Source organism: Medicago truncatula, chromosome 8 (genome assembly GCF_003473485.1).
Source record: "Medicago truncatula cultivar Jemalong A17 chromosome 8, MtrunA17r5.0-ANR, whole genome shotgun sequence".
Lineage (NCBI taxonomy): Eukaryota > Viridiplantae > Streptophyta > Magnoliopsida > Fabales > Fabaceae > Medicago > Medicago truncatula.
Window position 1 is genome coordinate 23,837,005 of NC_053049.1, and position 72,089 is coordinate 23,909,093.

At 34.8% G+C, this 72,089-nt stretch overlaps 6 protein-coding genes and 1 long non-coding RNA gene across 10 annotated transcripts; 1 reads left to right on the forward strand and 6 right to left on the reverse strand.

Annotated features, from left to right (window-relative positions):
* Nucleotides 1-787: 787 nt before the first annotated feature.
* Nucleotides 788-8,081, reverse strand: LOC112422058 (uncharacterized). The gene is made up of 3 exons (XM_039829061.1): nt 6,455-8,081; nt 4,664-6,371; nt 788-4,388 (listed from the first exon to the last, which is right to left on the reverse strand). Exons 1-3 carry the CDS (start codon nt 8,079-8,081, stop codon nt 923-925), a joined length of 6,801 nt encoding a protein of 2,266 aa, XP_039684995.1. The 3' UTR covers nt 788-922.
* Nucleotides 8,082-14,238: 6,157 nt separating this feature from the next.
* Nucleotides 14,239-17,807, reverse strand: LOC120577720 (expansin-A12). The gene is made up of 3 exons (XM_039829557.1): nt 17,645-17,807; nt 15,576-15,885; nt 14,239-14,769 (listed from the first exon to the last, which is right to left on the reverse strand). The coding sequence occupies exons 1-3, from the start codon at nt 17,790-17,792 to the stop codon at nt 14,457-14,459; spliced, it is 771 nt and encodes a 256-aa protein (XP_039685491.1). The 5' UTR covers nt 17,793-17,807; the 3' UTR covers nt 14,239-14,456.
* Nucleotides 17,808-23,440: 5,633 nt separating this feature from the next.
* LOC120577718 (uncharacterized) lies at nt 23,441-26,128 on the forward strand. The gene is made up of 2 exons (XM_039829531.1): nt 23,441-23,644; nt 25,173-26,128. The coding sequence occupies exon 2, from the start codon at nt 25,175-25,177 to the stop codon at nt 25,922-25,924; it is 750 nt and encodes a 249-aa protein (XP_039685465.1). The 5' UTR covers nt 23,441-23,644; nt 25,173-25,174; the 3' UTR covers nt 25,925-26,128.
* Nucleotides 26,129-27,672: 1,544 nt separating this feature from the next.
* On the reverse strand, nt 27,673-30,056 carry LOC120577629 (E3 ubiquitin-protein ligase RMA3). Of its 3 annotated transcripts, none has more exons than XM_039829348.1 (2): nt 29,852-30,056; nt 27,673-28,748 (listed from the first exon to the last, which is right to left on the reverse strand). In XM_039829348.1, the coding sequence occupies exon 2, from the start codon at nt 28,717-28,719 to the stop codon at nt 27,967-27,969; it is 753 nt and encodes a 250-aa protein (XP_039685282.1). In that variant the 5' UTR covers nt 28,720-28,748; nt 29,852-30,056; the 3' UTR covers nt 27,673-27,966. The 3 variants fall into 3 exon arrangements, with proteins under 3 accessions (XP_039685282.1, XP_039685281.1, XP_039685280.1); XM_039829347.1 differs by having other exon boundaries at nt 27,673-28,755; XM_039829346.1 differs by having other exon boundaries at nt 27,673-28,745; nt 29,852-30,055.
* A 22,220-nt stretch (nt 30,057-52,276) lies between these two features.
* On the reverse strand, nt 52,277-53,331 carry LOC120577342 (uncharacterized). Its single transcript, XR_005643394.1, has 2 exons — nt 53,176-53,331; nt 52,277-53,077 (listed from the first exon to the last, which is right to left on the reverse strand). It is a non-coding gene; the product is annotated as an uncharacterized lncRNA (long non-coding RNA).
* A 230-nt stretch (nt 53,332-53,561) lies between these two features.
* On the reverse strand, nt 53,562-54,101 carry LOC120577503 (uncharacterized). Its single transcript, XM_039829062.1, has 2 exons — nt 53,952-54,101; nt 53,562-53,861 (listed from the first exon to the last, which is right to left on the reverse strand). The coding sequence occupies exons 1-2, from the start codon at nt 54,099-54,101 to the stop codon at nt 53,562-53,564; spliced, it is 450 nt and encodes a 149-aa protein (XP_039684996.1).
* Nucleotides 54,102-62,912: 8,811 nt separating this feature from the next.
* On the reverse strand, nt 62,913-65,573 carry LOC25501232 (thioredoxin). 2 transcript variants are annotated; one of them, XM_039829582.1, is made up of 3 exons: nt 65,274-65,573; nt 64,678-64,680; nt 62,913-63,426 (listed from the first exon to the last, which is right to left on the reverse strand). In XM_039829582.1, exons 1-3 carry the CDS (start codon nt 65,488-65,490, stop codon nt 63,113-63,115), a joined length of 534 nt encoding a protein of 177 aa, XP_039685516.1. In that variant the 5' UTR covers nt 65,491-65,573; the 3' UTR covers nt 62,913-63,112. The 2 variants fall into 2 exon arrangements, with proteins under 2 accessions (XP_039685516.1, XP_013445400.1); XM_013589946.3 differs by lacking the exon at nt 64,678-64,680.
* Between the last annotated feature and the right edge of the window lie 6,516 nt (nt 65,574-72,089).

Genomic DNA, 72,089 nt, shown 5'->3' on the forward strand with positions numbered 1-72,089 from the left:
CATGTCTTTTGTAGGTGATAGATAGAACTCGATGAGGCAGAATATGGTATGTAAGGTGGGAAATGGATTGGCACTTTTGTACTACACTCTTCGCAACCATTTTGTGAACAAATTTTGAAGAAGAGCCCGCGATTTGCAAGCCGGCACAGAGTGTCGCTCCATTGATATGCCTTGGCAGTCATGCCTCTTTTGGCAGAAGTCCTTAACCCTTACTTGGACTACCTTTTCGGGCTCTTAGTCCCCCGGGATGCTCATTTTTTGTATTTGTTTATTCAGAGACTTCCCTTAGTGTTGAGCCACGCTTTTAGCAGGATCTAACCTCTCTTGAGTTGACATATGCCTTTCTTACTCCCGAGTGCCAAGTTGTATCTATTTGTTTATGCTTTTTATTATATAACTTTTTAGAAATCTATTTCAAAGTATTATCATCAGTAAAAGAGGAAAAAATCGAGAAACAAAACAAGTAGGAGTCAAAAGAGAGGTAAAGGCTCAAAGTTTATTAATCGAATGACGCTATGCCAATGGCATGACTTCATGGAGTTCTTTACAAAGTTTGAAAAGAAAAGGTAATTTAAAATGGAAAGGTACGTTGAACTTCATAACCCTATCGTTCTCTAACAACTTTGAAATCCGTTATCTTGTGGCTCGAATACTTTTGATATCAGGTATGCCCCAAGTGTATCTGTGTTTGACTGGATGCAGTTACTTTGTCTTTTTTTTTTTTTTTTTTTTTTTTTTTAATCCTTAATTTTTGCATAGACTGCCCTTTCGGGTTTTCATTCTATCAGGATAATGATCTCTGTTTATTGTCTCTAATTTTTGCCTGGACCGCCCTTTCGGGTTTTCAGTCCACCGAGACGCTCATTTTTGCCTAAGCCGCCCTTTTCGGGTTTTCGACTTACCGAGCTGTTCTTTAAAATTTTTAGACAAAGTACTTCTTGACTGCATCCGTGTTCACAGGTCGTGGAAGTTCTTCACCGTCCATGGTTTGTAGAGTCATGGCACCACCTGAGAAGGCCTTTTTAACAACATACGGTCCTTCATAATTAGGAGCCCACTTGCCTCGGGAGTCTGGTTGGAAAGAGAAAATCTTTTTGAGCACGAGATCACCTTCTTTAAACTCACGGGGACGAACTTTCTTGTCAAAAGCCTGTTTCATCCTTTTTTGATATAACTGTCCGTGACATAGGGCTGCCATGCGCTTTTCTTCAATCAGATTCAATTGGTCGTATCTATTTTGAACCCATTCAGCTTCTGATAAGTTAGCCTCCATTAGAATTCTTAATGATGGAATCTCGACTTCTACAGGAAGTACTGCCTCCATGCCATATACCAGGGAGAAGGGAGTTGCCCCTGTTGATGTGCGTACAGAAGTACGATATCCATGTAATGCAAAGGGAAGCATTTCATGCCAATCTTTATAAGTCACCACCATCTTCTGGACAATCCTCTTTATATTCTTATTTGCAGCTTCGACAGCACCATTCATTTGGGGTCTGTAAGGTGAAGAGTTATGGTGCTCGATCTTGAAATCATCACACAATTCTTTCATCATCTTGTTGTTTAGATTTGTTCCGTTGTCGGTGATGATCCGGTTGGGGATGCCATAACGACAAATGATATGATTCTTGATAAATTTGACCACTACTTGTTTGGTCACATTGGCATACGATGCGGCCTCAACCCACTTAGTGAAGTAGTCAATAGCCACTAGGATAAAACGGTGTCCATTTGAAGCTTTGGGCTCAATCCTTCCGATCATGTCAATGCCCCACATAGAGAAAGGCCACGGAGAGGAAAGTAAATTGAGTGTAGTTGGCGGCATATGAATCTTGTCGGTGTATATCTGACACTTGTGACACTTTCTGGTATGCTTGTAGCAATCTGACTCCATTGTCATCCAGTAGTAGCCTGCTCGCAATATCTTTTTAGCCATTGTGTGCCCATTAGGATGAATTCCGAAGGATCCTTCGTGTATTTCATGTATCAATAAATCAGCTTCATATTTGTCTACACATCTGAGCAAGACCGTGTCAAAGTTTCTTTTGTACAAGATATCCCCATTCAGGAAGAAATTACTAGATAATCTTCTGAGAGTCTTCTTATCTTTGTTGGATGCTCCAGGAGGATACTCTCGAGTTTGGAGAAACACTTTAATATCATGAAACCACGGTTTATCGTCGAAAACTGCTTCAGCGGCAAACACATAAGCGGGTCTATCAAGGAATTTGACACTGATTAGCGGCACGTCATTGTGATGATTCACCTTGATCATTGAAGACAAAGTAGCCAAGGCATCAGCCATCTGATTCTCATCCCGAGGGATATGATGTAATTCCACTTTGTTGAAGAAGGTCAATAAACGTCTTGCATAGTCTCGATAAGGTATTAGTCCTGCATGAAGAGTTTCCCATTTTCCTTTGATCTGGTTGATTACAAGAGCTGAATCTCCATATATCTCGATGTTCTTGATTCTTAGATCAATGGCTTCTTCAATACCCATGATGCAGGCTTCATATTCAGCGATGTTGTTCGTGCAGTCAAACCGGAGTCTTGCTGTGAAAGGGATGTGAGCACCTTTAGGAGTAAGGAGTACCGCCCCTATGCCGTTGCCGTTTACATTGACGGCCCCATCAAATATCAAACCCCACACTGAATCTGGATCAGGACCTTCTCCGAATAGTGGCTCGTCGCAATCTTTCATCTTTAAATACATAATCTCTTCATCAGGAAAGTCAAACTTGATAGGCTGATAGTCTTCAAGCGGTTGGTGAGCCAAGTGATCAACAAGAATACTGCCTTTAATTGCCTTCTGGGAACGGTACTCGATATCATATTCAGATAGTAGCATCTGCCACCGTGCAATCCTTCCTGTCAAAGCGGGCTTCTCAAATATGTACTTGATTGGATCCATTTTAGATACCAGCCAAGTAGTGTGATTAATCATATAATGACGGAGACGCTTGGCAGCCCAGGCTAGAGCACAACATGTCTTCTCGAGCATGGAGTAGCGAGATTCACATTCAGTAAACTTCTTGCTTAAATAATAAATGGCGTGCTCTTTTCTTCCGGTTTCATCTTGTTGTCCGAGCACACAACCCATGGAATTTTCTAGCACCGTTAGGTATATGATCAAAGGTCTTCCTTCAACTGGAGGGATGAGAATCGGTGGTTCTAGCAAGTACTTCTTTATGCTGTCAAAAGCCTTCTGGCAATCTTCGGTCCACACAATACCTTGTTCTTTGCGGAGTAGTTTGAATATCGGCCCACAAGTTGCAGTCATATGAGAAATGAACCGGGAGATGTAATTTAGTCGTCCAAGAAAACCCCTTACTTCTTTTTCTGTTCTCGGAGCAGGCATCTCTCTGATGGCTTTGACTTTGTCAGGATCTACTTCGATGCCTTTCTGGCTGACAATGAAACCTAGAAGCTTTCCGGATCTAACACCAAAAGTGCATTTGTTGGGATTCAGACGAAGTTTGTACTTCCTCAGGCGCTGGAACATCTTCTGTAGATACTTGACATGGTCTTCTTCAGTAATTGACTTGACTATCATATCATCCACATAGACTTCAATCTCTTTATGTATCATATCGTGGAAAAGAGTAGTCATACCCCTCTGATAAGTAGCTCCGGCATTGATTAAACCGAACGGCATTACTTTGTAACAGAAAGTGCCCCAAGGTGTAATAAATGATGTTTTCTCTCTATCTTCGGGTGCCATCTTGATTTGATTATAACCGGAGAATCCATCCATGAATGAGAAGACTTTAGACTTGGCAGTACTGTCAACCAACACGTCAACATGAGGTAAAGGAAAGTCGTCTTTCGGGCTAGCTTTGTTTAAATCACGGTAGTCAACACACATTCTGACCTTACCATCCTTCTTTGGAACAGGCACTATGTTAGCTAACCATTGGGGGTAATTTGATGTAATGAGGAAACCAGCGTCGATCTGTTTCTGTACCTCTTCTTTGATTTTGAGAGCCATGTCAGGACGTGTTCTTCTCAACTTTTGTTTGACTGGCGGACACCCAGGTTTTAAAGGTAGGTGATGTACCACAATATCAGTGTCTAGACCCGGCATATCTTGGTAGGACCAGGCAAACACATCAACATACTCTTTGAGGAGCTCTATCACTTGCTTTTTAACACTTGTTTCGAGCGATGTCCCAACCTTGATTTCTTTCTTGTCTTCTTTGGTGCCCAAGTTAATCACTTCTAGTTCGTCCCCATAAGGCTGAATAGTCTTCCTCTCTTGTTCGAGTAGTCGAGAGATTTCGTCAGGGATCTCTTCATTCTCTTCTTCTTCCGCCTCATATACAGGGAACTCAAAGTTGGGAGAGATCATAGGGTTATGTTGTTCAACGGGTTCGTCGATTTCTAATCTGCACATGTGATGGATGATTTTTAGAAAGAAGATACATGCAGATTTTTTTTGAAAATTCATGTTGGGTTTTTTGTATTACCACTTTTCAGAAAAGCATAAAAGAAAATGAGACAAAACATCGGGAAAAAAACGACATTTTTATTTTATTGATGATAATTTCTTGAGATAAAAAGCCCTAGATAAGTTCACTTTCGCTTGGGGCGGGGCGAAAGGATGTTTTGTTTTGTTTTTTTGAAAAGAAAAGCATAAACTAGACAAATGCATTACTTGGACAAGTGAGCAACAAAAGGAACATCTACGGCAACCCAATTGTGGCTGGATACTCCTGGCGTTATAAAACCTCGTGGCACACTTTCAGGATCATCTTCAATGATTGCATGGATAAAGCCCGAACTGTGGAAAGTGCCCTTCTTTGCTGTGGACAAACTAGTAGATGGGAAGAAACCCAAACCTTCTCGGTGCTTGTTTTCTGGAAGCTCTATCAGCTTTCCCCAGCTTGTAGACCCTCCTGCTTGTATGACCTTCTGAGCATCTTTCAGAGACGAGATAGAGGCTTCATTCCTCTTGGTATTCTTATCTTCTATAGTAAACCCTTGAAAAGGTGTCCCTTCGACATCGTCTGCCCCAATGAAAGAGAAAGATGACAAATGACTCACCAATAAAGCCTCTTCACCGTTTACAGTTACTAGCTTCCCATTCTTTACAAACTTCAGCTTTTGATGCAGCGTGGATGTGACAGCCCCTGCCTCGTGAATCCAGGGTCGACCCAGTAGGCAGCTATACGAAGCTTGAATGTCCATGACTTGAAAATTAACTTGGAAAACTTGTGGCCCAACTGTGATGGGTAGAACCACCTCTCCAAGGACATCCTTCCTCGAGCCATCAAAAGCTTTCACCATTACCCCACTTCGTCTCAAAGGTGCGTCTTGGTATGTGAGTTGGGTATAAGTTGTTTTGGACAACACATTCAAAGATGATCCAGTATCCACCAGCACTTTTGACAAAGCATCGGTTTTACAGTTCACAGATATATGCAGCGCCCGATTATGGTTCCTTCCTTCTGCTGGGAGCTCTTCATCACTGAAACTCAAGTTGTTGCATGCAGTGATGTTCCCTACTATTCCGCCAAACTGACCCACCGTTACATCATAATCCACAAAAGCTTGTTCTAAAACCTTCATTAATGCATCTTTATGGGCCTCAGAATTTAGTAATAAAGACATTATGGATATTTTGGATGGAGTCTGCATCAATTGGTCAACAACCTTGTACTCGCTCTTCTTTATTAACTTGAGAATCTCATCAAACTCTGCACTTGTACCAGCCCCATTGGGTTGATCCACTTCTTTGGCGATACCAGCATCTTTAGTCCGAACCTCCTTATTTATTGTAGCATCAATCTTCTTTGGGAACAGTATGGGAACAACGCGCCCATTTCTCAGAACTCTACTGTCTTCGACAATATTATCCACACTAGATAGAGGCGGTATTGGAACCTCACGACCCTCTTCAATCATGGTGGCATTGTATTTGTATGGAATGGCTTTTTCAGAAGCATATGGTAGTGGACCCGGTAAGCAGATCACCAGAGGGGTGATAGTTGACTTTCGACTGTCATAAAATACCTCCAAAGGTCCTTCGGGAGTTATTACACACACATCATCACACTTCCTTTCGACCACAAGCTCTCCTCGGTCTAGAAGCCCTTGAATATCATTTCTTACTTTCTGACATCCTCCGGAGTTCATAAGGCATATTTCACAGAGATCATGATCATGCTCAAAAAGGTCGACTTTGCATAACTTGGCATGTAACGGGACCAAGGGTGTTCTGATATGTTGAACATTCAGAATGGGACGAGTCTTTTGACAATCTTCGATCATGTTGACTGTTGCGGCACCATGATTCGGCAATGGGTTTGTTTGGACATTTGGCGCCGAGTCTGTGAAAGTTATTTTTCCATCATTGATCAACCTCTGCACTGTGCTTTTAAAGGCATAACAAGTTTCAATGTTATGGCCACGGCCCCCTTCATGGAAGTCACAAGTTTGGTCGAGTCTATACCAAGATGGTAGTTTTCTGGGATAGGAGGAGCTGTTCTAGTTTGGACAAGGTTTTTCTTGAGTAAGCCGGGAAGTAATTCTGCATAGGTGACTGGTATTGGGTTAATCGGCATTCTTGGTGGTCGCGGTTGTTGTGGGCGTTGTTGATAAGGTTGTTGTTGGAAATTTTGTTGAGGGTATTGTTGGTATGGGAATTGTTGGTATGGTTGTTGTTGGTATGGTTGTTGAGTATTTTGTGGTGAAGGATTTTGTGGGAATTGAGGATATTGTGGTATTTGAGGATATTGCGGTATTTGAGGATATTGCGGTATTTGAGGATGGTTATTTGTTTGTTGAAAAGGGTGAGAGGTGGGTGTGATGGCAGCAATGTGTTGATAGGCTGGATAAGTTTGTTGAGGCCTTCCATGAGTCACCATACCGACTTCTTGCTCTTTCTTCCTCGGGAAATGATTCCCGGTCTTCTTGGTCCCACTGGCAGGAGTTGTATTCTTTACTAAGCGTCCTTCTCGGACTCCTTCTTCTAACTGTACTCCCATACCAACCATCTCCGCGAAGCTCTTTGGTGTACTCCCGACCATCTTTTTGTAATAAAAATGATTCAGAGTTTTTAGGAAGAGCTTGGTCATCTCTTTCTCCTCAATTCGTGGGCTGACTTGGGCAGCGGTGTCTCTCCACCGTTGGGCGTACTCTTTGAACGTCTCTTTATCTCCCTGAGTCATGGCTTGGAGATCGCTTCGGTCCGGAGTCATGTCTACATTGTAACTGTACTGTTCCACAAAAGCTTCACAAAGGTCACGGAAAGTTTGAACCCTTGTTTTGTCTAGGTTTGTGTACCATTTTGAAGCAGGGCCGGTCAAGCTTTCTTGGAAGTAGTAAATAAGAATCTGATCATCTTGGGCATACGCAGGCATCCTTCTCACATACATTTTTAGATGTTCCTCAGGACAAGAGCTTCCTTTGTATTTCTCGAAATCTGGGATCTTGAATTTGTGAGGCACCTGCACACTCGGTACCAAACAGAGATCGTACGCAGTCTTCCCAAATTTCCCTTTTTCACGGAGGGCTTTCATGTCTCGGCGTAGTTCGTCATACTTTTCTCGTAGATCGCTTACTTCCTCGTAAGCCTCTGCATTCCCTGAATGAAAGATAGGCTCTTCAGTTTGCGGAATTGTATGTATCGCAGGTGCTGAGTAGGTCATGGTGGCTGGAGTGACCCTCATGGCAGGTAGGGGTACTTGAGCCGTGTACTGGTGAGTGGGCATCTGAGCTTCACAAGCGATAGGACGAAATATCTCCCCAGCAGTGAAAGGTGGAAACCAAGGCGTGGAACGTTGCGGAGCGGACTGCGTTGGAGTGTCAGCACATAGTGTCCAAGAAGAAGATGGCTCGGCCTGAGTTCTGATAGGAGGAGGGGGTGGAGGTGCTTGTGATCGGGCCTGCGCTTCTGTTACGGCCTGAGCTTGAGTTTGCGCTTGTGCCAATGCTTGCGCTTGTGCTTGAATCTGTGCTTGAGCTTGAGTCTGAGTTTCTGCCATTGTTTTTATTAATTCAGCCATCTCGTCCATCCTAGTCTGCATGACTGTCATTTCTTCACGAAGTACCCGATTTTCCTGCTCAAGATAATCCATCTTCTTCTTTACGTTTGCTCGAGTGTAGTGAGTACGGGTTGACTTGTAGATGATACGTGGGGCCACCTTTTGAAACGAGTTGACTTTTTTCTCTGGGAAAGAAAGTTTGTGTGAGACTTTGACTTGAGACTATGAAATGCAGGATGATGCATGATGTTTATGCAAAAATATAGACGTATTTTTTTATCGAAGGACTTATGGAAAGTATTTTTGTAAATATCATAGTTGAGAGTTCCATTGAATAATTTACATACTACCAGATAATTCCCTTTCTAGACAACGAAGCCAAGGGATAGGCTTTGCAAAAATAAGATAAATATCTAACTTAAAGCTAAGAACAAAAGAAAAACTGGGAACTCTCGAGCTCTTTGAAGTAGACTATTCATCAGAATCTGAATGTGCATCCTTGAAGAACTCCCAGCGCTCCCCTGCGCTGATAAATTGTGATAGCCTTGTGCTCTGAGCTCGGATCTGAACATTCTTTTTTACTATTTGTCGTCTCAACTTCTGAACCTCATGCTCTCGTTGCTCTATCTCACCACTCATAGTTTCCATCTTGAGCATAGCTTCATCATACTTCCTTTTCCAGGTAGCACCCACACATTCCGATCGGGCCAACTTCTCCTGACATTCCTCCACAGTTGCGGGGGCCAAGGGTAAAGCCGGCGCTGGGGTTGTTGAAGATAGGTACCTCGGCAAATGATATGGTAAGACCAGATCGGAAGCTCTATTGATGACCCATTGCGTGTAAGACCCCTGTAAAGAGTCTGATCTCCTCGCCAATTGGCTTCTATTGAGTGTGCGAATGGCATGCCATGCTTGGACGAATCTCCCTCTTTTGTTTGAGGGATCTTCATGGTTGAAGTAGAATTCACCTTGTAGGTAGATGTTATCTGGCTTAGCTTCCATTGGACATCCGCACTGACGTTTGGCAAGGATAGGATTGTAACTGATTCCTCCTTGCGTACCGAGAAGGGGTACATTTGAGTATTCTCCACAACTGACAATGATGTTCGTGAAGTTACAAGTGGCACGGTACCAGGTTATGTCGGATGGGGTAAGGGACATGATTCTTTTGGGCCAGGAGAGATTTTCTGGGTTGGCTTGAAAGGAGTGGGTCTGAGGTAAGTGGGAGGCAAACCATTTGTATAGTAAAGGTGCGCAACCGAGGATAGCCCCACGACCTACTTGGGTTCGATCGTGAATGGAATGATATATATCAGCTAACAATGTGGGGACTGGGTTCTTTGTGAGGAAAATTTGAATGGCATGGATGTCAACATAGTTATCAATATTTGGGAACAATACTAGGCCATAGATGAGTAAAGCTAGGATAGAGTAAAAGGCCTCAACATTGTTTGTTTTGGAGAAATCGGAGGCTTGTTGGTAAAGAAATTTAGTAGGTAAGCTTGGGAGATTCCCTTTTAGGGTGAGTTTTTCTTTTATGAGAGAGGTTTTGAGGTGGAGGGCATTTGCAATGGTGGCAGCTTTGGGAAAGGGTTCTAAGCCAGTGAAAGGTACCTTATCAAGTACGGGTAGGCCAATTAAGTGAGAGTATTCTTCGAGGGTAGGCATAAGTTGGTAGTCGGGGAAGGTGAAACAGTGGTAAGCAGGGTCATAGAACTGGACCAAGGTCTCCAAGCACCCCTTATCGATATTTGTCCAGAGGACACCAAGCAACTTCCCATGACGATCACAAAAGTTCTCCAAGCTAGTTACTTCAAATGCAAGCTTCTTTAAGTTCTCTAGATCCAATTTCCTGAATGTAAACTTCCTAGTATTTCTTCTTTCCATGCCTATGATATTTACAAAAACAAGTATAAGCCCTTCGATATTTTTTGATGAAAAAAGATAAAATTATGAATGAATGCATGTATGCATGATTATGCGTAGGTTAAGCTTATCATGTTGGAGTTTAAAGGTAATAACCCCCATTTGGTAAGGACTATGGTTTCATTTGTACCTGTAACACGGGTTCTATCCAGTTCCCAAAGTCATCAACTACCTCCGAATGTTATCAGGTTACAAGACTACTCTTGATCCAATAATATCCGTAGGAAAGTTTCATTTGAGTGTAGTATCGCGTATCAACTAATTCAAGACTACTCTTGATTAGCCACCGCACTACGTCCTAAAAAGGCTAAGATGGGTTAAGGGTAACTAAAGGTCCTCAACTTCGACGGTCACTTGAAAATATAATGCCAACACGACTATTCATGCCAACATAGATTACTTTCAAGATTCCTCCATTGAGTGGGGTTGTACCACATGAACCTAAACACGAGACTTGACTCTCGGAAAGGCACTTTGGTTATACCACCGTCCTATCTTATGTTTCTCTCAAGCCCGGGTGTAGGGCTTTATCTCACCACTCATATTTAAAAAGAAAGGAAGAAAGAGAGAAGATAAAGGATATATACAATTATTTCCATCTTTATTTTTTTGTTTTTGTTTTAAGCAAGTTATAGCACAAAGAATTAAATAAAGCTCAGTTAGGCTCAACCCTCTTAGGGGGGGGGTCCCCAGTGGAGTCGCCATTTCTGTCGCGTCATTTTTCGGAGATCAAGGCTATTTGATTAGCTTTTGACTCACTAATTTGTTTCACGACCGAACATTTAATTTTTAAGGAAAAGGGGAAAAAAGTTCAAAACACCCCATATTGAAAAGATTTAGGGTTCGGGGGTTAGTTACATAAAGGGAAGGTATTGGCACCCTTTACGTCCGTAGTACTCTACGGGAACCTCTTGGTTTTATTTAATTTAATGTGCTATAACTTGCTTGCTTTTGAAAAGAAAGAAGTAATGTGATGAAAAAGAAAATAAAGTGAGACCTAATTTATCTACATTTTTTATTGTTTGGAAGGACGAGTGTCCTCTGCCTACGTACCCGTGAAGGATCAAAACCTCGTAGTTCGGGGTAGAAAATGACGTTTGATTTGTTGAGTGTTTTTTATTAGTTTTGAAAAAAGGGTTTTAAAATGAAAAAAAAGCCAAGTGGCAAAATAAGAATCGATTTGTGTTTTTTATTAAAAGAAAGATGACTCGAAGCATGATTAAATTGATTGATATTTGTTTAAGAAAATAGAATAAAAAAACGATCGCTTGATTTAGGATCAAGGTTTGTTTATGAAAATGTTTTTGTGATTTTTGGTTATTTGCATGTTTTTGTTGTTTTTGAATAAATGAATTAGAATATAAACTAACGGAGCATAAAGAATAAAAACGCGGCTACCCTAAGTTAGAAATATAAAATCTATGACTATTACATAAAAAGCCTATTTACATTCTAAGGTCTGCAATAAAAATTAAAATGTTAAAAAAAATAAATAAAAATAAATAAATACGAAAAAAAGAATAAAAAAAGGTCCAAACACAAGGTGGGGTGCAGTAGTAAGCAGGGGTGTGCAGAAAGCAAAAAAAAAGAATTGGGCTTTAAGTAAACGAACCGGGTCGCGGGTCATGGGTCATGGGCGACCCGGTTTGAAGAGTATATAAGGGTTGTAAACCCTAAATTTCTTCATTTCCTTCCCCCCCTTCTCTCTCTTCCGTCCCCTTCTCTCTCTAAACTCTCTGTTCTCTCTCTTCTTCTCCGGTTGGAGATGGGGTGGCCGGGGGAATTCCGGCGCGGTGGCCGGCGAGCCATCGCGGCTGCGCCGCCGCGCCGGAGCTAAAAAAGCTCCCCTTTTTTTTATTTTTTCCGCTCTTTCTCTTCTACTTCCCTCCCTCTGTTCACTTCTAGCCTTCAAGTTCCCAAAACCTTTACCCAAACGCGTAGATCTAAAAAAAAACAAAAGAAATTTATACCTTTTGTTTAAGAAACGGATTCGGCTTTCTTGTGGCCGATTCTGTGATGTTGTGCGTGTGTGTCGTTGTGTGATGCAGTGTTGTTGATGTTGCGGTTCTGTGCGTGTGTGTTTGTTGCTGTTGTGACGGTTTGGGGTTGCGCGCCTCTGTGTGTGCGTGTTTGTTGCTGTTGTGACGGTTTGGGGGTTGCGCGCCTCTGTGTGTGCGTGTGTGGGTTGTGTTGCGCGCGGCCGTGTTCCGTTTCTGTGCAATGCCTTTTTCTCTGTTTCTCGTGTGCTCTGCTGCGTTCTGTTGTTCGTGTGCTCTGCTGTGCTCTGTTGTTCTCCGTCCCTTTCTTTGTTGTGCAGGTCTCTATTTATAGAGTGAGTTTGAGGCTAGGATTTGTTACTGATGAGCAAAAAATCAGTAGCTTGTGGAGGAGAAAAAGGGAAACGCGTACTGGATTTGTTTCAGAAGAAGTGTGAACTGGATTTGGATTGGAACAGCATACGCGTGATGCTGTTATTTTGCACCTGGACATTTTTGGATTTTGGACTTTTTGGACTTAAAAAAATAATTAAAAGGGTAATATCTACATTTTTGGTTTTAAAAAAAAAGAAAAAATTAAAATGGGAATAAAAGAAATTTAATCTAACTTGGACTAAAATTAAAATTAGAGTTCTAAATTAAAAGATGGAAATAAATAATCAAAGACTGAGAGAAGAGGACCCGATTCGGAACTTTATGAGGTATTTCAAAATACCTCCCTGCCGAATTTTTTACTGAAACGTGAGACCGATCAGGTTTAAATGGCGTGTGTCAGTGAGATCTTGGGTCAAAAATTGGGGTATGACACCTTAGTTAGATTAATCTCCCTAGCTTAGGCTTCAATTTTGCTCCTAGCTCTCTCCCAATCCTTGATTCTTCAAGTCCTCTTCTCTCTAACCCTTTCTTCCTCTTGCTCCTACTTTCTCTCTCTAACTCTCTCAAAAATATCTTATGAAATGAAAGTGTGTGGAAATTTCTCATAAGACTAGGCTTTTATAGTATGTCCCATAAATGGGCCTAACCCTCAACTTAATGGACATAACCCATTTCAACTCACATCTAAAATGTTTCTACACACACAACGACAATTCACTAATAACGGTTAATTAACGATAAAATATCACCAACAGTCACTAAACGGTAAAATACTAATTATTACTCTAGTAACTCGGTAAAACTAATGGCTCTCACCAAATACTAAAAATAATTCTCATCAAACTTATAATTCACCCGTTCTCACAAAATGACCAAAATACCCCTAAGTCCAAAATGACTAAAATACCCTTCTAACACGGAAACCCATGGAAATGCACCCAATGATGAATAATCACACACATGCACATAAAACACATAATAAAAGTAATTAAAAAAAATCTGGCGAAAAATCGGGCTGTTACACCCTATACAAGACATGATGGCGAATACATCTTTCCATGGAATGAACATTCTTTTGGACACATATTACATTCCCTTGGATATAGAGCGTGCCTCTACAAAATGTTTTGAAGATGAATATCGAGACTACTTCTCAGATTTCTTGACCTCAGCAGTCTCAGCCACTGATCTCCACTTAAGTGGAGGAGACTTCTAACACGACTCTTCAGTCTTGAGACCCTCCTTTGTTTCCTACCTCGAGCCTGCCCAACTTTCCTTTTTGGATCAGGTTTTCTATTTTGTCCTCAATTGGATGCAATCTTTTATTACATGTCCACGACATTAATCGAATCTTCATCATTTGATCTCGTAGATCCCAGGTCACTCTCGACCCTTTTATAGGTACTCGATACCCTTTTCTTTGAAATCGGATTTGGAACATATCTATAATATGCAGCTCCGAGAAGCGTTGAGTGGGTTATATTCACAGTATCTTGCAGAGCATCGTCTTCCATCTCTATCTCACCCAAACCTTCACCCTTGGGGTCTCTCTGAACTTCTATGGGTTTCCATTCATGACTTTATTAGCCTCCAACATTTCTTCATACTAGATCTACTTCTTCATATGTTGTAACAAATAGTTGAAGTCCTAGGGGACTTTAAGCCAAATACTTTCATTGAACTTTGTTCCTTTCTCCGGTCTTTTCCTCAACAAATAGGTTTCATCTTGTCATCAACCCCTTTCACATGAAGAGCCTCTTTATTGAATCCTTAAATGTAACTTTGGAGGGGCACTCCTTTTCTCATTGACCATGGTTTCATCTCTTTGAACCAAATCATGGCCCCTTCAGTTGTATATAATTTAATTAATTTTTTAAAGTACAAGAATAAAATTACATGCATGCCACTTCAAATCATCATTTATTTATTCTATATGTGAATGAAATTACAAACATTTAATACTCCCTTGGATCAGAGCACATGACAATGAATAATGATACATACTTTGATTCTGAATATCCATATTACATCCTTTTAAAAAAAAATATGAATTTTAAAAAATAGAAGAAATTAACTTTATCATATATATATATCCTCCACTCATGCCTTTTAAAATTGCAGGGTGTTGGACATGTTTGATATATGTCTTCATTCCAGCTCATATGAGAAACTAAAAGAATTGATTATGGGATGAAAATGTTTGTCCAAATCTCCAATTGGAAGACACTACATTGAGAAACACCAATGTTTTACCATCAACCAAAGTAACCTTGAATGAGAGTCTTTGGTTCCTTAGATCTGCACTGCTTTGCCAATTAGCTCCCCAATTTCTGTGCAATGGCAACCAAGCTCCACTTCTGGAACCTCTTATCCACACCCCCTTTACATCACCGCTACCACCCACGTTTGTTATCATCACCATGTTGAAATTTGATTGACCCTTCAATGTGAACCTAACTCCTCCTCTTCTTTTGCATGCTACCCTGTTCAATTACATGTATATATAATATGGTGAGGCCTACCTTATAATATGGACTTACAAAAAAGTTTACCCACATGTTAAGGAACGAAAGTAAAAATTTTGTCTAGAAAACTGTGCTAATTTATTCTTTTAGAGATTTTCAGAGATCTGAAAATTATGAAATTCCCTCATCATGTATCATATAAAGGGAGATATTTCTTGATTATTTTATATATACACACACAAACTTTATTTTAATGCTAATTATTTGTTTTTTTTTTTTGTTGAAGAAAATGCTAATTATTTGTTAGTTATTAAGATATGGGTTTGAAATGAGATGCTATTCACACCCCTTTCATTGTGTCTTCAATAAAAACATTAACCTCATCAGATTTTTTATTTATAAAAAAAGAAAATGCTAACGAGTGTCTCTGAGACATTAGTCAATGAATCAAATTAGGTAAAATTTTCTTAAAAAGTGTGTAGTCAAACTGTTGAAAGTATGAAAAATATTCTTTTTAATGCAAATTTTTCTTAACTAGTGCCTCAAGAACACTAGTTAACTTGAGGCAGTAGTTAACATGACCCTATAAAAAATAGTGATTTCTTTATCCAGTTGTTGGTTTTTTGTTAAACAATGTCAATCTTGATGCATCCTATACAATCATAAATTTAAGATTCATGTAAAATTTACAGTTCTATAAAAATATCTAGATTTGTATAAAATTTTCAAGATGTTCTATGCATGTGTCTAAAGTATTTGGTTTCAACTTTGTAACAAAGAATGCACCATCATTGCCTATTAAAGACAGATATGTTTTATTATACCTTCGATAAAGGACAGGAACAATGCCTTCATTTCCTTGTCGTGCAATGCGAAAGAAAGCAGGCATGGACATATCGAAGTGATGGTGTGGAGGATCACACCATCCTCCGTGATTGTTTGGAGGACAAAAATTTGTGGCAGTTACTGTGACACTTCGACTTCTAAGACACCATTTTGGGTCAATTTTATAGTCACATATAACTTGGTAGCATGCACCACAAACCTCCCCTTCTTTGAAAAGCATGGTGCTCACTGCTGCTGTGTTCACTCCAAACCCAGCATGAAAGGTATCATCATAACCACAAGCTCCTCCTAAAATATTGTCATAATCATAAAGAAGATTAATGTTATATTAAATTATCAGAAGGTTCTTAAATTAAACAAAGGGAATCAAATCATAAATGATTAGTAAAGATTAAAATATAAAAGCATATCTTTAATTCTAACAGTTTGATTAGCATATATTCAAGTTCTTGATAAAAAAAAGCATATATTCAAGTTCTTGATAAAAAAAAAAAGCATATATTCAAGTTGATATTTAAAAAACTCTGATATTATTATTTTTTACAAAATTCAACTATGATATTTAAACAACTGATATTGTGTCTGGTTTGTTTGTAATGAACATAATAATAGACTTTATAATAATATCAAAACCATCATTGAACAGCTAGTAGAAAAAGTTAAATTTCACTATTTTTGGTGGCTTAAAGTTAATAAGACCAATTTCATGTACGGTGTTTAAAGATGGTGATCAGATCCTTTAATATGTTTGGGTATCGACTGACTTTCGCTTTGACTCTTCATTGTATGTCTGACTGCTTTTAGGGGTGGATTTTTAGTACATCTACTTAGGTGTTTCACCGCCGTTGTTAATATATTCCATTTTTATGTTTTAAAAAAAAAAAAACTCTATGCTCATTTCAACATCTCATTTTAGTTTATATTACATCGTTAATATACCATAATTATCACATCACTCTCTCATCTCTTTCTGTTTCAAGGTATACTACATTAAACATTTTCCTTATACATTCATGATTTACTCCTTTTGATCATAACTAATTGGAAATATCAAATTAGACTGATGTAACATTTGGATAGTGTTACACTATTCAATAACTTTGTCATAACTTTTTTTTCAAATTTTTCCTATTTGATTAAAAAAATTCTTAACCAAGTTGCTTGAGCTTTAGTGGCAAGGAGCTCCTTCCAAGGACGTACCTGAGGAATATCGGGTTCGATTCCCAGGAGAAACAACGTTTGGCCAGTGCACATGCCTCTACGCACGAGCTGGATTAGTTGCCCACCTTTGATGGGTCGAAAACCGGTGCGAAAGCCAAAAAAAAAAAAAAAAATCTCGCTGGCTCACAAATATATGCGCACACAGTGAAAGAGATATCATCTGCTAAAAGTTTAAGTAAATTTAAAACCATTCAGTATATTATATATTTCTGTTCAAGATCAAAATTTGAAGTGTTTTTATAAATCATATTGATATTGATGCATGCTGATAACACAACAAAAATTATTTTAGATTTATGTAAAGAAGATTTAGAGAGGTGGTCTATATAAAATATTTTGGGAACCATGTAAAACTAAGTATGATCTATGCATGTGAGTGTATCCAAAATTAATTATTTAATTTTAAATATAATAAAGATTTTCTTCATGTTGAACTTTATTACTATTATTAGTATTATTAGTGTTTCTTTTTCACATGAAGATTATGCAAACTTATATAAAAGAGTTGTGTTATTTGAACAACTATTTGTCTGACATCTTATGAGACAACTATAGATTTACAAAGAAATAAAGGTAGTGATACAAAAACCAAAATTATAAAGAGATAAAATAAAAATATAATGTAAATATGAGAGAAAAATGAAGAGTGAAAATAAGAATATAATGTGAATATGAAAGAAAATTTTGTCAAGAAAGTTGTAATAAAATGGTTGTACGAATATAATTTCTTAAAAATTAAAGATAAAAAATAAAAAGTTCATATGTATTTTGACATCTCTAAAACTTATGTAACAAAAAAAAATCTCTACAACTTAAAATGTCATACCAAGACTGGTTGGACTTTGATTGGCCCCATAGAACGTTGCATGAGCGTTAAGCCAACCGTTAGCTTCAACGTGGATTCTAACTGCACATAAAACCAATAATAAAACACACCAAATAAAATTAAATGAAGAAATCATAAGAGGTCCCATTTTTTTTCTTTAATTTGTTTTCTTTTTGCTTTTGCAAGTACTACTACTAATGTACTATGATATATGGAGAAAATGCTTGGTTTTATAGATTGAAAACGCGGTTGTCGGTGATTTTTTAAAATAAAATTTGGATCTGTTAATTAACGACTTTGATGAATAATATTTTGATTTTATTAAAAACGCGTTTCTCAACACTTTCTATGAAGTACGGAAGAGAAGTACGGTTGGATGGATGACACAACTTCAACTTTCAGACAACAAGATAAATAAGCACATGCACCCACTCTGTCTGTGTATCAGTTCTATGAAGAAAGGAAAATGTTACATAGAGATCCTTTATCATAACTCTTTTGTAGATCGTAAGTAATTGTTGATCTTTTTCGGAGAAAGAAAGAATGTATAGAATGAAACTTATAATTTAATTATTTAATTGAAAGTTAATTTTTAAATAAATACCACCTCCGTCCCTAAAAACAATAAAAGATTGTTGCGATATGAGAGAAGAAGAGAACATGATTTGTTTGTTATTATTATGTATTTTTATTAAACAAATATTTGTTTTTTAATTTAAAATCTCAACCGTTAGATATTTTTTTGCCACATGTCTTGCATCCAAACCCTAAATGGAGCTTAGCCTAAATTGAGCATACTCGAACTCTTGATAATCACACCTTAAAGTATGGATTGCTAAAAGATACATTCATAAGTGTTTTTCTAAAAAAACCCTTTAATTTTTTATCGTCAAAATAACATTTAATTGCCAAAAGAAAATACTCTTTCCACCACCGAGGGTGAAATACAAGCTGAAAGTTTTATTTTATTAAGTATTTCATTAACACACGTATAATAAAGGGTTAATAGTGTTTTTCACCCTGTAATATAGTCCATTTTCGGTTTTCGTTCCTATAAAATTTTCGGTTTGATTTGCATCCTTGTAAAACTTTATTTTTTCGAAAAACACTCCTCCCCTATACATTGTATGGTATGCTGACTGTGCATATATGCTTATGTGGCGTGTTGATTGTATAATTAATTTTATTTATTATTTTTTAAGGGTACACATGGCATTTGTGCCTATTTTTTTTTAAAAAAGTTATAATGTAAATTCATTTATTTTTTGAAGAAAAGGTGCTTATAGCATTTCATTTATAATGTAAATTCATTTATATTAATTTAAAAAATTTGAAATTTAATTTTTGAAATTTTATATTTACATAATTTTTTTTACTACGAAAAATATTTTCCAAATTTTATATTTTTTGTTTAAAGAATGAGTTTCTTAATTTCGTAAAAAAAATAATTTTTACATCATAACAATTAAGCACTAGAAGTCATTTGCATGTAACATTCTATCATTTCTTGCAAAAAATAAAATAAAATTTTAACAAAACAATAAACCTAAAAATTCTAGATTAGGTGAAAAAATCTATCATACCAACATGATTTAAGTGAAAGCTTACTTGTTCTTATTGTTGGAGTGTTGAAGTGTTGTATGATTTGAAGTTGAAGGAATTTTGGAGTTGGATAATTTGAGAGACGATTGAAATTTGTGTGTGTGTGGTGTTTGAAAATGATGCATAATGAGGTTATGCCTAGGCTAATAACAGCACGTAGCGTGACTTAAGTTACGTTTCTCTTATAACTAGCGTAACTTAAGTCATGCTACGCATGTTAACATGCGTAGAGACATTTTGGACATTTACTTTAGAAATGAGTGATACTATTTAAGTAATGAGCAGAATTCCACTATTATTTGTTTGATCTAATGACATTTTTAGACAGTGTGAAAAAATGTTTTTCTATTGTAGTGTAACTTTAGGAGATTCTTTAACTTCATTTTTCTCGCTTTATAAAGTTTCATCAATGAAGAAATTCTTTAAGACACATTCAACTCATTGTTGTTTAGTGATCACTACTTCACTTTAAAATCTCATTTTTTTTATGTACTTTTTTGAGATAGCATAGAAATAATTTTTTTTTCCCTTCATGTCTGTAGTATCATCTCAAAATATACTCCCCTCAAATTTGACATATGTGAAATTCTCTATGTGCTACCCAATCACAAACCGTGTAACACCCCGTTTTTTCAATATAAAAATTTCATTTAATTAATCAGAGTAATTTACATAAACGGAATGTCACACTTCTTTTCTTAAAATCATAAATGGAATAATTAACTAATTATCCTTCAAAATTCAACAACATAATAATTAATACTTTACAGCGGAATTTATTCAAACATCTAACACAGTCTTATTCTTGGGCACGAAGGCATCATCATTAATATCTCATACAAATCCAATCAACATCTTATTTACGAAAATTCATTAAGCAATACGTAAGGAATAGAAAAGCATGCAACAAAGTTCTCATCCCGTTACGTATCAGAGCACCTAAAGACACACATGGAAGATAGTCACTCACGACAGCAATCTAACAACAACTTATTCTCGATCATCTGCAAGTTACTCATACGAAGAACAACATTTCCAAGCAGAAGGGGTGAGATTTCACATTCAATAATAATAAGCATATAATTCATCAAAAGCATTTAACAACTTAAACTTCATCAATTAGTAACATTAAATCTTCTTATAATATTTCATTAATAACTCAATCAACTTCTAATTATTATTAACTTCATATTCATCGCATTATATACATCATCATTTAGCACATAATAATCAAATCATAATCATCATCATATAACATCATAAATCATCATATCATAAACATCATCTTATAACATAAACGACACATCGTGATCATAATCTCATAATAATATAAACAACACAACTTAATCATCGTCTCATAATAATATAAACAACACAACATAATCTTCATCTCATAATAATATACACAACACAACATAATCATCATCTCATAATAATATAAGCAACACAGCATATTCATCATCTTATAATAATATAAACAACAACATAATCATCATCTCATAATAATATAAACGACAACATGATCATTAACATTCCATGGTTTGTCATCAACAACAACTTCAACGATTCAACGACGACAACGTCAACCTGTCAATACAACTACGTGAGAGTACACCACCTCTTATGAAACAACGACATCAGAGTACACCACCTCTTATAAAACAATGACGTAAGAGTACACCACCTCTTATAAAACAACGACGTAAGAGTACACAACCTCTTATAAAACAATAACGTAAGACTCCAATACTTTGGAACGACAACTTACAACTTAGACAACTTAAACCAACATCTGCAACTTGATCAATATTCAACAGCAACAGAAACAGAACAAGTAATTCACAACATAACAATATTAATGAAAAGTATCAACAACTTAAACATCATACATTTTCCACATAAGACATATAATTATTTCACAAAACCAACAACATTAATCATTTTAATTTCAGACTCTCTGAAGAACATTAATATTATAAACAACCTCGTCTCTACCCCAAGGACAAACTCACAACATAGATTAAATACTCTTAAACACCTTAATTGAACTCATAATACTTCTAGTTTTGAGGTTTGAAATTATCCCATAAGCTTTGGATTAACTTAGAAATGGTTATGCTGAATTTTCATAAGATTTCACTAAGACCTCCTTGGAGTATTTTCATCATATCTCAAACACCAAAAATCATTTTCAAGTCAAACCAAAGCCACTGGAAAGCTAACACAATTATCTACAACTTTCATGTTTACACCAAAGGCCAATTCAAAACAGAAACAAGTGAAAAAGATGCAAGAACGCCAAACAGGGGATGCTGTCAAAGTGCAGCTTGCGAGGCGAGTAAGTTTACTCGCTGTGGCGAGTTGCGACGGACAAATGTGCGGGAACAGACCAGTTTTCACTCCAAAAACCCCAATTTCATCAACCCAAATTCCAAATTTGATAGGAAACTCAACCTATGTTTATTATACAGCCTGAACTTCAATTCTTATGTTAATTCATTGAATTACCTACTCTTTAACAATCAATTCCAAACCAAAATCTAATTTCTCTAATCATCAAAATTACCACCTACATCATGTTAAATCCAGTTTTCAGAATTAAAATACTTAGAATTAGAGAAAGTTAGTCCTACCCTTACCTTAGTATTGATGATCGGCAGTCTCTCTCCCTCTTGGTTCTTCTCTTATCTTGTTTTCTACCTTTTCTCCAAAACTGGTTGTACGTGAAAAATAATTCTAAACCTAGTTTCTCCTATTTATCTCTTCCCTTCTATTTTATCTTATTTACACTTAATCCACTAAACTCTCTAAATTCTCAAAACAGCTCCACAATCTTAATCTTATTTCTATTTTCAAGACTTATTATATTAAATAATAAAATAACACTACTTAATAAAATAACGACACACCACATAATCATTTAAATCTCATAAATACTAAAATAAGCCACTTAATAAATCACATAATCATATAAATATATTCTAAACCTATTAAAACAATCAAATAATTCAAAGAGGGTGTTACAAACCGCCCCTCAACCACCAGGATTGGAGATTCTTTAGGGCTTTCATATACAAAATATTCACTTGTTCTTGATCTTTAATGTACATATGGACTAAAAACTAGCTTTTAGTTTAGAGTGTTACTAAACTAGCTTTAGTTTATGTCTTGAGACTTTAATGTACATATTATAGGAGGCTCTTAAGTTTTGGATAATGTTAACCGGTGCTTCCGGGACACTAGTTTAGAACCAAATATAGTATGTATTGTATTGGAAATTGTGTTGTCAATCCCTTAAAATTAATAAATTGTCTTTTTTAATTTAAAACTTTTTCTTTATGATTTTCTTAACTAGTACCCCGGGAACACTGGTTAACATGACCCTTAAGTTTTTATTGAAGGTTGCATTTCCTGAAGAAGACTTTGTGGCTTGATATCAGAGCACTGAAAGGAAATGGGCTGGTAAAGGCTGGAATGATCCATGAACAAATTTTAGACAGATACCGTACTTTACCTTGTATTCATCTTAATTAATTGTGTTAATGATTCTTATTGGTACGTGTTTCTCAAGGGTGGTGGTTTTATTTCTTTGGAGAATTTTCTACTACACATTTAGGGTTCATGCAAAATTACGCTTAAATGAGCATATTCCTATGTACGTAGAAAACCAAGAATTTGAAGTGGTTTTCAACACTTTTTCATAAAGACCATTGAATCTACATTAAACATGGATGAAACTTCAATTCAATCAGGAAAATGTAATAAATTATAGTTAAACACATTATTTTAGTTTTTAACATTTATTAGACACTATAGATTTGATAGTTAAGATAAATAATTCAATGATTAATTTGATATGGAGTGATATAATTCAAGATCCATCTTGATTTTTAGTGAATAATTGAGAGATTCATATGACAATGTAATAATTTGTTATGACTTTCTTCAACAAAAAACAATTTGTAATGACTTTCATTTAAAAGAAAAGTTCAAAAACAAATTAATAATTTTCGATCAATTTCATCCTAAATACGTGGCATGAGTTAACATTTGTCATCGGCACTAACATCATATGTTATCATTGTTGACGGTGAGACTTGAAGGCGAGACGAAATTGATTGACGCGTATAAAATTTAAGGACATCTTGACTATTTTGAAAAATTTGAGGATGAAATACAAATTGAAGGATGGAAAAGCCTATTCACTCTATTTTTCAATCCACACCACCATCTAAAAGCCACCGACCCCACGTCGTTATAAACAATTTCGATCACGAATCTCTTTTTCACTTCAAAAAAGAAACGTATCTTTCCCTTCCTAAAATTCACAACGTATCTGCATAAATATCGACCAGCTGATTGTTGTTTCCTCTTAGTCGCAACGTTGGTCTAATCCAGGTTTGCATCTCGTTCCCTTTCTCTCTTTTTCTCCTTCAATTTTTCAATCGGAGTTTTATATATCTATCCCTTAATTCGTTGTTCTGTTCATGTTACTGGTGTAAAATAATGTTTGATTTTGATTGTATTCATTGATTTTTCGAAACATATACTGTTTATAGATTCATAATCATATTAGTTGTTCTAAAACCCTAGTTAGTGGTTATTTTTTATGCACTTATCCCCTTTATTACTTTATTAGATGATTAAACTGAATGTAATTACGCTTTTGGTTGTTCAATTTTCTATTGAATAAATAACTTGTATTTTTTAGTGGTAATCAATGTTTAAAATTGCGGTGATGGTTATGTTTCGATTGTGTTTTGATCTTGAAATTGTGAAAAAAAAATTACATAAAATTATAGCTGATGTGGGGATAAATGTGGCCGCGATGTAATTGAATAAACTTCTATTGTTTTATAAGATTTAGGGTTCATCGCGCGCATTGGCCAAATAGGACATGCTGCCATTGTCCTTGCCAACACAATTGATTTAGCCGGTGTCTATCCTCCATGTTGGTCTTTGAAGTGGGCCTCGAAGGTTAATTGAACAATAGAGGGCATTCTTACCCTTCAATTAGTGATGTTAATCAGGGATCACATGAGATAGCTGTTTGTTGAAAAAAATTCTAGGCTATATCTCTATAGCTGCTATTTGGCTACGCTATAGCACCGCTATTAGACAACACTGCCACTCTTTGCTAGCCATCATAAAGCGTTCATCTTGTGAACAGGGGAATGTTTAGGGGGAAATATTGTTAGGTGAGCCTCTTAATTAGTTAGTTAGAATACTTATTTAGTTGTGGAGGTATGATAGGCTATCAAGTAGAGGGTAGAAAGCTTAAAGAGGAACTTAGAGGTGGGACGAAACTAGGTTTATTGAATAACTGGCATATTATAGTTTTATCCCAAAAAACACTTCTTTTTATATCTGAAACAGTACTTTATATTGCTATGTTATAGCAATTGGTATAAAGGGGAGTGAATGAATAATATAGAAAAAGAATAATTGTTGTGGTTCTTTGAGGGGCCTGATTCCTCCCAACCTGTTAAATCCCAGATTTTGCAAGTCTCCCCTTTAGTCATCTCTCCTTTTACACTAAATCTACAATCAGTTTTTAATTTATAACTATCTCGACGAACTCAATTAACTTCATTTCCTTTTCACTCGCATCTTCTCTTATAAACCTTTTATGCATCACTGATAAGGGTGTGGAGTTGTTTCCTCTATGGATTTTCTAGGCCCTAGCCATATTGCATTAATGCTTGCATCGCATGTATGATATGAATATCAATTTTACCATATTTTTCTTGTCATTGGGATGACATCTCTTGTGTTGTGTTGTGTTGTGAATGTCCATACAAATATTTTTAAGTGCTGTTTAGATTGAGATTGCCATAATCATTAAACAAGTTATTAAATTATATTCAATTGATACACACAAATTGGTTAATTCTTTTTACTGATTTGCATCTTTATGTTCTTGTAGCAATGGATGTTGAACAATCAGATAATGCAGTTTTAGCTTCTTATGTCACACCTAATTCCACAGTTTCTCAGCAGAATGAGATTTTTTCTCTTGAAGATCTTGCGTGGGTTGATTCATGCCTGAATAACGATTTTGATACTTCAGAAAGTGATTGGATACCTATGAGGAATGCTTTATTAGAAATTATCAGTTCCGAATCTCAATCTTCTAAAGTTGATGGTGGAGATGGCAATCAAAGTATTCCTTCTAGTGAGGAGTCAAATACTACTTTCCAACTCAATCAGTCATCTTCGACTTCTGATGTAGAGCACTTACAAAGTCGTTCTTCGACTTATAATGTTAGCCTAATAAGTATGGCTACAGAAACAAGCATAGACACTGAATTCACTGATAGCTTGTCTTCTTCAACTTTTCAAGGAAATCCTTTTTTGCCAACTTATAATGAAGACCTGAGACCGAACAAAACATTTGATTTAGGACTTGACCTTGGTTCTGCAACTTATGAGATGGATCAGACATCTGAGAATATCTTCAAATTCTGGGATATGGGTTATGCAACTGATGAGAGTGAGCAGGCATCTGAGAGTATCTTCAAAGTCTGGGATTTGGACATTCCATCTGAGGAAGGTGAACTTGTTAAAGAGTTGAAAAAAGCTCTATCAAAGAATTCTTTGCGAAAGGACATGAAGGAAGAATCGCTTGATGATCTTATTGCTGGCATTGCTGATTTGTCTTTAAATAAGAAAGTTTAATTTTCTTGCTGATTTGTTTTAAATAAGAAAGTTTAATTTTCTTTATTTTATTTTCAGTTAGATCTTAGTCCGTCTATTTTAACTTTATTTAAGTATTAGCATTAGAAGTTCAAAGCTACTCATTCCCTTCGGTGAATTTACTTTTTATCTAGAACAATGATTATGAGACTTCTATTCATAAGAGCATAGTGTTCGATGTACATAGATTTTAGATATAGTGTGGTTTAAAATTATGAATCAAACATTAATTTATTCAAAGTAATCTTAGATCATGAATTCTAAATAATATGTTCGTAACCAAGGTTGTTAAAATTGTAAAATAACACAGTTGTAAACTGGAAATTGAATTGAGTTTACTTGACTCGCAGTGAACATGGTAACTCAAATAAACCCACGAGGAATTCAGTTTACACTTCCAAAGTTTTTTTTTTTTTTTTTTAGACTTATTTCCAATTCAATTTCTTCCTTTTAGATTTATTTTGTTCATGACAGTTTTTTTCTTAATAATGGAACTGATATTTTAAATTTTTTATGTAGTTATTATATTATGTGGTAAGCTCCTTGCCCTGATAAAAAAAAAGTTGGTGGATATTGCATTATATATGTAGTGATCGAAGTTAAAATGCGGACAATCAATTTTTTTTTTTTTGACAAAAACATAACAATAAAGGGTGAATCTGCGAACAAACTAACATCACCTAATAGCATAAAATGGCAAAATGCCTACAAATAATATGATAAAATTTAAGTCACCGAAATACCAATTCTTCCGGATCTGCAAAACGCCGCACTTAGACGACGAAATCACAAAAAACACAAAAGAAAAAACTTATTAGATGTGAAAGCCACTTATTTAGATTGAAAGAAAAGGAGAAAAAAGATGTATAGGAGTGATTCTAGGTCAAAAAATGATCTAAAACCACCCCTCCTCAATGAGCAAAAAGAGAAAAAAAATTTAGAAAGAAATTGGAGTTTCTCTCACTAAAAAACTAGAGCTGACTATCTATTTCAACCACCATTATCTGCGGACAGGCAATTTATTCACCTTAAGATGTGAATTTCTAATCTCATACAAGTTAATTTCAAATAGGCAAAATGAGTCTGTCTAAACTCTTAATTTTGACAACTTAACTATAAAAAATTTGAGAAAAACATATCTTTAAAATATTTTGAGAAATTAATAATGTTGAAACTTATGTTTTCTTTTGCGACATTTTGTTCTTTCTTTGAAGAGTAACAAGTCTACATAGGATGACAAATTGCTTCCTTTATGAGTTTAACCATCATGTTGTCATAAGACTCTTTGGGGTCTGCCATAGAACTGATGTGAAACGTTAATTTTTTTCACTTCAGCTTGGAAAGCCTCCCAACTAGGCTACTCCAGCAAATGGAACTACATTTTGTACTTTGCAAGGAAAAGTTACGTAAATGTAGAAAAGAACGGGTGCGGTTATGGTGCATAAAGAAATCCTTATGTACCCTGCATAAATTTAGAAATGGTTTTAGAGTACAACTTACAGAATGATTTTGACATAATTTTATACAAAACATACTATGATATATGCAGGATGCTGAAAACCATTAAGTACATTTAATGGTTTTGGAATACAATTCACAGAAACAATTTCTAGATTTATGCAGGGTGCATAAGGATTTCCTTCCTTATGCACCATAACCGCAGCAGAAAAGAACACCCCCGGTATCACTTTGATGAAGGAAAAAAACGTGATATGTCTTTGGAAGTGTAATACCAGAAATATAATTGATTTTTTTAGAAATGTAGGGTGAACAGAGTAGAGTTGCATAAGAATTCCTATTCACTCTCCAAACTTGCAAATATCCATGTCTTGAATGTCATTTGCTTCTTCAAAACAAGAACATGCACTCTCATTTAGTTACACACATATTATAATTATCAGAAAATATACTAAAACATACTATCTACGTAAACAGACAGCCTATTGTAGATCCATAAAGGCATCATCAATATTCAGGGCTACACAAGATAAGTGGCTGTACATACAGTCTGAAATACAACATCTTCAAAACAAGAGAAGACACAAAATAAAACAACAAAGAAGAAAGATTGAAACTCTGTTCAAAGACTTGTCAATCTGCATCTCCTGCCTTCTCATTCTAGGACTGGTACTTCCGTTACGAGGGTACGCAAACAAATTTGCATCAGATACACCAAACATCCTTGTCGACACCATCTCCCCAAACAAACCCATCACAGGATTGACGAAACTAGTCATAGCAGCACCACCAAGATAATGTAATCCATTGGCACCATGACCTCCATAAAGGTGAGGGATGTAGTGCTGATAATGAATTGGTCGCGATTGTGACTGGAAATAGTTCGGATGAAGTTGCTGCTCGTGACGTAGATTTGATGGGCGATTTGAAGTTAACAGAGCATTTAAGTTATAAGGAGGTGGTCGATGAGGTATACCTAAACCAACCTGTAGTTTATTGGATTCGGTTTCTGAATTAGATTTCCCTCGGCCGTAAAGTGGGACTAATGAAGTATGGGAGATCACGGCTTTACAAACCGGGCATGTCGGCTGCGTATCCGGTTCAACAGAAGAGCTTTGGACATTAAGCCACTTATATATGCATGGCCAGCAATACAGGTGACCACAGAGTGTAACCACAGGATCATTTGCTGATTCCAAGCAAATATTGCAATCAAAGCAGTTATTTTCACCACTAGAGATTGTCGTATCTTCTGTAGTGGATTTCCATTTTTGCTTTAGTGAGACTTCATCATTAGAACCAAAGCATGTAGATTCCATTAAATTTTCTCCTACAGCAAAATACCCTGCTATACACTATACAAATGTCAGAAAGCTGCAATTATTTCAGACAAGCAAGACGTAGAAGTAGAATCAATAAGATCAGGTACTCGGAGAACAAGAGCTACAACTCACATAAGATTTTATTGCAATTATACTTTGAAAAACAAATTACCAATGTTCAATTGAATTCCCTTTTAAAGGGAAATTTGTGGAATTAACGGTTGATATTTGACCCCTTAATGAGAATCACAAAGAAGCCAATATTTGTGGGAACAACCAAATATGAGCAATAAACCTATAACTTTTTTATGATGCAACATTGAAGTAATGACTAGGGATCACAAAACAAAATCATTTAGTCATATATGCCAAAAAAAAGGTTCCAAGGGTATGTTCGAAAGACTACGTCTATATTTTGGTAAATATTTGAGATTAAAAAAGATCATCTTATAACATTACAATTTTCAATTGCAATCACACTTGATGCATTTTGTAGAAACATTTTATAGCTAAGAAAAGAAAAATAAGTCCTTCTACATCCAAACACCCTAAAAACTGAAATCACCATCATATAAACATATTTGGGCAATGTAAGAACGGATTTACAATATTAATTTCTTACAAAATGACAATTTTTATGCACAAAAAGTCCTAAAAATTATTACACGTCACAAAATAGTTTATAACAAACATTTCATCACAGGAATCCACATATCAAATCTCTATGTTTATTGATCAACTTCACAAACAGAATAACATAACTAATCATTTATCAACAAATTTGGGTGAGAATTCGAAAGGAACCAATGAATTAAGAAAGAAAGTCAACACATAATGTTTTCATTTCACAATTATTCATTGGTAATTCCAGTTTTCAAATCCAGAAACAAAAATTCAACAACAGCTAATACAGATTTAGCCCTAAAAAAAAAGCATATTATAAGGAATCTTGAATTGCACCTCAGATGAAAATCCAATGCATGCAAATCATTTTAGAGAAACATAGAGAAATAAAAACCCAATACCCATTTGAAAAATTGAAATTTTGATCCCAAAATGAAGAAGAAAAACTCTTATTATGCATCACAACACAAACCAATTAATAATAAAAATGAAATAAAAAGCATACCTTTGCAAATATGCAAATTAAGATGGTGATGAAAATAAAACTAGCTTGAAAGGAAGAGAAAATGAAAAGAAAAAAACAAAAGGAGTAGAAAATTGGGTTGAGAAGAAAGCAATGGAGGAGAGTAAATTGTGGAAGATGAAAAAGATTTCTTGAGTTGGAAATTTGGTGGTGCCACCAATGTATATATTTAATTCAGCCACAAATATCAGCTTTATAATAAAGTTCATTTTATGCTTAAAAAATATAGTAGTATATTTATTTTAATAGTAGTTTCTTATAAATAAAATATATGTTGGAGACCACGAATTAAGCGTGCACCATCTAGAACATCATAATCATCCATCAATGTTTTAAAAAGCATGCCGACCATGAAACCTCTAGGAGCATATTCAATGGTGATATACTAGTATTAAACCCATGCGTTTTTATCAAATAGTATTGGGTATAAAATGAATAAGGATCAAAATTTTAAACAAAATAATAATAGATATTTAAAAATAATATTAAGCATTTGTTCGATCTGCACAATAAATATACATCCATGATTGAATAAACGTAATGACGTTGCTCGCGCATAATCGAGTAAATCAAATCGATTCATAAAGACTATCAACAAAATATCGAAATAGTTTTTTAACCGTGTATGTTTTCTTTTCCCGCACAAAATATTTAACTCGTTCGCAAAATATACAAATGACATGACTGTCTAGGTTGACTATTGTCTGCGCTTCCATTCCTTGAGTGCGAAACCGTGTTGTTCGCATTCTTATTAAATTCAAGGGAAGGTTACTTTGCCTTATATGATCCTGAGGAAATCGTGTTGTTTATTGTCTTTGTTAAATATTAATTTTTAATTCTCATGTTATTACTATGTTGATTTGATTTTTATTTAAAGATCGCGTATTTAATCAATGATCTGAGTAAAAGACATGGGCAATCAATCAATTTAGATATATGTGTATTATATTGTTTTTGTTAAGATGTATGCTTTGATACAACTCAACTAAAAGTCCTGCTCAATACGCTCAATACATCGATACGATACAAAGATAGGCTAAAAAAATTGAGCACAAGGCTTAACACTAAAAGACTCAATTCAAAACTATTGACGATCGATGTTTGATTGTATTTATCTTATATTAAATTAAATGTAATTCAATAAAAAATTAAGTTTGCACCTATTTTTATTCACACTACTATTTTAGTCATGCAATCCCTCCCGTAAACGGGAATTGGGCAAGGCCCAGTTAAGGAAACAATCCTACCCTAATCTCTCAATCTCATCCTAACACAGTTTCATTCTGAAACTCTAACACCATAGGTTCCTCCTCCTCCTCACCGTCCGCCGTCAGCCATTACTTAACAACAACAGTTGATCTCAACCTTGATAAAATAGGATTACTTCCATTCATGCAACTTCAAACACTGCAATTCCCCAGGCCTCCAAAAAACATTGGAGAATAAGTCAAACTAAATATAATATATTAAAATCAAACATAACAATGAAGCATAACATATGGATTGAATTGGAAAATGCACGATAATATAGAAGATAAACTGAAACATAGAACATAAATATTCATACAAAGTTCAACAATTGAAACTTGGTCCTAGTGATATAGCTTGAAGACAGTGTTCCTAGACCACCATCCATCGAACCAATTCATTGTCATATTACACAACCATAAACTGTTTTCCAAATTATTACACACAAAACAATCCATGATGGAAAACCAACAGGAATACAACAGAACAAACACATCTACATCTACATATCAAACAAACAAACTCCAAGACCACACCAGCATTACACCAAGCTTCAAGCAACCTTAGACTTTCCATACTTCCTGGACAAAGGTTCATCATCAGAATCAACGTTGACAAAGGCTTGAGCAAGGCTTCTCTTAACCCCATGGAATCTGCGACTGGGCCTCGCAACCTCAAAAACAACAGCAGACACGGAAGAACCTTCGCCATCGCCAACACCTTCGAAAGCACCAGCAACTTCGTTCTCGCCTGATAGGTGGTAGACATCATCGCTAAGGCCGTTGGCTTCGGGCTTGCAAAAACACAACGGACAAATTCAAAAATTAAAAAAATATACCACATGGTTCACATCAAGCACACTATTCGGGCTTACAATAAGGTTGGAAACAAACTCCTCAGCGTCGGAATCATCAAGAGACTCGGATACATGATTCACAACAACGCTATCAGTTACGGGTGCGTCGGAGACAGCCTGAACATAAATCAAAATAAACTAATTAAACGAAGCGCTAAACAATTTCATCAATTGCATCAAAAAGGGAATTAATTTAACCTCAGAAGGAGTGCATTCAACACCAATAGATTTAAATGCCTCGACAACAGAGGGCTGGTCACAGACCCTCTTAACTCTGAACGAACCGTCAAACATAAAACTCGCACCATTACACTTATCAACCTTGAACAACATCTTCCTTCCCTTGAGTTTGTTAAACTGAGTAGGGTAGAAGCCAGCATTTTCAGCCTAGATGTCAGATGACATCAAAGAAAATGATCAACAAATTTGAAAAATTTATATTTGAAATTTATAGTCACAATGGGTATTACAAATAAGAAATTAAAAATATTCCCAATATTGCAAATTACAGATTTACAGATTACATCACAAATAGGAATTGATGAGCAAATAACAAAACCTTGGAAAGAGTTGATACTCTCAGTCACATGAAACACAGTGAGTACATAAACTGATAGTTCCCTAAAAGACAACCTGAAACGTCCAACACAGTGAGATGGAATGGTAGCGTGAATCTTTTTGCCCTACAAAACAGATACAACACCGATAAGATCCACATAATATTTCCATGTACAAAACATTCAACCTTTTCAAAACCATGCACATCAAACATAAAGGCTTAGTGTATAAAAGAAAAGATGCAAAAATCTTGAAATAAATATAAATATATGAACAGACGTAAAGACGAACTAATATATTTCAGTATGAGTAAATATCAAATAAACTCACCTCCACATCAAGAAGAATGAGTTCCATTGAGTTGACCCTCCCAGGAAAAATCTCACTCTCAACAGTCCACATTCTTATGACCCTAACCCTCACCCTCCAGTCCATCCTATCATTTTTCAAGGCAGCCAAAGAGGTAAAAGATATAATCATTTTTATTTGTTAAGAGAGTATTGAGAGAAGTTAGTAACAGGGTGACCATAATAACTGGATAATTTTCTAAAACAGTAACATGATTAAGAGTTTACTAAACAGAAACTGTTGGAGTAAATACCGAAGTTAAAACGAGAATAGAGTTTAAAACCATGTTTAAATAATATTGCTCTATTAGAGGAGACTTTTCGTTGCTTAGTGTCTTTCTAATAGATGAGGAATGCCTTATTTATAATGAAAAAGATAAATGTGTGCAGAGGCAAAGCGGATTCAAAAAGGAAATTATATCAGATACAATAATAATAAAATATTAACCAATACATATCTATATCTTTTGTATGTGAGAGTATTTATTACAGCAATTGTAGCAACGAAAGATAGGTAGTAAAAAAAATTAAGACTGATTGGCAATATATAGATATGGAAAAAATGTGTACTGCAACGAGTGATGAGTGCATAAGCTCAGACCTCATAAAAATTACATCTAAAACCAAACCCATTAATGAATTTGATTGATTGCATTGACATCTTAGGGATGGAGAAAATATTGAAATTTAGAAGATTACTATTTTAACTAAGTTAACATCACACAAAATCCCCTTAAATATTTTGATAAAGTCTATACCAATGCATATTATTTCTTCTTTCTTTAACATTAGCCTGTTTTGTACGGAAAACGCAAACTAAACTAAACGCAAATAAACAAAGAAAAAAAACAAATTCCTTTATTTTAAATTAGGCTTAATTGCACTTTTCCCCCTATCATTTGTTAATTGTGCGATTTTGCACCCGCTCTTTTTTTTGAGCGATTTTGCACCCTATCTTTTGCCAACTGTGTTTTGTTCAAAATCATCATTAAAAGAGGGGAAAAGGGACAAAAGATAGGGTGCAAAATCGCTCAAAAAATATAAGTGAGGGTGCAAAATCGCACAATTAGAAAAAAGATAAGGGACAAAAGTGCAATTGAACACAAAGATGAGGTGCAAAATCAGAAAGGGGGCAAAAAGATGGGGTGCAAAATCGCTCAAAAAAAAAAGAGGGGGTGCAAAATCGCACAATTGGCAAAAGATAGGGGGGAAAAATGCAATTAAGCCTTTAAATTAATTCATAAACACTGAGATTTTGACATGACTAAAAAAAATTTGCCATAATTTTATGAACATATCTCATTGAAACGACCGAGATAACTTAACAATATCTAGTAATGACTCAGCGGAAGGAAAATAACGATGTTAAAAGAAGAGTAAAAAAACACATTAGACGGTGATAAAGAACAACGAACTAAAAATAAATGATGTAACACGAAAGGATATATGAGACTGATTAATTGAAATAAAATAATTCCGAAATATATTCATCACAGAGGTGAAGGTTAATTGAATGATATCAAGTAGCTTGGTTAAATGATGCAAGGTTTCTTGAACTCAACTATTTATAGAAAGGAGAAAAAGTTATAAAAATAAATAAATTACTTTTATCAAAAACAAAAACGAAAATTGAAACTATGATATATTCATAGGCTAATATAAGGATCCATTATAACACAAAGTCTTTGTTTAATATAAGAACATGAAGAGAGAGAAAAAATGAGAATACAAAAAAATTAATGGTTGAGACATAAAACAAAACATTACTTCGATGATAAAAGATACACGATGACAAAGGAGGTCAGCAAGAGGGTGTTTACATATACGTAAACTGTAACACCCCGTTTTCCCAACGCGAAAATTTCATTTATTTAATCAGAGTAATTCACCTAAACGGAATGTCACATTCTTTTCTTAAAATCATATACTGTATAAATAACTATTTATCCTTTAAAATTCAATAACTAAAAAGTCTTTAATACTTCGCAGCGGAAATTATTCAATAATCAAAACAGTCTTTGGCACTAAAGCCTCTTTACAATTATGTCATAAAAATCCATTCTAAAAACATAGTCATAATTCTTCAAAAACAATACGTAAGGAAGAGAAAGCAATAACAAAGTTCCCATCCCGTTACGTATCAGAGCACCTAAAGACACTTGAGCCACCACTCCTACTAATCATTAATACCTGCAAGTTACTCATACGAAGAGCAACATTTTCAAGCAGAAGGGATGAGATTTCACAAAACAATAATATCAAGCATATAATTCAATAATTATATTTAACAACACAAATAACTTCATCTATTAGTAATAATAATTCTTCATGTAATAATTCTTAATAACTCAACCAACTTCTAATTATCATTTAACACATATTAACCAAATCGTAACAAACATAGATCATCACATCATAGTCATAGTTCATATATAGCATAACAACATCATTAATTCATAATAATAATTATTCATCAAACATCTCATTATCAATTTCATTAATAAAAGACAACTTATCAATTTAACATAAACATCATCAAGTACACTTAACAACTCATAGATATCATCATGTAATCATCATCACTAATAACTTTAAAACAACACAATATAATCATCTCTTATTAATAGTAATAATTATCTACATCATAACATAAACATCTTCTTATAATAATATAACAACAATGTAACATGATATTCACTTAATAATAATAATAATTATATATACATCATCTCGTCATAATAACATGATATTCACTTAATAATAATAATAATTATATATACATCATCTCTTCATAATATAATAATATAACAACAACATATTCATCTTCTTATATTAATATAACAACAACGTATTCATCATCTTATGAAAATATAATCAACACATACTAACACCAAAATCAACATCATAAATCTTCAACATAAACATCTTAAACAATATCATCTTAAACATCATAGCATCTTTGATAAACAATTACCAAGTAATCACAACATTCGATCATCATCAATAACATAATATAATATTCACTTAATAATATTAATCATATATAGAACAACATATTCATCACTTAATAGTAACAATTATACACAACATCATAACAACTTAACAATATCATAATCATTATCTTAAACAACATAGCAACGTAACAATATCATAATCAATATCTTAAACAACGTAGCAACATAACAGTATCAGAATCAACATGTTAAACAACATAGCAACATAACAATATCATAATCAATATCTTAAACAACGTAGCAACATAACAATATCATAATCAACATGTTAAACAACATAGCAATATTTTGATCAACATCATATAATTCACATCGTATAATCTTCGTAGGTACTTCTTTAACAACACATGGGTAGAACACAACTCGACAAACTCATGGATGATAATTCATCAACAACGACCTTGACTCGACATATGCGACAATGCAACTTAGACACTTATATGCATGTGGTACCAATCGTCATCATAAGTATTAATATATTTTTATCGTGCGGAGGACAAAGCTCCTAAAACGTGCGGAGGACAAAGCTCCTAATCGTGGTGAGGACAAAGCTCAATGAAATGCTATGCATGGACTCTTAACAACAAAACACCGTAATCATCGTAATCAACATATCATCATGCATCCAATAATTTGGAGCTAAACGTCATCATTTCATAATATATATATAGACATCATGCACTTAGTTAAATAACAGCAGTAGCACAGTCAAATCACACAACAATAGAGAGATATCAATATATCAATTGCAATTCACAACATAACAATATTAATGTGAAGCATCAACAACTTAAACATCAAACATCTTCCACATAAGGCATATAAATATTTCACATAACCAACAACAGCAACATAAGCGACACATAAACATCTCAGGATATAACAATATCAAATGATAATCAACAACAACTCATGTAACTTAGTTAAATAACAATAGCAGCATAATCAGATTATATCAACAACTTAATACCAATTCATTTTCAACAACTTCCTGATCATTCAATAATAATTCAAGTAATGCAATCAATCAATAAATCACATTATAAACACTTAGCATTTCAATATAGCTTCACAATTCACAATCATTATCTTTAATAGGTCACACTATGTACCTAAAGTTCATTTCTAACCAATCCAAGCAACTCAAGTCTCACAATGCACTAAAAACACTCAATTCTGGAAGTGCTCGCGAGGCGAGAGCATCTGCTCGCCGTGGCGAGTACAAGCCAACTTTCCAACTAAGGTTGTTATAGGTTCAATCTCGTTCTAAATCATTCTCTAATCAATAGTAGGCACCTAAAGGTACTCAAAGGCATCTAAGGTTCAACTCAAAAGGTCGAAACACAAAATCTAACATGCTCTCTGCCTTAGCTCGCTATGGCGAGTAAGGTTGCTCGCAATGGCGAGCAATACCAAAACACTCGCGAGGCGAAGGGGAAGGCTCGCGTGGCGAGCGATGAAGATCATCACTCGCGAGGCGAGGATCATAGCTCGTCGTGGCGAGCGATGAATCTAGGCTCGGACATGATGCACTTTCTAAACGAAAATCATCATCTAACAAGGTTCTAAGCCTAATTTCAATTCCAGAATTCATCTAAATCATTATTTAAGGTCTAAGGGCAGTTTCTACATCTTTTTAACAAGTTTCCACCGTTTAATCATCAATTCTATCAATTTGACCTAATTTCCGATTCTTCTTAAACTCATCCTAATTCATGTTAAACTTAACCATTGATTCACATACTTAATAGAATTGCAAAGTTAGTCTCACCCTTACCTTATAATCAGGAAATCGCAGCCCCTCTAGGTCTCTCCCTCTTCTCTTGGCTTTTCTCCCTTTTCTCCAAAAGCAGTCGTACGTACGTTATGTTTTTCTAAACTAGGTCTCTCCTATTTATATAAATCTTTAACCTACTTATTTTTCTCTTAAATCCAAATATTAATATTATATCCCAATATATATATATATATATATATATAAAATGTTTCTATAACAATAATAAATAACAAATATATCTCTATAACATATATATATATATTTCCATAACAAATCATACATATTTCTATAACAGATTATATATATTTCTACAACAAATCATACATATTTCCACAATAAATAACATTTATTTCTATAACAAATCACATTTATTTCTGCAACAAATCGTGTATATATTTCTATAACAAATGACATATATACATTTCTAAATCAAATAACATATATATTTCTAAATCAAATAACATATATATTATATTAATAAATATATAACATATATCATAACAAAATATCACTCATCAAAATAAATCATATAAATCACACAAATCATATAAGTATATTCTAAACTCATTTAAAATAATCAAATAATTAGAGAGGGCGTTACATAAACTTCCAACCATATGGATCTAAAAACACACAAGGAACATAAGGAAAATGCTGCCAAAAGAAAGGTTCGGTACAACAAAACCAATACAACCCTACACCATCGAACACTACTACAATTCAGCAAAGAAACAGGACAACAAATTATTCAAACAGAACAAGCAATCATACAAACTATCCAGGTCTTGCCCTGACAACCCTCTTCAGCATTATGAAGTTGTCCCCGACAACTTCATAAGATCTTTAACCACGCTTCTGTTTACGGCCATAACCTTTCTTGGACAATAACTTGCAGCCTGAATCATTGTTCCTGGCATGAACATCATCAACAACCTCAACATCATCGATGACCATCGGAAAATCATGGTCAACCGGAGAGACTGCAATAAGACTGGCATGCAAATCATCCTGAACCACAAATATACAATTTTCTGATACTTAGAGAAAGACAGATAGTATTAACTGGAGAATATCTACGAAAAAACAAAAACAATAACCTTAGGATCAACAACAGGAAAGTAGTCACTAAAGTTAAGGAATACATCGAGCAGATCGGGATGAGTAAAAACTCGGAGAACAACGTGACAGACAGATCCATCAAGATAATCATCAGATTTACTTCCAACCTCGAGTATGAGCGGATCACCAAACATTGAATCAAGCTCGACATGATACACGGAAGAACCCAAACTCTACGTAAAGAACAAAAACATCAAAATGAAGCTGCTGAAACAAAAGAAGCAAAGAATAATTCATCCAATAAAAGAAAACACAAACCGTGTCAACCAACAACTTGCAGGTCCGAGGTGCAACTTTCCTAACCATATCATCGCACACAAGGAAGGAGGCGTCACTCTTATAGTCACCTACGTTGACACGCAGCCTAAACTTGCGCAATCAAAACAACACTATCAACTTTTGATCAAAAAAACAGTCACTTAAATATTGTTTAAGTATAATAGCAAATGTACCTCGGTTCATCATCCTTTGACTGATGATCATTCCACAGGTTGACACCCTCGTCGACACCAAGGTAGAAACCAATAACAATGACAACCCCACACTCCGATGAGGTTGCGAAATCAGCAAAGGTCATGAGTCTTTTCCCACCAAGAAATTCATGCAAACCGTCGATATCAAAAAACTTATACATTTATGATCAAATCAAAAACTAAAAAAGTAAAGTGAAAGCTGAATTCATGTGTGGCATACAAAAACACAGGGCATGCACCTATAAATAGAGAAATAGACAAAAAGAGACAAAAACATTGGGGAGGGAAAGGAAGAAATTTGAATCTAATTTAAAAATATAAAGATTAAACTTTAAAATTCACAAAACACGTGAGAAACAAAATTGCATACATCATAAATCATATATTCTGTTAAAAAAAGGATTTAGTATTAAACAAAACTAAAAAGAAAAAAGCAGAGTATCCTACATGAAAGGTAAATAGCAGGGCAGAAAAGCATCAGAAATACAGAGGCATTAAATGAAGGAGGAAAGTACATGTCTAACCAAAAGCAGAGTGCGGACCAGGAAATATTAAAGCATGTGGAAAGGCACATATCGGGAAACAAACATCTAATAAATAAATAAACAAATACAACCTCTAAAAAAATAACCAAATGGAACACAGCTGTAGCATGATCTGGTTGTATTCCTCATAAAAGAGAGAAACTTACCAGTAAAGAGGAAGTGGTGGCAGCCCAGAAAAGTAGACCTACAACTACTTTGCTACCATCCAAGTAGGACTCACAGACACAGTTTCGATATTATGCAAATAATATCAACAAAAGGTAAGTCTGCAGAAATAAAAAACGGTGGATCAGCACCCAAGAACATAAACCAAAATAAAAATTAAAAAAAGAATGAGGTGTGTAACACTCCTATTTCTATTAAAGCAATTAAACATGCGAATAATACATTTATTCAAGAAATAGATGTTACGTCATCACACAAAAATTCAAAACCATAAACATGTGTATAAACTTCAACAGTCGCAGTGGAATATAAACGAGAGTACTCAAAATATACATGTCATAAATCAATTATTACATCAACATAGATGAAATCTCAAAACCCCAACACACGGGTATATCTCCAAACATGAACAATAATCCAAATAAACAATCTAGACTATGGCAACCCCTAGATCAGAGCCACCTAGACTCTATAACACCGATACCGGAGAAAGCTCCTGATATCCATCAAGCATAAAAGACTCACCGAAGTCCACAAACTAGATCACCAATGATCTCTGCTAGGCCGGAGCCCAATGATGCAACAAAAACATCATATCAAATCTCAACACGACTTATGATGCATGGACATGTAACAAGACTCGATAATGCGACAACAATCCACAATTTTCACCACAATATATAGGACAACTCCCAATTATATTGATCATCTCCACAACATTTGCATTATCAAGAAAGCATGTCCATACACAATCAAATCATAACACTCATCATCACCATATCAACATGATCATCAATAATCAACAATGTCATTCAACATTTACTATCTCATGTAGTCTCACCATTTCAACATGTCTCACATTCTAAGTAAGATAGCATACACATCTCATGATATCATCATATTAATCATACAATTATTCATTCATACAACTTCACTTAGTCATATAAGAATAGTCACGATATTTCATAAGATAATTGGCTCAAGAAACATTTTCGACCAAAAACCGTGTCAAGTGGTAAACGGCCAACATTGACAAATCCCAAGACAAAACAACATAGCCAAGTTGAAAGTTCTCAAACAACCTTAATCAATCATATAGTCATGAGCTTAAGCCGCCCCCGGACCATTAGACTTTAATCCAAGAACAACTTAAGTTCGTATGAAAAACCCAATTTCACAATCTTTCACATTCCCACCCGAATTATCACTTTTGACTTGATTAAGATGTTTGACTACTCTTACAAGTCTTACCTAAGTCTATATGAGCTGTAGGTTCAACTTGTAAGTTCCATTGTTTGCAAAAGTTTGGTTTCGACAAAAGTTTAGAATTCCCAAAAACTTCCAAGTTAAGACTCAAATGAACAATTTCAAGTTTAGGCAAGCTAATATTGTTTCAGTAGGTTTAGGGGACTAAACAGTAGTTAAACATGTTTAAAGAATCATTTTACAAAGCTCGGATTGGCCCCCAAAGACCTGGAACAAAATTCAAAAGTGGCTGAAACTGGGCTTGTTCGCTTAAGCGACCACCTGGTTCGCTTAAGCAAACGAGTTCCAGTAAACAACAACATTGTTCGCTTTCAGGTTGCTGACTGGTCGCTCACCAGTTCTCTTAAGCGACCACATGTTCGCTTAAACGAACGAGTTCCAGTAGCTACCATAAAATTCGCTTACCAGCTCGCTCGTAGGTCGCTTAAGCGACCTGAACCCAGAAAAAATGTATGAATGCTCGCTTACAGGTCGCTTAAGCGAACCTCTAAGCGAACGTTCACAGTTCAGCAGAAAATGTTACGGGTTTCAACCCCTTTTCACCCAAAATTCCCAAATTTTGATCACTCATTGCCCAAATGTGTTTCTAGATGATGTTTATAGGTCAATATGACTAAAAAGACTCAATCAACATGAAAACAATTGACATTAGGACCAATTCACCAATTTTCACCAAAACACCAACAACATCTCATTTCTCAACACAAATCATGAATCATGCAAACCCAAGCCATGAATTATCATCAACAACATGACATATCAACAACAACATCAATTTTTTGAATTGTGATAAGTTACATGATCAATTGATAACCAATTCACCAATTTTCACCAAAACACCAACAACATCTCATTTCTCAACACAAATCATGAATCATGCAAACCCAAGCCATGAATTATCATCAACAACATGACATATCAACAACAACATCAATTGATCATGAAACTTATCACAATTCAACAACAACAAAGGATAATTCACCAATTGAGCATATTTTCAACACATACCCTTTTCATACACTTTGAACATGTAATTCAACTAACAACAATTCAATTATCCATAACTTCATACATTCAAACATGTCATCATAATTAGAGCACGAATTTCATCATTTATGAACAATTAATCAATTCACCCAATTAAGCACTTATCATACAAATAATTGAAAAATTGCAATAATGATTATGATGAATTCTAACCCCCTTACCTTAGTTAGATTAATCTCCCTAGCTTAGGCTTCAATTTTGCTCCTAGCTCTCTTCACCCCTTGATTCTTCAAGTCCTTTTCTCTCTAACCCTTTTCTCCTCTTGCTCCCACTTTCTCTCTCTAACTCTCTCAAAAATATCTTATGAAATGAAAGTGTGAGGAAATTTCTCACAAGACTAGGTTTTTATATCAAGTCCCCTTAATGGGCCTAACTCTCAAACCTAATGGATTTAACCCATTTCTATTCAATTTAACAAATGTTTCTACCCACACAACGGTAATTCACTAATATCGGTCAAACAACGGTAAAACATCACCAACGGTCACTAAACGGTAAAATATCAATTATTACTCTAGTCACCTGGTAAAACTAATGGTTCACACTAAATACTAAAAATAATTCTCACTCAAAATTTATAATTATCCCGTTCTCACAAAATGACATAAATACCCCTAAGTCCAAAATGACTAAAATACCCTTCTAACACGGAAACCCATGGAAATGCACCCAATGAAGAATAATCACACACATGCACATAAAACACATAATAAAATAATAGAAAATAAATCTAGCTAGAAATCGGGCTGTTACAAGGTGAACCAAACCGGTCTTCACCAAAGTCCATGAAAATGATCGGGAAAAATATTAATTATAAAAATCATTCATACATAAACCCTAAGTTGAATCCAACAACACCACCAGATTGGTCACCTGCAAAAGAAAAAGGGTGGGACAATCACGTAATAGCTTATAAGAACAAATGCATCAGAAGAGGGGATAAATCATAAATCATAAACCATCGAACACAGATCATTGGCCAAATAGAACATTTTGGAAAAAAAAATGATAACCCCAGTCAATGCTGCACCAAAAGGTGCGAACAAACCCAAGCGCATGAACAAATCATATGCCACACCCAATGAAAACGGTGTCAAGAAATTCAACCCAAGGAAGAAAGATAAACAGGAAATTAAGAAGAACTCCTCCAATGAAGGGGTCCCAATAAGCAGACGAAACAGAAAATAGATGGACATAAGAAGAATGCAACGCGAAAAACAAAGGAGTGTTAATTAAGTTCTTGATGATTAGGTATGCACAAAAGTTGTGAGGAGTTTATACCAAACACTTGGACGTTAAGCGAACAGCATAACAAACTCCACCAAATACGATAAAATGAAAAAACATGCCTTCAAATGAAGGAAAATGTCAAAGAAAACGGAATGGACAACGATGAATAGGACACATAGTGTTCAAAGGCCCATACACTCAAGCCCAGCATCTAATACCCAACAAAAATAGCCCATGTGACTAAAAAATTTAAAGATAGAAGATGAAATACGCTGAAGAGTTGAATTATTATTCTGATCAATCCTACTAAAGAAAAACCCATGCCTTTGTTAAAAAAAATGCAATAAATTCAAGATTGTATTAAACCATTAATAAAAGAAACCGTCGCTTCTAAAAATCAGCACCAAAGTTTTCTAGGGAGAGAAACACCAACTTCTCTCTAAACTTTTTTTCTTCTTCGTTCATCGATGAGGGGTGGTTTTAGATCATTTTTGGACCTAGAATCACCCCTCTACATTTTTTCCCCTTTTCTTTCAATCTAAATAAGTGATTTTCACATCTATCAAGTTTTTCCTTTTGTATTTTTTTTGTGATTTCGTCGTCTAAGTGCATCGTTTTGTTGTTCGTCGTCTTGTGCGGCCTTTGATTTTGTGTCTTGGCGCGGTGTTTGTTCAGTTCCTATTGAAAGATCTATATCAATCAATTACAAATTCAAGCAATGATTTGGACGTCAACGTTGCAGATCCGGAAGCATGAGTATTTCGGTGACTTAGGTTTTATCATATTATTTGTGGGCATTTTGCCGTTGTATGCTATTAACTTGAAAGAATTATACCTCCATTAAAAAGCCAAAAAAAAATTAAAAATATTATGTATAGAAATAACCATGTACAATTAAATGCACAATACGGCCAAAAGATAAAGTAAAATACAAAACTAAAGATAAAGAATACTAAAGAAGTAGCTAATCAATTTTAAATGAGACAACTGAAATAAATCACGTTATAAGCTAAATTAATTAATTAACATGGCAAAACGCAAAAGTTTTTTACTAAGTAAGATAGATGATAAAATAGGATTATTTCCATTAATGCAGCTTCAAACACTGCAATTCCCGAAGCCTCCAAAAAACATTGGAGAATAAGTCAAACTAAACATAATATATTAAAATCAAACATAACAATGAAGCATAACATATGGATTGAATTGGAAAATGCACGATAATATAGAAGATAAACTGATACATAGAACATAAATATTCATACAAAGTTCAACAATTGAAACTTGGTCCTAGTGATATAGCTTGAAGACAGTGTTCCTAGACCACCATCCATCGAACTAATTCATTGTCATATTACACAACCATAAACTGTTTTCCAAATTATTACACACAAAACAATCCATGATGGAAAACCAACATGAATACAACAGAACAGACACATCTACATATCAAACAAACAAACTCCAACACCACACCAGCATTACACCCAAGCTTCAAGGACAAAGGTTCATCATCAGAATCAACGTTGAGAAAGGCTTGAGCAAGGCTACTCTTAACCCTAGGGATTCTGCGGGTGGGCCTCGCAACCTCATAAACAACAGCAGACACGGAAGAACCTTTGCCATCGCCAACACCTTCGAAAGCACCAGCAACTTCGTTCTCGCCTGATAGGTGGTAGACATCATCGCTAAGGCCGTTGGCTTCAGGCTGCCAAAAACACAATGGACAAATTTCTAAAATTCAAAAATGTACCATAGATCCACAACGGAGACCAAAGCATAATTCAAAACATAGACAAACCAACCTCATGATTCACATCAAGCACGCTATTTGGGCTTACAATAAGGTTGGAAACAAACTCCTCATCATCAGAATCATCAACAGACTTGGAAACATGATTCACAACAACGCTATCAGTTACGGGTGCGTCGGAGACAGCTTCAACATAAATCAAATTAAACTAATTAAACGAAGCTCTAAACAATTTCATCAATTGCATCAAAAAGGGAATTAATTTAACCTCAGAAGGAGTGCATTCAACACCAATAGAGTTAAATGCCTCGACAACAGAGGGCTGGTCACAGACCCTCTTAACTCTGAACGAACCGTCAAATATACAACTCGCAGTAGTACACTTCTGAACCTTGAACAACATCTTCCTTCCCTTGAGTTTGTTAAACTAAGTAGGGTAGAAGTCATCATTTCCAGCCTAGATGGCAGATGACATCAAATAAAATGATCAACAAATTTGAAAAATTTATATTTGAAATTTATAGTCACAAAGGGTATTACAAATAAGAAATTAAAAATATTCCCAATATTGCAAATTACAGATTTACAGATTACATCACAAATAGGAAAGGATGACAAAATAACAAAACCTTGGAAAGAGTTGATACTCTCAGTCACATGAAACACAGTGAGTACATGAACTGATAGTTCCCTAAAAGACAACCTGAAACGTCCAACACAGTGAGATGGAATGGTAGCGTGGATGATGTTGCTGTACAAAACAGATACAACACTGATAAGATCCACATAATATTTCCATGTACAAAACATTCAACCTTTTCAAAACCATGCACATCAAACATAAAGGCTTAGTGTATCAAAGAAAAGATGCAAAAATCTTGAAATAAATATAAATATATGAACAGACGTAAAGACGAACTAATATATTTAAGTATGAGTAAATATCAAATAAACTCACCTCCACATCAAGAAGAATGAGTTCCATTGAGTTGACCCTCCCAGAAAAAATCTCACTCTCAACAGTCCACATTCTTATGACCCTAACCCTCACCCTCCAGTCCATCCTACCAATTTTCGAAGCAGCCAAAGAGGTAAACGGTATAATCATTTTTATTTGTTATGAGAGTATTGAGAGAAGTTAGTAATAGGGTGACTATAATAACTGGATAATTTTCTAAAACAGTAACATGATTAAGAGTTTACTAAACAGAAACTGTTGGAATAAATACCATGTTTAAATAATATTGCTCTATTAGAGGAGACTTTTCGTTGCTTGGTGTCTTTCTAATAGATGAGGAATGCCGTATTTATAAAGAAAAAGATAGATGTGTGCAGAGGCAAAGCGGATTCAAAAAGGAAATTATATCAAGTACAGTAAAAATAAAATATTAACCAATACATATCTATACCTTTTGTAGGTGAGAGCATTTATTACAGCAACTGTAGCAACGAAAGATGGGTAGTAAAAAAAATTAAGACTGATTGGAAATATATATATATATATATGGAAAAAACGTGTACTGCAATGAGTGATGAGTGCATAAGCTCAGACCTCATAAAAATTACATCTAAAACCAAACCCATTAATGAATTTGATTGATTGCATTGGCATCTTAGTGATGGAGAAAATATTGAAATTTAGAAGATTACTATTTTAACTAAGTTAACATCACACAAAATCCCCTTAGATATTTTGATAAAGTCTATACCAATGCATATTATTTCTTCTTTCTTTAACATTAGCCTGTTTTGTATGGAAAACACAAACTAAACTAAACGCAAATAAACAAAGAAAAAAAAAATAAATTCCTTTATTTTAAATTAATTCATAAACACTGAGATTTTAACATGACTAAAAAACATTTGCCACAATTTTATGAACATATCTCATTGAAACGACCGAGATAACTTAACAATATCTAGTAATTACTCAGCGGAAGGAAAATAACGATATTAAAAGAAGAGTAAAAAAACACATTAGACGGTGATAAAGAACAACGAACTAAAAATAAATGTTGTAACACGAAAGGATATTTGAGACTGATTAATTGAAATAAAATAATTCTGAAATATATTCATCACAGAGGTGAAGGTTAAATGAATGATATCGAATAGCTTAGTTAAATGATGCAAGGTTTCTTGAAAAAGTTATAAAAATAAATAAATTACTTTTATCAATAACAAAAACGAAAATTGAAACTATGATATATTCATAGGCTAATATTAGGATCCATTATAACACAAAGTCTTTGTTTAATATAAGAACATGAAGAGAGAGAGAAAAATGAGAATACAAAAGATTTAATGGTTGGGACATAAAACAAAACATTACTTGGATGATAAAAGATACACGATGACAAAGGAGGTCAGCAAGAGGGTGTTTACATATACGTAAACTTCCAACCATATGGATCTACAAACACAAAAGGAACATTAGGAAAATGCTGCCAAAAGAAAGGTTCGGTACAACAAAACCAATACAACCCTACACCATCGAACACTACTACAATTCAGCAAAGAAACACGACAACAGATTATTCAAACAGAACAAACAATCATACAAACTACCCACGTCTTGCCCTGACAACCCTCTTCAGCATTGAGAAGTTGTCCCCGACAACTTCATAAGATCTTTGACCACGCTTCCATTTACGGCCATAACCTTTCTTGGACATTAACTTGCAGTCTGAATCATTGTTCCTGGCATGAACATCATCAACAACCTCAACATCATTGATGACCACCGGAAAATCATGGTCAACCGGAGAGACTACAATAAGACTGGCATGCAAACCATCTTGAACCACAAATATACAATTTTCCGATACTTAGAGAAAGACATAGATAGTATTAACTAGAGAATATCTACGAAAAAACAAAAACAATAACCTTAGGATCAGCAACAGGAAAGTAGTCACTAAAGTTAAGGAATACATCGAGAAGATCGGGATGAGTAAAAACCTGGAGAACGTTGTAACAGACAGATCCATCAAGATAATCATCTGATTTACTTCCAACCTCGAGTATGAGCGGATCACCGAACATTGAATCAAGGTCGACAGGATACATAGAAGAACCCAAACTCTACGTAAAGAACAAAAACATCAAAATGAAGCTGTTGAAACAAAAGAAGCAAATAATAATTCATCCAATAAATGATGACACATCAAATAAAAGAAAACACAAGCCGTGTCAACCAACAACTTGCAGGTCTGAGGAGCAACTTTCCTAACCATATCATCGCACAAAAGGAAGGAGGCATCACTCTTATAGTCTCCTACGTTGACACGCATCCTAAACCTGCGCAATCAAATGTACCTCGGTTCATCATCCTTTGACTGATGATCATTCCATATGTCGACAGCCTCGTCGACACCAAGGTAGCAACCAATAACAATGAAAACCCCACGCTCCGATGAGGTTGCGAAATCAGCAAAGGTCATGAGTCTTTTCCCACAAAGAAATTCATGCAAACCGTCGATATCTGAAAACTTATACATTTATGATCAAATCAAAAACTAAAAAAGTAGAGTGAAAGCTGAATTCATGTGTGGCATACAAAAACACAGGGCACGCACCTATAAATAGAGAAATAGACAAAAAGAGACAAAAACATTGGGGAGGGAAAGGAAGAAATTTGAATCTAATTTAAAAATATAAAGATTAAACTTTAAAATTCACAAAACACGTGAGAAACAAAATTGCATACATCATAAATCATATATTCTATTAAAACAAAGGATTTAGTATTAATAAAAATTAAAAAGAATAAAGCAGAGTATCCTACATGAAAGGTACAACGTAAATAGCTATCTAAGCTAACCAAGGCTTACAGCTACGTATCAGTAAAAAGGAATAGCAGGCAAAAAAGCATCATAAATACAGAGGCATTAAATGAAGGAGGAAAGTACATGTCTAACCAAAAGCAAAGTGCGGACCAGGAAATATTAACGCATGTGGAAAGGCACATATTGGGAAACAAATAGCTAACAACTAAATAAACAAATACAACCTCTAAAAAAATAACCAAATGGAACACAGCTGTAACATGATCTAGTTGTATTCCTCAGAAAAGAGAGAAACTTACTAGTAAAGAGGAAGTGGTGGCAGCCCAGAAAAGTAGACCTACAGCTACTTTGCTACCATCCAAGTAGGACTCATAGACACAATTTCGATATTATGCAAATAATATCAACAAAAGGTAAGTCTGCAGAAATAAAAAACAGTGGATCAGCACCCAAGAACATAAACCAAATAAAAATTAAAAAAAGAATGAGGTGTACCAAACCGTTCTTCACCAAAGTCCATGAAAATGATCGGGAAAAATATTAATTATAAAAATCATTCATACATAAACCCTAAGTTGAATCCAACAATACCACCGGATTGGTCACCTGCAAAAGAAAAAGGGTGGGACAATCACGTAAAAGCTTATAAGAACAAATGAATCCGAAGAGGGGATAAATCATAAACCATCGAACGCATATCAACGGCCAAATAGAACATTTTGGGGCAAAAAATGATAACCCCAGTCAATGCTGCACCAAAAGGTGCGAACAAACCCAAGCGCATGAACAAATCATATGCCATACCCAATGAAAACGGTGTCAAGAAATTCAACCCAATTAAGAAAGATAAAAAGGAAATTAAGAAGAACTCCTCCAATGAAGGGGTCCCAATAAGCAGACGAAACAGAAAATAGATGGACATAAGAAGAATGCAACGCGAAAAACAAAGGAGTGTTAATTAAGTTCTTGATGATTAGGTATGGACAAAAGTTGTGAGGAGTTGATACCAAACACTTGGAAGTTAAGCGAACAACATAACAAACTCCACCAAATACGACAAAAAGAAAAAACATGCCTTCAAATGAAGGAAAATGTCAAATAAAACCAAATGGACAACGATGAATAGGACACATAGTGTTCAAAGGCCCATACGCTCAAGCCCAGCATCTAATACCCACCAAAAATAGCCCATGTGACTACAAAAATTAAAGATAGAAAATGAAATACGCTGAAGAGTTGAATTATTATTCTGATCAATCCTACTAGAGAAGAAACCATGCCTTTGATAAAAAAAATATGCAATAAATTCAAGATTGTATTAAACCATTAAATAAAGAAAATGTCGCTGCTAAAAATCAGCACCAAAGTTTTCTAGGGAGAGAAACACCAACTTCTCTTTAAACTTTTTTTCTTCTTCGTTCATCGAGGAGGGGTGGTTTTAGATCATTTTTGGACCTAGAATCACCCCACAACATTTTTTTTCCCTTTTCTTTCAATCTAAATAAGTGATTTTCACATCTATGAAGTTTTTCCTTTTGTGTTTTTTTTTTTGTGATTTCGTCGTCTAAGTGCGGCGTTTTGTTGTTCGTCGTCTTATGCGGCGTTTGATTTTGTGTCTTGTCGCGGTGTTTGTTCAGTTCCTATTGAAAGATCTATATCAATCAATTACAAATTCAAGCAATGATTTGGACGTCAACGTTGCAGATCCGGAAGCATGAGTATTTCGGTGACTTAGGTTTTATCATATTATTTGTAGGCATTTTGCCGTTGTATGCTATTAACTTGAAAGAATTATACCTCAATTATAAAGCCAAAAAAAATTAAAAATATTATGTATAGAAATAACCATGTACAATTAAATGCACAATACGGCCAAAGGATAAAGTAAAATACAAAACTAAAGATAGAGAACACTAAAGAAGTAGCTAATCAATTTTAAATGAAACAACTGAAATAAATCACGTTATAAGCTAAATAAATTAATCAACATGGAGAAACGCAAAAGTTTTTTACTAAGTAAGATAGATGATAAAATAGGATTATTTCCATTAATGCAGCTTCAAACACTGCAATTCCCCAAGCCTCCAAAAAACATTGGAGAATAAGTCAAACTAAACATAATATATTAAAATCAAACATAACAATGAAGCATAGCATATGGATTGAATTGGAAAATGCATGATAATATAGAAGATAAACTAATACATAGAACATAAATATTCATACAAAGTTCAACAATTGAAACTTGGTCCTAGTGATATAGCTTGAAGACAGTGTTCCTAGACCACCATCCATTGAACCAATTCATTGTCATATTACACAACCATAAACTGTTTTCCAAATTATTACACACAAAACAATCCATGATGGAAAACCAATAGCAATACAACAGAACAGACACATCTACATCTACATATCAAACCAACAAACTCCAAGACCACACCAACATTACACCCAAGCTTCAAGCAACCTTAGACTTTCCATACTTCCTGGACAAAGGTTCATCATCAGAATCAACGTTGACAAAGGCTTGAGCAAGGCTTCTCTTAACCCTAGGGATTCTGCGAGTGGGCCTCGCAACCTCAAAAACAACAGCAGACACGGATGAACCTTCGCCATCTCCAACACCTTCGAAAGCACCAGTAACTTCGTTCTCTCCTGATAGGTGGTAGACATCATCGCTAAGGCCGTTGGCTTCGGGCTGCCAAAAACACATTGGACAAATTCAAAAATATACCACAGATCCACAATGGAGACCAAAGCATAATTCAAAATATAGACAAACCAACCTCATGGTTTACATCAAGCACACTATTCGGGCTTACAATAAGGTTGGAAACAAATTCCTCAGCGTCGAAATCATCAAGAGACTCGGAAACATGATTCACAACAATCCTATCTGTTACGGGTGCGTCGGAGACAGTCTGAACATAAATCAAATTAAACTAATTAAACGAAGCGCTAAGCAATTTCATCAATTGCATCAAAAAGGGAATTAATTTAACCTCAGAAGGAGTGCATTCAACGCCAATAGATTTAAATGCCTCGACAACAGAGGGCTGGTCACAGACCCTCTTAACTCTGAACGAACCGTCAAACATAAAACTCGCACCAGTACACTTCTCAACCATGAACAACATATTCCTTCCCTTGAGTTTGTTAAACTGAGTAGGGTAGCAGCCATCATTTTCAGCCTAGATGGCAGATGACATCAAAGAAAATGATCAACAAATTTGAAAAATTTATATTTGAAATTTATAGTCACAAAGGGTATTACAAATAAGAAATTAAAAATATTCCCAATATTGCAAATTACAGATTTACAGATTACATCACAAATAGGAAAGGATGAGCAAATAACAAAACCTTGGGAAGAGAAACCAGGATACTGCAAGGAACATCAAGAAAATTCTACATATCACCGTAAAAAACAACAAAGACAGCATCAGCATGAGAATCGCTAACTTTAAGCTTCACCTGGTACCTGCAAAGAAAGTGTCACTAACAAAGAAGAAACCGTTGAAGATATTATGAATGGAAAACCAAACAACAAAGAGTAAACACCTTGGAACCATATGGAAAACGTGCTTAACATAATCCTTGCAGTAATAGGCACCAGAATAAGGTGTAACGCTCCTATGTCATTTACAGGCAGGATACCACCAATCCTCGCCATCAACCAATCCATCAATAGTCGTAGAGACAATAAACAAACCATCCTCAAGAGAAGCTATGAGCTGGGACAAAGTCTTCCTAGGATACATAGTAAGGAAATCATCCTTAATAGATGCCCTCGTGCGTGATTCAAGTTTGGGGAGAGAGGACAAACTCACACCTACAACCAAAACACTGAAACATAAAAGCATATGTAAGAGATACAAAAATAAATGAGAAGAAATAGTAACACACATACAATGGATTGCACAAAAACAAAAACCACTACCTGATCTGCAAGGTCTCTTCAATTGGAGGATCCAACACTATGCGGGTTGTATTAATAACATTCTGAAGGGAAGCTTTCTCTACAACATTGATAAAATGATCAGGAACATGTTCAATGCAAAATTGAGAACTAAGGAACATAAAAGCTTCCTCAGATAGACAAATTAAAGGGATATACCACGAAAGATCTTCACTTTTGCAAACTGCACCAAAAGAACAAGCAATCCGTTCTCAACCTTCAACATCAACTTGCTAAGGATGTCAACATAATCACCAAAGAGTGCACACTCACACTTTCCACTGCAATGTAAAAACTACTCAGAAGTCCCAAAAAAAAAAATTCATGAAAAGAGGACATGTCCAATTTACATGGCTAAAACGGCTTACCTATCATAAGTCAATTCAAGAACCACCATCCTAGTAACCTTACCATCCCTAACATACTCTCTTTCAGGGGCTATGGCAGTCATCATTCCAATAACATCTAAGGTCAAGAGTAAGACAAAATATATAAACAGTAGATAATAAATAATTAGCAACACAACAAACAATGAGATCAACAAACTAATGGACGATGCAAAACATAGTATTCCCACAAACTAAGTAATCATATTCCACATCATGGCCACAGACATCAGCAATCTTGCTGAGTGAAACTCCATAGGTAGGAATGAGCACACTCTCTGATACTTGAACCTTGGTTTTCATCTGGAAAACCAACTTATACGGATGAAGAGTGGTACGATATGAGCCAACGCTGGGAGCCACCGAGAAAAAGGACATTTTGTAAACCTTTCCTTCGCTTAACTTGGGCTGAAAAACATACAACAATTGCTTCCTAACACTGGCATGGATCTTGGCACCCTAGGTCAACCAAAATAAAATTATTGAGTTTTGAAAATCTACAAATCTGGAAATGATAAACGAAAGCAAAAACATAAATAAACCACAAACCTTATCATCAATAAGAACCATTTCCAGGGAGTTGGTCTGATCTGGTCTCAAAAGAGTTGGAACCTCCCAAAGTCTAAGAATGCGAACCTTAATCCTCCAACCATCTCTATCGGGAACAATCTCAGACAGTGAATCAAACGACCTATCCATCTATCCATCTATAATCTCAAGACATGGATATATCCAATGTGTTTGAAATTAAATTAAAATAAGGAGCTAGATACAACCCAGAGCATGAAATTAACCAGAGAAATGCAGAAAAGGAAATTAAAAACCAGAGAAATGCAGAAAACCTGACACAATGTGGTTTTTTTTCACCTCTTTGAACCAAAGGGAGTAAATCGATAGGTTAATTTGAAATTAACCACAACCAGCTGGCCTGTGACCTCTGAAAAGGAAGTGATAGACCAAACAGCCTTAAATAAAGGTGGAAATAGCACCTATTGAAACTCAGGAATGGCTGAGAAGGGCGGATTCAGCTGGTAGTTGATAGAACAGCGAAAATCTGCGATTTCTCTTTGTAAGAAGTATAGATATAAATGGTTATTTTGTAAGTCTTGTGACACAATATTTTTAAGGGAAATGCTATTGGTAACTTGTGTCATTCACCCTTATTTTAAAGCAACTCATTCATTTTTTACTTTAATAACGAAAAATTGTTGTTTACACTTTACATAAGGTTGTGCCACACGAGTATTTTACTCTTTTGCCCCCTCGGCAGTTAACTGCCGAGGAATTTGAAATTCGGCTGCAGTTAACTACCGAGGAAAACTGATTATGCAGACAGCAAGTTCTGCATAATTCTAAACATTTCCAAGCCATCATTCGGCCAGTTTTTACCTGTAATTAAACCAGAGCATTTCCAAAGACAAAATAATTCATACAAGATTGAAACTCGGATATAAACAAGATAAATACAATATCTTTTACAATTGTTCATAATTAAATTAAACCGAAATTTGGTTAAAATTAAACAAACGTTTGAAATTCATCAAAACATTACAAAGTGTCCATAATTAAACAACTCATTACACATCATTAAATTAAATCCTTACTTACATTCAACGCAATTGCATATGGAACGAACATACATATATAATATATTATTTTCCACCATATTCCGAAACATAAATCCGACGTCGCCGTCGTCGCGAATAAGCAAAGGCATATAGCTTGCCGTTTTCCATGCGTATTCATCTCTATCTTCTCCTAGGTCTATGCATGGCATTTGACCAAACAAGTGACGTGTATATTGATTTTCACCAAAATGCTCAAAATAAGTGATAAGGTGTGCCTTCAAATTGTCAAGAGAGTCTGTCGACGTTATCATAACCTTAACCGTCTTTTTAACCGCGGAGTACCTAACACGCCCTTCAATTTGTGCAACCTCAGACATGTCTCACTTGAAAAAAGCTTTAAGAAAAGAATCATATATTAGAACAAAATTAAATGGAATGTAATAATGAATAAATCAAATGCGTAAACATTAATAAGCTATAAATAAGTATTGCATTAGTTTCACCACATAAAAGTCATATTATCATATATATATCAATATAAATTACATAATGTTAGTTATATATTGGCCACAAAAAATTGGCGTTACAATTTCGACCCCAAAATATACGTCGGTGTAATTTCTACCAAAAAAAAGGACTAACACCGAGAAAAAATCACTCATTAAAGACCAAGTGATTGGAGAAGATCAAGTGACATAGAATCTTCCTCATCTTCCGCAATAACTTCAAATTGTTGCTTTGGTTTTTCGGGAGTGTCCAACAAAATAGGCGCCGCTTTGTTTGACTCCTTTTGTGGTTTGGATGGTTTGTTTCCACTTTCAATAGCCATGAGCTTTCGGAACAACTCATGTTGATCCAAATACTCATCTTCCCAAGTCACCGCATCTCCTTTCTTGTGATTGTGCCACTCCGTAGATGATGGAGGTAGTGGACAACCATTCTTCAAATAAATAAGCACGAAATGATTCGGAATTGCCCCAAGGCACAAGATGGGAGTTTTTTGATTACCCGGCGGTGGTGGCCCTCTTAGTGGGAAAAAAGATTCCAAGTTTCCAACTTCAAGATTTGTCAACATGACCACACACATTTTATAATAATTAGCAACAATGTGTCCCATGTCCGGAAAAGTCAACCACTTATCAACAAGATGTGCACAAGTTTTTGTATTTGCGGGAGGATGTAAGCCGTTTAAAATGTAGTTATAACGATCCTCACCCGCAAATACTTCAACATAATCATCTCTATGATCTATCAACTCTTGAATAAGATGTGTACGGATCATGAGATGATTTTTTTCGGTCAAGCCCATGAACTCGGCTATAGCCCGGAATCCACAATGTCCATCGCCGATAACATCCACCACTTTTTCAATAAATGGAAGCATGAAGCGTGGCATATAATCAATAGGACGCATAACCGGGATAGCCTTACGTTTTGGATACCAAGTAGGTGGTGGAAGTGGGGAAAGTGATGTTTTACCAAGACGAGCACCTTTTTTCCTTTTATACGATGATGTTGTTGGTGATGGTGACGGTTGGCTATCCGGATTTTGGGAATCAACAACCTCCCACGAAGAAGGGATCCGACTAGTCGATGTAATTTTTCCTTTAGACCTCGCAATGTTGACTTTTTTCTTTGCTCCCTTGGTTGGTACTTTTCGTGGTGGTGGAGACATCAAGGTGGTTTCAAGAAATGCCAACTTCCGCAAATCCTCTTTGACCTCAAGCTTCATTTGGAAAGGGAGTTTCTTTAGACGTTCTACAATAGCCTTCAACTCAACCTCGACACAAAAAGCAACTTCGTTACTTTCTTCACCCATAGATAACCTAAGCCAATGGTGGTATATCTCATCCAATAAAATTGGCTTCTCTTTAAGGAGCTTAGTAGCAATTTCGCATGCACATGGTAGCCCGTAAGATGTCCTTTGAACACAACCAAAAATGTCATTGTCCATGCACAATGTTTCCCTACAACGTGTCTCTTCCAAAGCAATGTTGTCCAAAGCATATCTAGACACATGACCACCTAACCCCGAGTACAAAGTGACATCTTTGAATCTATGTTCCAACACGCTAACGCTGTGACCAAAGGATGTTTGTATAGCAGTGAACTGAAGTGACAACATGTTATATATTTTCTCCCAACATGTACCCAAATCACCCACACTATTGTCCAAGTATTTCTTCAATAAAGCATGAGCCGATTCGACCATGTTTGTGGTCCTGCAACCAAGATACAACACATGGTCTGTCCATGCCCTCACAATTTTGTCCTTCACTTCATTCAAGATGGTCATGGCATAATTTTCAAAAATTGGGAAATCACTACATGAATCTTTGAACTCCACTAATGCATTTGCATATAACTGTTGAGTGGGCGATTCAACCATAGCTTTCCATGCCTTCATTATCTTCTTGACAACATCGCGATTGCTCACCTCTTTCCCATCCTTTTTAAAACCCAAAGGATATTTACAATCTAAGACACACCTTTGTTTAACATTTGCTTGCACATGAAAGTAACAATTCATTGCATAACTTTAGGAAAAACATGTGCAACCGCTTTCATCAAAGACATATCCCTGTCGGTAACAATCACCTTAGGCATATTCATCTTTGACGAAAGAAGTTTACGCAACATTTTTAAAACCCAAACAAAGTTTCCTCTTTCTCATGTGTCATAAATCCAAACCCAACCGAATATGTCAAATCGGTCGAAGTGACCCCAACTACCTCAAACATTGGCATCCTATACATATTGGTTTTGTAGGTGGAGTCCATAACCAAAACCGTTGGAAAATTGTTAAACAACTTAATGGATGTTGGATGAGCCCAAAAGATATCTTCGATTCTAGTACTTTCACTTTGTGTTCTTGAGTAATAAGTATAGTTGTGCTCTTCCAACATAGATATTAAATATTGCAACAGCTTCTTGTCACCTATATTTGCCTTCCATATTTGTTGACGTTCATTGTACACTTGCTTCACATTTGTCATGCAATGTGGTCTTTTGTTTTTCAAATGTATCAAAATATTTCTTGGAAGCATCTTGCTCTTGGTCAAGTCACGTACAATCTTCTTGTCGTCCTCCTTTAATCTACCGGCAAGAATGCGTCCTTCTAAAGCCGGCTCCATGGGATGGTTGTGAACTCCATTAAGAATGTTCAATCCCCATTCCTTTGTTTGCTTACTTTGATATCCACTAATCATGAATAAGCACCCACATTTTCTTGAGCCCGTTCTCGCATGCTTCGGTTTTTTTTCCGGTACTTTGTGAGTTCCACTCTGATGAGTCATTTATATGCTATTTTAATATGCTTTTTAGTTTAGTTTTATTTAGATTTTATATAATTTTATATTAGTATTATTTCCTTTTTAGGATAGTTTACTTTAAATTGCAATTTATTATATTTCAGGGAAGAATATTGGATGGATTGAGTCTTGGAGCAAAAGAAAGGGATTTGGAGCAAATTGGACACGAAAATACGAAGATTGGGAAACAAAATATATCTCCCACAAGTCAGAAGCCTGGCACGGCCGTGCCACCCTCCAGAAGACCTTTTGCTGCTTTTGCTTGGACTCCAAGCTATTCTATTTTGGCGCACAATCTACCGAGGAATATTCTTGGAATATACTTGCTTAGATTTTAAGTCAATTGTGTACTATAAATAGAGTAGCTAGCCATCACAAATATTCATCTTTACTTGGAATACAAAAATCCAATTTTACTAGTGTGGCACAACCTTATCAACTTCATCAACTTCATTTCCACCTCCATTCAATCCCAAAATCCAATTTTTTTTTAGAGGAACTAATAACAATCAAGTCAGCGAAATAGGCTTGATTGTTAGAGGAACCAAAATCCAATAGTAATCAAGTCAGCGAAATAGGCTTGGTTGCTAGAGGAACATAAGAGAAACTGTCTTGAGAAATTAGGTCTAACATAACATTATAAGCTTATGGTTTTGGTTTGAGAAGGACTTGTTATTTAGATGAAACCAACGATCCCAAGGCTCTTTTATTATATTGCTTTTCAACCGCTTAAAAACCCCCAACTTACAATTCTCTTCTCTCTTCTAATCATCTCTAAAGGTTAATTAAATTGAACTACTCCCTGTCGGAACGATACTCTTTTATACTACTTCGGTAAGACCGTGCACTTGCGGTTTTATCTCATCACACTCCTTTCACACACTAGCTGGAACATTGGATTGATCAAGCTTGATCTTTGTGTGACAATTGTAAATCCCGACTTATTTGCTTGAAGACGCACCCACTCAAGCAATTCATCTCTATCTTTCGACTTAACGTCGTCTGAAAAAAACCTAGCCGTGTCGACCTCGTGGGCTTGAAGTGGGAGGACACCGAAGCCGCCAACATACTTTGAAGCTTCAACATGGACGAAAGTTCCATCAATGTTTGGTTTCGCTTCAACCTTAGGCGGTTTGACATCTCCGGAATTTTCGACAAAATTTTGTTTTGTCTCTCCCGGAACATCTTTCGCGTTCTCTACCATTACTATAATTAAACAACACATAAATATGAATTAACAACTAACTAATGTATAAACAACAATGCTATAATGAATTAAAACAAAAAAAAAACAAAAAAAATAAAAGAAAAAAAATTGAAAAACTGGCAGTAGCTGCCATTTTTTCCTTGTGAAAATTTTTCACAAGAGTTCCTCGGCACCTTACTACCGAGGTTTTCCTCGGCACTACACTACCGAAGTTTTCCTCGGCAGTTAACTGCCGAGGATTCCCATGACAGGGTTCTACGTAACTGACGTAGATACCCGTAAAATACCCAAAAAAATCAATCGAATAAAATGCACTATACCTGTTTTTTTACGTCAAAAGTGTATTGATACCTCCTATGCTTGATGCTTGAATGATTTTGGATCAAGAATTGATTAAAAAAAAATTGGATTTTGGGATTGAATGGAGGTGGAAATGAAGTTGATGAAGATGTCAAACCGCCGGAATTCAAATTCCTCGGTAGTTAACTGCCGAGGGGGTAAAATCGTATTTTACTAGTGTGGCACAACCTTATCACATGTGGGAACAACAATTCTCAAACGTATACCCTCCTCAAACTTATAAGTAAAAATCTACATTTTAAATTAATTCAATTAATGATATATAAGGTCTTTATTATTGATCACATACATCAATTAATGAATGAATCTAAAATATATATATATATATATATATATATATATATATATATATCAATTTTTACTTATAATAATGATCGAATGGTGTATGTTGGATTCCACAACTTTACATTACAAATTACTCCCTCCATTTCAAAATATATGTCCATTTTGAAGAAATTGCAACAATCAAGAAATTAAATAAATTTTGTTATTTTTGATGAAATTATGTGTGTTTTATATGATACCCTTAACAATTTATTATTTCATTATATTTTTTTCTCTACAATAAATATGTAAGGGTATTATTGACAAGACAATAATTAATGTTGCATTGAAACCTGAAAGTGACAAGTATTGTGAAACAAAATTATTCTTCAAAATGGACAAGTATTATCGAAAGGAGGAAATAATATTTATAATGTGAGCACAAGAAGAGAGAAAAGGGAAGGAGGATATTGTGCATTTGTGAAATGTACATGCCTCCATGGTTAGTCCGGCCACTCATGAGTTTCAAAAGGATTTTTACGAGTTGTTTTGTTGTCATTTTGACTATGTTACAACTTCCTCATCCTATTATAGGATATTAGTCTATCTATTACATTACGAGTAATGCTAGCAACACTCTCCTAAACACTCATTTTATTATTGGTTTAAATTAAGGTGGGTCTCACATATTGGAAATAAGTTCCATTAAAGAAACCACATTTGTTTCATTTAATAAGAGAGTGAATGTTAGAGAGAGTGTTGAAAAGAGAGTATCCCTAACATTACTCATTACATTTTTTGCAATAAAACAAATCCTGCAACTATAACCTTAGAATTTTGATTGTTTTTTTTATAAAATTGAGAACAGTTTCCAAATTCTGAAGCACTGTTGTTAGGGTTCACTTCAAAATAATTGCAATGACAAGTTTTGCGATTATATTCTCTTGAGAACGCTTTTTTCCGAGTAAAATGTAAAAGTTTTCATATATGATATGTCACACAACCTGTAGCTAGTTCTTCCTCATGAGTTTACTTGGCACAAAAACCTAGTTCTTCCTCATGAGTTTACAATTCAAAAACAGGTACCATTGCTTTCTTCTGATGAAAGGTAAGTTTCTCTACAACAGTTTACAGTCTTCCATTATTGCTAGTTATAATGAAAGAGTATTAGCAAACAACCATTTCAGTCCCTAAATGTGAGGTGATGTCACAATAATTCTAAATGTATCAAAATTGCAAACATGGCCAATGCCTTTGTTAGTATTTTAGTATGTACTAAGTTGACCAACCAATAACATATTTGAGGACCAAATTTGACTACCGAAAAACATATTTATGTACTTAATTGACCACAAAAACATATTTGAGGACTAAATTGACTACCTAACATTCTGAGACTACATTACAATAGCATCACTAGTACTTTCTTGTTCAAAAAAAAAGCATATCCTAGTACTTTCTTGTTCAAAAAAAAAAAGAACCCTAGTACTTTACAATAGCATCACTAGTTAACATCAAAAGATAATTAGAAGTGCAAGAGTCACATATACCATTGAGAATCTTCCATGAAAGACCCATCAATCAATGTCCATAAGAATCAAAATCTACTTCCAAATTTTCCTCCTCCAACGACGCCCTTACCAAAACATTCAACCGATCAGGAACCTCGACCATTATCCTCCTCCAACAAATTCTTCGCGTTCAACTCAAGCAGAGCTTCCGAAAACCCTAATCCAAGAGGAGTTGTTGCTCAGGGGATATAGCAACAAAGGGGTATGGATCTGGATCTTCACGCTGATTGAACATCATATATCTCTCTACCATAGTCAATTCATCTTCTTCCATACTCTCTGCTTCTACCATATTATCATCATCCTCTTCTTCTATTATACTCTACTTCTACTATTATCATCCTCTTCTTCCATATTTGATTTCTTAATTTCTATATTTGATTTCTTAATATATGTCCTAAGCGCACAAATTTAAATGCACAACAGTATAATATATATCACCTCAAATGCACAACAGTGAAAATCAAATGCACAACAGTAAAATTAACTGTGTTAAAAAATGAACAAATCATTCAAAATTTCAAGATGTGAAGATATGCAGATTAATAATATTCTAATATGTTGAGGACTTTCTGATAACATAATATAGTTTTTGTAGTCTGCCCTTATTTGCATAGTGATTCTTCAAAAAGTAATTGAAGATCACTAACCTTTGTGATCGATCTCTCAAAAACAAAAAAAACAAAACCTTTGTGATCGAATTTTATATGAATAAGAACAAATCACTCATTAGTTTTGCCGGCATAAACAATTATTTATTTATTTTCCCTTTCTTATGGTGTACTTGATCCTTTAGTCAGCAATAACCTAGAAGCAAAAGGTTGCCTCTCAAGGTCAAAGATAAATAGACTCATTAATAAATTAAATCTACACAAAAAAAAAACCACTAATCACTAATAAATAAACAATCCAGAAGATGAAACAAGACAATAAATACCCATTTGGCAATGAAATCATGCTCAGCACAAGAAATGTTGATTAAATAAACACATGCATGTTCATTTTGTCAAGAGGGCAAGAGACTGGCTATTAACCCTTGGAAAAGATCTACAGTCTTCGGAATTAAGATAATTCACCTCAAGAAAGGATTTATAGCCAATTGTGGTAAACACATGATTCTCCATTTTGTGTGTATTTTATATTGAGAACTATTAACATGACACAAAAATGAGACACTGTCACAGTCTGATGCAGGAAATTTAACATGTTTTGGAATTTAAAAGCAAATCTACTTTAACACATCAGTAACTAGATTAATCTAAACACATAAAATAATGTTGCATCTGATAAAAACTATACAAGAGCATAATTGAGTATTTTAAGTAAGCAAATTTATGGAAACATGATACATGGACTTGGAAAAGAAACAACTAAAAGGGAAAGATAGCTCTTTATTTCTAGGAGGTTAACGTATTCATTACATTACCACTTATAAGAACTTTTCTATGCTGGATGTCAGTGTTGACTTGGGCACAGCTCCAATAACTGTGTCTTTTTTCTCACCATCTTTGAAGATCATAACTGTCGGAATACTTCGAATTCCGTACCGGGTAGCAGTTGAAGGACTCTCATCGGTATTGAGTTTGTAACACTTGAGTTTTCCCGTATATTGTATTGCTAGTTCATCAATTATAGGGGTGATCATTCTGCATGGACCACACCATGGAGCCCAGAATTCAACCAAAACGGGAGATTCAGATTCGATTACAAGTGATTGCCAATTTGCATCGGTGATAGCAGGCACTGCAATAAACCGTTATAAAAATTATTCAAATTCCAATTAGTATGTCTATCAAACAAGCAATAATTCTCTTGTCTGTAGAAAATTAACATTTGGATCCATCTGAGTTTGATACTACCAGTCATGAATAATGCTGAAATGAAGAACATGCAAATCACATAAAATTGCACAAACAAGCAAATAGAAAATACCTAGTTTAACATCTACCGGTGACAGAGATGTACAATCATCTTTTTGGGGTTACAAATGGGAAGCCCAATCATATTTCAATATAATGTCATGTCACAATGATTTTTTATTTTTTTTAAGAAAACTACACAAGTGTATATATGGAAAGTGTTATGGACATCTTCTAACTAATCACAAAACTCGAAGCAGACAATATCTTAAAAAGAAGTACACTGGACTTCAGTCAGCACAGTAAGATATGGTTAAAACTGTTTTACAAAGCCAATATTGTTATTGAATTCAAAGACTATTAAGTTCATCCAATCAATGCAAAGAAAATCAAATACACAAGTTATGGATCATGGGAATGTCAAGAGCATGTCATTGCAAATGAATCACATCACAACAACAAAAACCATTGTTATTGAAACTTCATCAATAAACGCAACATTGAAAATGGATTTCCCAAATGCAATACATCAATGTATCAATCAACGCCATGTTGAAGTTATCAAAACTGTAACTATCGATACAAATGCAAATCAAAAACAATCTTAGGCCAAAAAATCCTTTCTATAAGATGAATTTCTAGTCCATCATTAGATTGGAGGCTTGCATCATGGATTTCACATTAATCCAAGATCAGTTCCTACTCTCCCAAATTAGCTTTAAAGTTAAAAGGATATATCAATCAGATGATCACAGGGTCTTGCTAAACAGTGCCCTCAGGGCATTGGTTAAGGAATCTACAAATAGAAATTTCGTCTTGGAAATATAAGATGTTACTTTTGATTAAGTAATGATTACACACTTTTTTCTTAAAAACTTACTCGTTTTGGATGCTTAACCAATGCCCTTGGGGCACGGGTTAGCATTCTCCAATGAGTAAATATTCAAAATTGTCCCGACTTTCGACAATTGCTGTTGAGAAACATGGCATTCATAGATAAAATGGTGAAAAAGCTTACAGAAACCTTTTATCAATAATTGTGAACAATCTTACAAATGAGAGAGTTCAAAATAAAAGTGTACATCAAAGCCTATTTATAGGCCTCCACTAGCTACTAACTAATACTCCTAATAACCATCTAATCATATCTTCAATAATTGCATCATCCAATCTCTAGCATTATCAATATTCTAAAATAGTCCTTGCTTTACACAACATTGATCAATTTGGTCCCTCCGTTGGTCTTAGTCACTTAAGAGGGCTAGACATACTGATGTGTCACGCTGATAATCTCTAGACTGTCTCTACTCTATTGTTATCTTCTTCTCCTTTCTTCCAATGATCACCACTTCATTTTATTTTGCAGCATCAAATACCCATCAGTTTCCCTCTTGTTAAGAAAAAAAAAAAGTTTCCATCTTCTATTCCATTTCCGTCAACAAAATGGTCTCCATGTTTTCACCCTTTTGATGTGTTGAGTTAGGAAAAGACTTTAAATTGATCAAGGAAAGATATTGGGTATTTAAGCATTTTTTTGGTGGCGGTCGGGGTTTGAACCCCGAACCTTGCATTGTCCTTACCAACTGAGCTAAGCTCATGAGGGCGCATATTTAAGATTTAATTCATTATATAACATGTTTATATTTTATTGTATTTCATTTTTAAATATTCATACAGAAATTCACACACTAAGCGAAGAAAAATAATGAGCTAGCGAAGATGAAAACTGACCATCAACAGCGGTATCCTGAGCCTCACACACTACGCGTGAATTGCGGCTAGCAATTCTTGAAGCAATGCAGTGAGTGGAGAAAATGGGCCTGGGCTTGGGGTTGGGTCTGAGGCCCACGTAACGTGGGAACTTGGGAGAACTCCGGAGAGCAACGGCGGGTGCTATGGAGGCAGAAGTGCGAGAGACGACGGCGATGGATTCGATGATGGTGGCCATCGGAAACTGAAAGAAAGTGTTTCGATGAAGTTGAAAGCAAGTTGAGTTGAGTTAATTTGGAACAAAAACTTGTGTGGATACTAATGTTTGTTGCGCGATGCATTTTCTTGCTTTTGTTATATCAGATGCACCAATTGTTTCACGCCATGTCACCACATATCAAAAATGTTTAATTATTGTGTAGGTTCTTAAATTGTTTGTGAATTTTTCCATTCTCGCACCAATTGTGGTTTATATTAATGATGTATGTGATTTATAAGCAAATTTGCTTATAATTAAGAATGGAGGAAGTATATCTTTAAACCAAAAAATAATGTATTTAAGCCTTTGAATTAATATATCTCTATCTCTATTATAAACATTTTCTTTCTTAAAATCAAAAGTACATCTGATATCTTCATATTTCTTATCTCATTTAACGTTTTTTTATCCTCCAATCAAAATGGATTATGACACATTTATTTTATATCAACCAATAAAAAAAGAATCATAACTCATTTGTTTTTCATGAGCCAATCATGTTTAAATACACAAATTTACCCTATGATACTCAAGTTCTGACGATTTATCGCACATATCCCAATCATGCGGCTTGAAGAATGTTATGCAGTAAGAGAAAAATAAGAATGTTTACTTGATAAGTCTATGGTTTCCGTTTTTTCATCTAAAATGATTGTAATGACCGATTGTATATTTTATTGGATTTTTTTTATTTTTAGATTTTTTTCTCATTCCTCTTTGCATTTTTTTTAAAAAAATTCTTCAATGTTTGTGTGTTTCATTCCGATTTGCACTCATTCTATGAAGGATTTTTATTTATTATGTTTTTTTTGTATGATTATTATAAATTGATTACAAATAATTAAAGTATCTTCTTTTTTTTTTTGACAAGAAATAAATAAAGTATCAAAAAGTCCATTTATGAGCGCCAAGTTATTAACATAAATTGCAAAAATAAATTATAAATTATAAGTACACCCAAATAAAGCATATACTAACAAGGGTAGTAACCAACGTGGCTTTTTGTGTATATGCCAATCATATGATATTGGTGTGCTCCATATGCTTGACCACAAAATGTGGCAAATGTACTTGACATATCAATCTAAATAAATATAAACATGAGTTAATAAGGAATGAGTTAATAAGGAATTATATAATCCCCGTGAGCTTAGCTCAGTTGTTAGGGATATTGCATATTATATGCAGGGGCTGGGGTTCGAATTCCGGACACCACATTTCTTCATATTTATATGTGTGAGTTCTAGCCACTAGACTATTTGACAAAAAAAAAAAAATTAATAATAAGGAATTGTATAGAAAAATAGTAGTATGATTCAGAGCCAACACATGAAAATGTCAAATTATCATAATATAATCGATGTTGTTGGTGTAAGCCATTGAGACCAATAGTTTATGTTAAACTTGTGTTATGTATCATGACTTTTATTATTAAATAATATATGACATTCTTTATTATAATTGTTGTAAGATTAATAAAGTCCATAGAATAGATAGTTCATTAATGGAATATTAAGTGTGACTTAATCATGTGATTACATTAACATAAAGAACGTTATTCTTAAATACATTTGTAGTAAAGCTTTAATGTAAATTGGGATAATAATAATAAAGCGCATAGACGATTATGTATGTAGACTGATGATCACATCTCATGGGTCATGAATATGAGATATTAAGTGTATACATAAGTATAAATATTAAGAGTATTATTTATACTAGATTGTGTAACGCCCGTTTCGAATTATTTAATTATTTAATTGAGTCTAGAAGTTATTTAGATGAGTTTATATTATATTTATATAATATATGTGTGATTTATATGATTTATATGATTGAGGTGGTTTTATATGATTTTATGAGGAGTTGTGACTTATTTTATTGTTTAATAAAATAAGATTTGAAAATAAAATAAATATTGAGTTTAAGGGCTGTTTTGAGATTTTAGAGAGTTTTGGGGGAGAATGAGAAATAAGATAAGATAATTGGAGGATATATAAATAGGGAAACCTAGTTTAGAAAAAACATTGTACGTACAATCAATTTTGGAAAAAGGGAGAAAAAGTCAAGAGGAGAGGGAGAAGACCTAGAGGCTGCGATTTTCATCTATAAGGTAAGGGTGAGACTCACTTTGCAATTCTATTAAGTCTGTGAATCAACGGTTACATTTAACATGAATTAGGATGAGTTTAAGAGGAATCGGAAATTAGGTCAAATTGATGATTAAACGGTGAAAAATTGTTAGATTGATGTAGAAATTGTCCCTAAACCTTAGATAATGATTATGATGAATTCTGGAATCGAGATTAGGCTTAAAACCATGAGAATTAGTGATTTTTCATAAAAACTGCACTTCTGCCCGTAGCGACATTCATCGCTCGCCTCCCGAGCTATGATCCTTGTAACACCCCGTTTTCCCAACATAAAAATTTCGCATAAATAATCAGAGTTTTTCAACATAAACGGAATGTCACATTCTTTTCTTAAAATCATAAACTGAATAAATAACTATTTATCCTTTAAAATTCAAATACAAGATCTTTAATACTTCGCAGCGGAATATATTTCAATAACTAAAACCGTCTTTGGCACGAAGGCCTCTTCATAAATGTCTCATAAAAATCCAATCTAAAAACATAGTCATAAATCTTCAAAAAAATACGTAAGGAATAGAAAAGCAATAACAAAGTTCTCATCCCGTTACGTATCAGAGCACCTAAGACACACGAGAAGGAAAGCTCACACGACATCAACTATTCTTGGTTAACTGTTAGTTACCCATGGTGGGCAAACAGAAGGGGTGAGATTTCACAAATAATAATATTAAGCATATAATTCATCAATTACATTTAACAACATAAGCATCATCAATCATATTTGACAACATCATGTAATCATCATAATATTCATCATAGATAATAATATATCATAATTCACTTCTTTAATAGTTCATATAAAGAATCACAGCTTTAAATAATTTCATGATTTAACAACTTAACAACTCGACAACTTGATAACTTGACAACTTGACAACTTAACCTCTTGACTATGCAACTTAATCTTCTAATCATGCATGTGGTACCAATCTTTGAGCGTAAATAGGCTCCTAGGGCATCAAGCCCTCAACTTTATTTGAGCGTAAAAAGGCTCCCAGGGCATCAAGCCCTCAACTTAATTGAGCAAAGGCTCCAGGGCATCAAGCCCCCAACAATGAAATGCTAATGCATGGACTCGACCTCGTAATATCTTAAATCGACAACCTCTTATATAATCCAATAATTTGGAACTTCATCATCTTAATCAACTTAGACCGACTCATGCAGCTTAGTTAAATAACAACAGCAACACAACAGTATACAAAAACAGCATGACATAATAATATCAAATGCAAGTCAACAACGTCTCAATTATTCACATATAATTCAAGTAATGCATATACAATTATATCACAATATAACAACATCAAATAATAATCAACATCTTAAAACATCATATATGCATATAACACTTCATCAATCATGGACGATATCGTATTCACAAACATATACATACATATACTAATTCATCAATCATAATCAATTATTCACTGTGACCTACGTTCAGTAATTTGACCATAACTCAAATTCTATAAATCCTTTTGAAGTCAAACCAACGGCATTAGAAAGCTAACATTTATACCTACAACTTTTGTGTTTACACCTAAGACCAATTCTGTACCAATCAATACCAGTTTTCATTTCAAATTCGGACAAAGTTGTGCTGAAATTCATAAAAATTCACGGTGACCTATGTGCAGTAATTTGACCTTAACTCATAAACCAAAATTCATTTTCAAGTCAAACCGACGCCACTGGAAAGCTAACACAATTATCTACAACTTTCATGTTTGCACCAAAGGCTAATTCAAAACAGAAACGTGTGAAAAAGATGCAAGAACATGAAACAAAGACATGTTGTCACAGAGCAACTCGGGAAAAACACACTTTTCACCCCAAAATCCCAATTTTAACTTCCCTATGCCCAAATTTGATGCCAAAGTTTGTCTAAACATTTATATACATCAAAAGAGACTCAAAACCACATAAAACTTGACCCAAAATATTATTTTAGAAAATCATCAAATAATCACTTTTAACCCTAATTCTCAAATTCTCAAAAACTAAAACCTACAACATGTTAAATCCAATTTTTCAGAATCGATGACTTAAGATTATTGAATGTTAGTCCCACCCTTACCTTATAAATGAAAATCGCAGCACTCCTAGGTCTTCTCCCTCCTCTCGGCTTTTTCTCCCTTTTCTCCAAAATTGATCGTACGTTATGTTTTTTCTAAACTAGGTTTCTCCTATTTATAACCCTTTTTCTATTTTATCTTATTTCTCTTTCTCCCCCAAAACTCTCTAAAATCTCATAACAAACTCTCAACTCAATCTTATTTCTATTTTCAAATCTTAATCTATTAAATAACAACATAAGCCACTTAATAAATCACATAATCAAATAAATATATTTTAAACTCTTCTTAATAAATTTTAGACTCAATTAAATAATTAAATAAATCTAATAATTCAAAGAGGGCGTTACAATCCTCGCCACGGCGAGTGATGAACTTCATCGCTCGCCTCGCGAGCAACCTTTCCCCGCCTCGCGAGTTGCACGTCATAGCTCGCCATAGCGAGCAGATGAACTCGCCTAGCGAGCTTGACCAGAGAGCATGCAAGATTTTGTGATTTTGACTTTCGAGTTGAACCTTAGATGCTTTTGAGTGCCTGAACATGTCTGATAATGATTAGGAAAGAATGTAGGATGAGATTGAACCTGGAAAGATTGTAGAATGAAACTTATGGGATTCTGACCTGAACTCGCCACGGCGAGTAGAGGCTCTCGCCTCGCGAGTGACCCAGAAACAGAGTGACTTATTAGGTTTTGCGACCTTTGTTGCACGAGTTGTCGAGTGTTGAACCTTGGGGTAGTATTAAGACTTAATGAGGATGTTAATTATAATCTGTGAAGTTGTTTAAGATGTGTTGATGTCGATTATGATGTGATATAATGTTATGTGCATTACTTGAAGAATATTTGAATATTTAAGATGTTGATGAATTGCAATTGATATTATTATGTCATGCTGTTTTTGTATACTGCCTATGTTACTGTTGTTATTTAACTAAGCTGCATGAGTCGGTCTAAGTTGATGAAGATGATGATGTTCCAAATTATTGAATTATATAAGAGATTGTTGAATTAAGATGTCTAAGAGGTCTAGTCCATGCATTAGCATTTCATTGTTGGGGGTTTGATGCCCTAGAGCTTTGTACTCACCACGTTGGAGCTTTAGCTTAATTAGCGATGGGGGCTTGATGCCCTGGAAGTATATTAATACTCAAATAGCGATGGGGGCTTGATGCCCTGTATAGGTACCACATGCATATAAGAGGTCTAAGTTGCATAGTTGCATTGTTGAGTCGAAAATGATAAGTTGTGAAGTTGTGATTATTATGAATGAAGTGATGAATGATATATTATTATCTATGATGAATAATAAGATGTTTTATGTTGTTAAATATAATTGTTGAATTATATGTTTAATATTATTGTTTTGTGAAATCTCACCCCTTCTGCTTGAAAATGTTGCTCTTCGTATGAGTAACTTGCAGGTGATCAAGAATAGGTTGCTGTTGTTTGCTGTCGTTAGTGGCTATCCCTCACTGTGTCCTTTTAAGTGCTCTGATACGTAAAGGGATGGGATCTTTTGTGGTTATTTCTTGTTCCTTTACGTATTTGATTTATGAATTAGTTGTTCAACTGAATTTATGAGATATTTTGACGAGGCCTGCGTGCCAAGACTTTTTATGATGTTGAATTAATTCCGCTGCTATTATGTTGATGAAGGATAATTAGTTAATTATCTGTTTTAAGATTTTTAAGAAGTGTGATATCCCGTTTATGTGATGTTTTACTCTGATTATTTTATGAAATTTTTAAGTTGGGAAAACGGGGTGTTACAGATTGACCCACCATGAGAATATTGCATAGTATGTTATGAAAGTGTCATAAGATATTCTCACAATGATAATGGTGTATACCACTCTTAGACCTGGAACCACTATGATCCTTAAATATGGACTCAAGTGCTTTATTGCCATTCAAACGTTGTCTATAACAGGATAACCATAATGTTGGTTAATGGGCACTTGACAAATCATATTGAGGGACATGAATGTCGTAAATGGGATTTGTCCCTCCTTCATAACAGGAGATATATCTTTAGGCCTATTGATGAAATATGACTGTAAAATTGCAAGGCCATGCTGAATTAAGTCAATATGAGATATTGGGCTTATTCGTTATTCAGTATATTTCGGGATCAAGAAATATAAATATTGATCTATATAGGGATGACAAAATCTATGCCTTGTGATCAATATAGATATGAGGACAAAGGAATAATTATGCACATGAACATTATCATGGAAAATGTTTCGTCAGATCATTTGACATTCTTGTCACTTGGGTAGCAGTGAAATGTTGCTAGATGTAACAGCCCATTTTTCGCTAAGATTATTTTATTTATTTAT

Excerpts from the sequence above, each read along its gene's own strand:
- LOC112422058 (XM_039829061.1), bottom strand. The coding sequence starts at position 8,081 with ATGGATTATCTTGAGCAGGAAAATCGGGTACTTCGTGAAGAAATGACA. Across the intron at positions 6,372-6,454 it reads CCCAGAAAACTACCATCTTG|TGCAGAGGTTGATCAATGAT; the intron begins GTATAGACTCGA and ends TTAAAAGCACAG. Across the intron at positions 4,389-4,663 it reads GTTCCTTTTGTTGCTCACTT|ATTAGAAATCGACGAACCCG; the intron begins GTCCAAGTAATG and ends TCACATGTGCAG.
- LOC120577720 (XM_039829557.1), bottom strand. The coding sequence starts at position 17,792 with ATGGGACCTCTTATGATTTCTTCATTTAATTTTATTTGGTGTGTTTTA. Across the intron at positions 15,886-17,644 it reads TCAAAGTCCAACCAGTCTTG|GAGGAGCTTGTGGTTATGAT; the intron begins GTATGACATTTT and ends ACAATATTTTAG. Across the intron at positions 14,770-15,575 it reads GTTCCTGTCCTTTATCGAAG|GGTAGCATGCAAAAGAAGAG; the intron begins GTATAATAAAAC and ends GTAATTGAACAG.
- LOC120577718 (XM_039829531.1), top strand. The coding sequence starts at position 25,175 with ATGGATGTTGAACAATCAGATAATGCAGTTTTAGCTTCTTATGTCACA.
- LOC120577629 (XM_039829348.1), bottom strand. The coding sequence starts at position 28,719 with ATGGAATCTACATGCTTTGGTTCTAATGATGAAGTCTCACTAAAGCAA.
- LOC120577503 (XM_039829062.1), bottom strand. The coding sequence starts at position 54,101 with ATGGATAGGTCGTTTGATTCACTGTCTGAGATTGTTCCCGATAGAGAT. Across the intron at positions 53,862-53,951 it reads TGGTTCTTATTGATGATAAG|GGTGCCAAGATCCATGCCAG; the intron begins GTTTGTGGTTTA and ends TGGTTGACCTAG.
- LOC25501232 (XM_039829582.1), bottom strand. The coding sequence starts at position 65,490 with ATGGCCACCATCATCGAATCCATCGCCGTCGTCTCTCGCACTTCTGCC.